Raw genomic sequence first — 60,948 nt, 5'->3', positions numbered from 1 at the left:
AAAGGAAAAGAATAATTAATGTTTCATTTAATACATTAAGAAAAAAATCATATACAAATACAATTCATTCATCACAAATCTAGAGGCTCCCAGGAGCCGAAATAGCTTGAATTGACAAATTGTGCACCTCAAAACGATAAAAAACACATAATTCAAAAGCAATAAATTTAAAATAATTCAGAATAAGTTCAGACTGTAAAAATAAGTTTTTCTGAACACTTTTGCAATATTTTCTTATATCATATTGATATAGCTGTCAGATATTAGCAGAAAACTCTGAAAATTTGTAAATTTACACACTTCAGGGACAATAGCTCATAGATGTTACGTCCCAATTTTTCAGAAAAATTTTGGGTAGTAAAAGATCTTGACATTTTGATAGTTTTTACAATATATATATATATATACATATATGTATGATACTTCTTCTAAAGTTTTTAAAATAATGGTTTAAAAGAGAAAACTGTAAAGAGTTGCAAAATAGAGATGATTTTAACAGACACTAAGAGATGGACTTTTTTATGGCCCTTTGAGCCTAGTATGCTAACAAGGTAATATTTGCCAGGTACCTATATATCTATGTTGCTGCAATGTGGTCAATAAAGACATGAAAATCATAAATGCATCTACTGTAATGTAGTCAATACAAAAATGATAATCATAAATGTATCTTAAACTAGATGTGTCAAAGCAAAACGAAAGGCTACGTCTCAAAAATTTGAAAATCTGCAATTTTAATAACACATGTGGATACAAACATGATGGTTGTCTCACATAAAAAAAGTCAGCTCTAAATCTGGAGGCATATAGAAAAATGTCCATATAAATATGATTTTTGAACAATTTTCAAAGTTTAAAACCCTTAATTCTGGAAAAAATTACACAGCGGAACGAAACTTAAACTTGATATGTAACTCATCATGGTTAGGCCATAGTTATTATATTTTTAGTTTTACGAAATTTTTTGACAAAACCAATGGGTAGGAGGACGAAAAAAAAAAAAAAAAAAAACTGCTGCTGCTGCTGATTTTTTTTTTATACCAACCGTCAATATCAAATTATTTTTTTTTTATTTCACCAGGAGATTTTCTACTAGTGTCACAACTATTTTATTTTTCTTGACAAGGTTTGAATTGAAAATCAATGTGCAACAATTTACTAAATCACCAAGAGCTTAAATTTAGATTCTTTCATGCAGTTATGAACTAAAATTTATTTTTTTTGCATGAAAAACACAGGGTCGGAGGAGAAAAAAAAATAAAAATCAACATTTTTAATTTTATTTTTTTTCCTATTTGGCAAAATTTAGGGTAGGAGGGTTCGTAAAACTAAAAATAAAAAAACTACGGCCTTAGCTCACATACCAAAAATCAGCTCAATATCTAAAAGCATTTTAATAGAAGAAAGGTCCATATAACTTTGATTTTCCAAAATTTTTCAAAGTCCAAAGCCCGAAATTACAGCAAATATTAGGGTAGCATGACGAAACTTAAACTTGATCTGTAACTCACATACCAAAAGTGAGCCCAATATCTGAAAGCGTTTAGGAAAAAAGTGCATATAACTGTGATTTTCAACAATTTATCAAAGTCAATTTCAACAGAAATTAGGGGAGTGGAACAAAACTTATAATTGATCTGTAACTCATCATAGTCAACTTACATACCCAAAATCAGGCCAATATCTATGGCGTTTAGAAAAAAAACACTGTAAAGTTTATTTCGGAATGACTGAATTATGGAATTACGGAAAATAGGAATTTTAGTACAAGGATAAAACTTAAGGCACGGACTACTTTGTTACTGGCCATAAAAATCCCATAACTAAAGGAAAAACAAATTACTTCAGTTTATATTTACTAGTGCCAAATTTTCAAAGAATTTTGAATGAAATTGAATAGCTGTTTAGATTACTGTCATGACTGTACCTCTACATGACATCCTGAGAAATAACAAAATTAAAAAAAGTTATATGAATCTTCAAATTTCAATAAAGTTAAATGTTTTTTTGATACTTGAACAGCAAGGTTTTACTATAAAAACAAGTGTACATTAACTTTCTTGTAAAAGAAAATCCATAACATAAAAATCTTCATTAATGATGAACTGTTATTTTTTGGAACATCATCCCATGGAAGAGGTAAGTAGTGTTTTAAAGATGCAAAGTTTCGGTTACTTGTTTGGTTGGTTGAAATTGTTTCTGTCAGAAGCATTATCAGTCTTCCAATCTGATGTTGACTGTGAGTCTAGATCTGAAAATCACAAAACATACATGTACATATATAGATCAGGCTGTTAGCTTTCATATTTTTTCATTTTCTAATTTTTTGGCCTTTTATGGCTGAATAGATATGCAGTATTGGTCTTGTGCATTGTTGAAGGCCATATATGGCATATGAAGACCTATAGCTTACATATAAGTTGTATGTCATTTATTCTAATTTGCAATCATACCACTTTTTTTCATATTTTTCATTTACATGTTTACCACTGACAGGAAATAAAGATGACAACTTTTTTTTTGCCATCCTTGGTGGCCATCTTGAAAATGTAATAGTTGTTGAATGCAAAACATAGGAGCCGCCCACATATGTAAGAATGTACTACATGTATTCCTACTACAAATTAATTTGTATAAAAGTGATTTTTCAATGGGAAAACCAAGTTAACAAAGACATGTTCAATAAAACTGATGTATAATTATTATAAAGGTGATGACGTATATACTTTGTATGTCATGATAACCATATTTTCCAAACAGTTTTAAAAATTAATATATAAGTTAATAATATCTTACCAGTATCTTGTTCTTTACATGTATTTAGTTTGACCTGGCTATTGTGATTCACAAAAATCATCAGCATTGCCTGCATCTATTATCATGATAATAGTCCTACAAATGAAAAGTGTTAAACTATAAAATAATTCTTCAATTTTGTATTTTGCGATATTCAGAAATATCCTGTTTGATTCATATAAAAAATACTCAAAATGTGAGTTTTAATTAAATTGCAATTACAAAAAAAAAATGTTTTACATTCTAGCAATAATAAAAACATTACAATAATTTCTCAATTTACAGTATATTATTTGTTTGCACTTGGCTATAGGAAATAGATAAGATGTCCTAGAAACAGGTCAGGTGTAAAAGAATATTCACATGCCCTTTCAACTCCCTCCGTTCCTTTTTTCATCTGGCTATTGTATCAAATGTTGGTCCCCTAATTTCAGATTGACTATATAGTGGGTCTCATTAGGGTCTAAGCGTGATGCGGGATTGCCAATTTTTCCTAAGCGTGACAGTCAAATTATTGTGCCATGAAAACAGGAATTAAGGTCTAGCGGGACAAGGGAAATTACAAAAAAATGAGAATTGCTTAGGTGCATAGTATAGCCGGGGTTCTGGAATCTAACAAAACAATAAGCGGTGTTCCGGGAACAGAACCCCCCCAAATGAGACCCCCTTAAACGGCCTTTATACATGTATAAGGAACTAATGAAAATTGATTGTTAAGAGTTGTACTTATGAAAATTGATTGTTAAGAGTTGTACAATGTACCTGATCCTAGTGGGATGACTCGTCCTGTATACACCCTGTCACTAAATGATGAAGATCCTAAGTCAGCTTTCAAATTGGCTTTACTGGAAGATGGTTGGACGGGATGTTGACATCTTGCTTGACTATGATGTCAATGAATTCCATAAAAGTCCCTGTACTTCAAGCATATTCTAACATGTCTAATAACAACCACAGGAAAATAAACCACTCCTCGTCTTATATAAAACAAGGAATCCTATTGGAAATTCTACACCATAGTTTTCATCATGTTTGTTCACTAAGTTATGATTATTGTCTGGTAATTTATTGTCATGATTGGCAGATTCTTGCATTGGTAGTAATAACTAATTATTCTTTTGGGAAATGCTAATTTGGTCTTTAGTGCATTCAGATATCTTAAATAGTTTGTAATATGTAGATGCATAATGCTGGGATAGCCCAAATACTCCTCCTAGATTATTAAAGTTGCAAACTTCGCTGTAAACTTTGTCTGCCAAGTCCATCACTGGGAGCTGACATGTTGCCCAAGGGAGATAAGTCAATGGAAGAGCATAAAAGATGTACTCCCTGGTTTCAGCCAATTTATTGATTTTTGCACTTGCAGTACAAAAACGTCTCATTTAAATTTTAAGACATATCTATTTTACTTTTTTTAAATAATTTTATTAGCTTTTTTATTACAATTGTATTTATAATTAAATTAAAATCAAAATCAAAATGTGCCAATTCGGGACTAAAATCACCATTCTTCCATGGCAAAATTTAACATGTATTAGTCATTTGCCAAGCTTAATATTTTAATCTATAATAAAAAATACACCATACTTAAAACTAATATAAGTTGCAAACATATACGGAATAGGTCTTGCAAGTTAGAAGCAAGTAAAAGTCATGTAAATTCATCTATGAAAAATCCGGCCTTTGCGTCCGTGCTCCTGGCAATGTGCCAAATAGTTTAAATTTTCATTTGTATTGACCAGAACATGGTAAAATGAATGGGTTCCAGCTGACATTACTCTAAAAACTCAACTCCCCCATTTAATATGCTTCTGGGTCGTTCTTAAAAGGCATTTAAAGTTGGATTTTTCCTTGGTTTTCTAATGAATTTTCATAATTATGCAAATGAGGCTGTTACTAAAAATAGATACAATTCTGGCAAAAATTAAGTAGCCAATTTTTTTTATTTTATGTCAAGGATTGAGATAATATATTAAAATTTGTCAAGTTTTGATTGTCGATTTGGACGATTTTCTGAATATTGCATGGTTTTCTGGCGGATTGGCTCTTAATATCAAGAAATAAATTGGGAAAGTGTATTAAATAAAACATGCAAGTTATACACTGTTTACACTAGGGACTATATTCGTCAGACAACAAAAACGAAAACCAAAGGATGATAACTGTGTCCTTGGACCATCAGTGAATGTAGGCTTTCAAAATATTCCAGAACAGCATACAAAATAGTGCAAATTTGAAACAGCCCTTATATATTTAGAAATGGTTGAAAACATTTCCATTGTTGACAAAATGAGATGATGGTGTTCCATCATGGGTTAACATATTTACATACTTTGTAACTAGACTTCCATGCACTTTTGATAACACATTCTTACCAAACAAAATAACCTATCCATAGTTATTACAGCTTATGCATTAAGAATTATTCTTTGTAATAGAGCTTAGTTTTTGACTTTGACCTTTTAACTTCATTTGATATACTGTAATGATAATAAACAATAAAGTATCATTTACACTTCAGGTTGTAAAATGTTTACATACTTTAAGCAAGGTAATGTTTTTTTGGCCTTGCTCTTGTAATATTGACCCAAGTTTATAACCTTGACTTGGGTGGATTGTGCTTTCTATGATAAATCATTTGACATGCTTAGCCTTCACTAAAAGAGATCCAAAACTTGAATACCAGACCATAAAAACTGCTGTTTTCTAGTACTTGTTCTTCAAACAACATCTTTTTTCCAGTCCAGTCTAGTACAGGATATGTCTGTTCTGTATGTATGTTTCATAACTTTAACAAACTTTGGATGCTTTTTAATGTTACATTTCTCAAAATCATATACCCCCTTATATTTTAAGTGTAACGAGAGGCCTAAATCAAGTTCTATTTTCAGTAACAATTTATACAGGAAAACTTCACAGTCTTCCTTGTAAAATTTTCAATTAACATTACACATACAAATACTATTGAAAAATTAATAAAGCTGTTATACGAGGAAATGAAATCTTGACAAGTAAAACCAGATCTGAATGTACAAACATAAAAGTAATTGTCAGATACATATTATATTGAGAAACTACATAACACTCAGTAAGATTTTTTGTGTTGAAGATTTAAGAATCACACGATAAAGTATTATGCACTTGTATTGCTTACAACACTTAATAGAGAACATTGTTGCTTTTACATTGCAAATGAATATTACACTATCTTTTGACCTATGCTTGTTTTTTTTTGTGTGTGCATTAATTATTTGTTTTAAATATTTCTAACTAACAAAACTTTAACTTCAAAGGGGAAGTCACATTCTTGGGCATGTCTTGAGGACAAAATAAAGAAATCAAATTAAGCATGCTTCTTTTATATTCATTGTTATAATAATTACAAATTTCTATAACATCAATAAATATCTTCCTAATTATATACTCTATTCATAACATATTAATCCACAGCATTGACAAGGCTAACAAATATAAAATTGTCAAAAAGTATTCCACATAACAAACACTTCATAATATCAACATTCGTTTATACTGATCAAAGAATTTTATCTCTCAACAAAACTTGGCAAATAATCAAGCCATTGTCTGTACCCATAGTATTTTAGTATTACATCAGGAAGTTGTGTATTACAAGAAGGAAACACTCATATAAGTTCATTCTTTACATACTATTTAATAGTTAACCATCAAAAGATTTTAACTGACATTTTATATTATAGAGTCAATATACTTTGTAAAACAGTCGTAACTACCATCTCAAGACTTGCAGGAAACAAGATTTCAAGTACTACTTTAAAAAAGACCACTGCAACTTGTACTCATTATAAAACTTGAATATTTACTTGCAAATAAGATTTCAAGTACTTCTTTCTAGAAAAACACTATATTATAAAACTTGAATATTTAATCTCCAAAGTCAAATAAAAATATAAATCATGTAATACTGTGTTACTTAGTGCAAAATAAAGTCTTTATAAAAGGTTATTTGTATTAAAAAAATCTAATCTTTTCCATTTATTATTTGAAATCTATACAAAGAGAGATTAGAAATATCACTCAACAAGTATGTTCATGCTGTTGCTATATTAAAACAGTAAATGTAATAAATCTGTATTTAAAAATGTCAGTGGTGGATCCAGGGGGAGGGTTCCGGGGTTGGAACCCCCCTTTTTTGGAGGATCAATTCATTTGATGGGGATATATAGTTGAAACCCCCCTTTATCCTATGTTGGGAACCCCCCTTTTTAAAATGGCTGGATCCGCCCCTGAATGTAATTATTTACATTTAGAAAATGAATTCAGCAACCACTACTTGAAGAAAATTCAAATATTCACAGTATTTTGAATCAAGTTAGAATAACAAAAAGACAAAAATATTATTTAGGCAAGCTATTAAAGCACCAAAAATGTTTTTTTTAGCAGCAATGCAGCAAGGATTTCTTAACCATGGATAACATGCAAACTTTCATAAATCAATAAAAAAAATGTGTTCTGTATTGGTAACAATACCTTGAATATACATCTTAATACCAATTTGTATTCTTTTTTTTTTGTGAGAAAAAAAATCACTAAGCATTTTTATCATTACTTGCTTGAAGCAACTTGTTTTAAGTCCCCATTAATATAAAACAATTTGTGAATACATGGTATGCAACAATACATTTAAGTAGAACTAAGTTGAGGCAAGAGGTTAACTGCATGCAAAACTTAACCTATGTATATCAATCTAAGGGGTGATAATTCATACATATTATGACAAAACATTTTTTAAAGCTCTAGATAAAATATTTGTCTTATTAAGATTGTCCTTTCTTTGCTAAGTCATCATGGTATTTCTTAAGTCTTTTCTTTAGTTCTCCGGGAAACTTCTCGTGACAAACTCTACAGACAGGCTTCAAGTCAAATTCAAAGAATTTGGTTCTGAAAAAAATAATTAAAAAATATGTTTTTATTACTTTTAATCATGTTAATTGCAACTTTTTAGGTACCTAAAAAATAAAAAAGGCCCTTTTTACACAAATTTTTAAAGCCAAATGAATGGCCACTGAAAACGTTTGCACTTATTTATTACTAATGATAAATTTTCCTCTTTTCAGGCTATATATTGTCAAAATAATGAAATACAGAGAATCAGAAATGAATTTCTTTTTTGATGGATTCTGTCACTTTTAGTTTACCTATTATTTAATAACTTGCTTATCAGATCAATTTTGTTATCTAACTTATTGCTCTATATAATTTCCTTTTAAATATCCAGACCATAAGCACAATAGTTGTCAAATAATTATTAAAAAATGAAATTTTTGATATCAATTCAATTTATATAATCAGAGATTAAATAATGTTCTGAATACCTTAGTCATCATTTTTAGAAACTGGTGATTTATATGCAGCAGCGTCACAAAGCTAACTTGTTTATACTGTCAGAACTTGAGTTATTCAAAGTATACAAGGACTCATACTGATTAATCAATATAGATGTGACTTATTGCATTGAATATCTATTAATGTATGTCTGACACGAAAACAAAGTATGCCAATCACACCAACTTTAAATAGGTAAATACTTACTTTTGACTCATTTTTCTGTCACAAATAGAGCAACAAAAGTGAGAGACACACCAGGCTTTATTAAAGGCACTAAACACTAAAAAAAAGAAAAATATTTATTAGTAAAATTGTTTCCATGTCCCCGGCATTGTACATATTTTGTCCAATGGGCAATAGCTGAAAAGCAACGTACAAGAAATATATGCATGTAATTTATATCTGTATTTCTATTTCCAAGGGGAATAACTGCTGTCAACAAGAATGAGTCCATAGCACAAATGCCTCCTCCACACTATCACTTTCAATTTTCAGTAGAACTTGAAATCGGGTAAAAATTTGAAATATCATATCATAGGGATCATGTGTACTAAGTTTCAAGTTGATTGGAATTCAACTTCATCAAATACTACCTTGACCAAAAACTTTTGACCTGAAGCAGGATAGACGGACAGACTGACCAGAAAACATAATGCCCATAAATGGGGCATAAAACTCCAAATTTGGCATTAGAATTAGAAAGATCATATCATACATGTGTACTAAGTTTCAAGTTGGAAGACTTCAACTTCATCAAAAACTACCTGAAGTGGGAGACGGACTGACAAACGATCAGACGGACCAAGGAAAAGATGCAAAGACCAAAAACATAATGCCAATAAATGGGGCATAATAAAAGTCTAAAATTTTCATATCACAGCAAGAAAGCTTACCTGTTTGTGAAAGTAACATTCACAAGATGCCAAAATCAAGCTGTTCATGAGCAAAACGGAACATAGAATTATTTAAATGAATCAATGAAACAGATAAACATTTGAACAGAATTCAGTAATAGTTGCTGTTTTTGATTCAGTTGTAACAATAGGGACATTTATTTTGTGCAAGTTTATATATAAAATTCTTACCATCTCCTTGTACTACATTGTTGCAAACAAAACAGATGTTACCAAACAACTGAAAAGATAAAAACACAGTTTGCAAATGACATTATCAATTTCTAAAAAAAACAAAAAAACAGTAAGGTGATCTTAAAAATTCTAATTTCAACAGTTTCTCTTTGTTTTCAATATAACATTTTTATTTTTTTGGTACACATAAAAATATTAGAAAATTGACAATGCAAAAAACTTCTCAATGAGGGTTGACTAATTTCTTAATTTTGCATGTTATACATAAATACACACAAGTTTTTTAAATGAAATGGTAAAGGGGAAATATATTTATTTGTTATTTTACAAATGATTAAAACAATTTGGCTTTTAATATATATTATAATTAGTGTTGTCAAATCAATAATGGAAGTGAAATAATAATTTGCTTTTAGCAGCCAAAATAGTTCAATTTTGTCACATTAAGCGAAGAAACATTGATTATTACTGATTCACTTGCACATGAATTAGTCGACCTCATTAAATCCGTATTCATGTGAACTTCAATTTAACCCCTAGCTAGACATTGACAACGCATGCATTATACGTGTACAGGTTGTTTAAAGAAAAAGAATGTCAACAATGAAAGTGAAACTACAGTAAATCATTTGATTACTGTTTCGATCTATATAAAATCATTCTTATACGGTTAAAAACAATGATAAACATACATTTTTAATCTATAAGGTAAAATCAAACAGATCTATAAAAATCCAATTGCACGTGTTGGTTTAATCTATTCATATCGTTATTTATTTTTACATCGCTTATATGGTCATCCAATGTCAAATCAATAGTTTTAAAATTAGATGGCGTCTGGACTAACATACACACTAAACCAACCTACATATTATCTACACCATGCTCTGTAAACTGTTTATTTCAGACTTTTGGTAGTTTGGATAAATGTTTTACATTGTCATGAATCAAATATGAGAATTTGAGTAAAATCTGTGACCATGAATTTGACAGCTAGGGCCCCTTTAAATAAAAAAATTTAAGCCTGTTAACAATACATAATACAAGTCTTACCTGATGATAATGAGTTTCACAATAAGCTAAACCTTTCTTCTCATAATGCCTAGTCCCAAAGAATGGACGTTCACACTTGGCACACACAAAATGCTACAAAAGATCAAAGGTTTCAAAATATATATGTCAGATATCAGAATTTGATTGCTTATCATCACTATAATTACTTAGTCAAATTATTCACAGCATTTAAAACCTAGCCATAATTTATGAATTTTAGTAATGCAGACTTTTACTTGCTTACAATTTTAACATACATAATGATGTGTTATACATGTATTTGTTTATTAATGCTAAGTGGCTGCATAGGTACCTCATACAATACTGCAATAATATGAAAACATTTAAATAGTCAAAACATTACTTTATTATTGCAATGTACTACAAAATCTGTTTATGAAAACAAGCCCAAAAATATATATGTTTCGAGGCAAACTTAAATTGGAGAACGGAACAAGAAAAGACAGCATTTATTCCTTTTCTAAAGGGCACAACTCTAGAAAGGTAAAAGTTATGCCACCAAAATCCCAAATTAATCAGTGTTTTGTTGTAAGAAGCATTTTGTATAAGTTTCATAACTTACGGTTGAGGCAAACTAAATTTAGCTGTAGAGAACAGACATCAATTCAGGACATACAGGGGTAAAACTTTTAAAATGCACCCTCCGTTATGATGGGGGCATAAAAATAATAAGCTGTATTAAAGAGAAGAATCTGCTTTTTATCCTTCCTATATCAAGATAAGGGCATAGGCAAACATTACATGAAGGAACACCTCAAGATATAGTTACCTCAACATGCCACGCTTTCCCTAAAGCATGAACAACTCTTTCTTCTATTGGACGTCTGAAAATACATAATAAACAATTTATTTATTAGATAACTGGGGCCACATTTACAAGAATGTATGTTTCTCTCCCTCGGGTCTACCTTCTGTAAACAGACAACGCAGACAGGCCTTTTTTTTAACTTGATGTCACATCTTTGAAGCAGACAGTTTACCCTCGATACATATTACTTAATAGATAGATAACTCATGAATTCCAGGAAGATTTCTGGTAATATCAGAACCATTGTGGAAATGGATTCAAACAATTTTCATGAATAAAATAAAATCCCGATTTTTTGTGGATAATTATTTAAGACCCAGGTGGGGGAGGGGAAACAATTTTTATTTTTATTTTTTGAGTAGTGTTGAACAGTATAGTAAGTTTTAACTTTTTTGCACTTGAAATACTAGTAGATAAATATAACATATATGAACCTTGGTATATACTGAACAAATATTGTGAACAGGGTTAATTATAATCACTTATAAAATCTAGATAATGGATAAATTTGTGTAATTTGACACATAATTATATCAATCTTTTTATCTTAAAAATCAATACATTAAGTACTTTGCCAAGTAGATATGTAAAAGGATATAAAAGTATGATTAACCTTAGAAAGGACATGTGTAAAGTATGATTAAACCTTCATGTTACTAACTGGGCTTAATATGTTGTTTGTTATCAGGGCAAAATATAGAACAGAATTCATATTCATTTTGAAATAAAGTACAAAAAAAACCACCTGTATACCCTGTAAACCTTTTAATGCGAGCAATTTTGAACCTTTATAATTTTAAGTACTAATAAACCCTTTTTTTAACCTGCTTTATTTCTGGTACAGAGCTTATACAAAAATTTAAGTTTATCGATTATTAAGTGCAGCCATTTCTGACAAACACAATTTATTTATTGTTTATTTGGAAGTCTGAATAATTATGATATGTATCTTATGAAGCATTATTAACCCTTGTCGTGTGGGGGCCGTAATATTACGGCCGTACCCAGAATACCGTTATTTTGGCATCAATGGCGCTCTATACATTTAGAGGTCATCGTAATACCATTTATTTCGTAGTGTATGCACGTTTCCTCAATCTGAAACTATTCATGTCATGTTTCTCACTTTAAATATTCATTTTGAGCTCAAATACGAACTTCAAAATTTGATATCGGACAAAATTGGGTTTTTTGGAGGGGTGGGCTTACCTTCAAGGTCTGAATCACGGAGTTCAGAGGACTGAAACCTTGACAAATACCGTTAACCTAAAGGCACATAACGACTGGTCGTGTCTATTATCAAAATATGCCGAGGAAACGACTACTTCCGGTTGCAAGTCCAGTTAAAGTTCAAAATTGGAAAAATTCTGAAATTTGGTGAATTTTGGTGCAAATGACCTTCTTTACACTGATGAACCCAGATCAGTTTCACTCCAACCTAACAACTGTTGTGATAAAAGTGTTCACTGGTGTCCACGCTACATGTAAACTACAGATGGATGCATCTACTTACAGGTCGAGAAAAAGAACGAAAAAAGGTCAAAATTGACGCTTTTTGTACCTGAGGACCAACTTTGGGGCAAATTCCTGCCAAAAAAAAACCGCCTCCTCATCCCGACCACCCCACCCCGTGATCACCCATTTTAGATTTATTGTAATCAGTATGCATCAGCATCAGGGTACAGCTCATTTGCATATCATTTGCATATTTTTGCAAATACTCGAAATTTAGACAATTTCTGAAAACAACTCAGCATGGTAAGGGTTAAGTATACATACCTACAAGCACCACAGATAGGAATACCCATCTTATCATGACATCTGAGACAAAACAACTCTCCACCTTTTTCTCTACCATTGGCATCCAACTCATTTCTACAAGTATAAAGTAAATTATATCTATTTTTTTCAAAACAGTAATTTTTATTAATTGCCTTTGATAGAATTGATGTGGATCTATAGCTAGTGATATTTTAAAATACAAAGGAAAAGGACCACAACAGACTTATCAAGCTTTTTAGTGAATATCCTTTTTTTTTAAAATCTTTTTTTTTTTTTTAGATAACACTAACTGCATTTGCATTCTTTGACATATCTGCCCAAACAAACTTATGTTAGAAAATAAACATAGATATATATAGATATACATTTCTTGACAAATGTGTTCAGAGCATGTTGCCAATGTTTCCCAATAAAAATATACAAGTGGTTCTAAAACATGTTTTTGGTATCATGAGTGATGAATAGATTAATGTATAATTGTTTTTTTCGTTCATCAAGCGACAATATGGGAACATATTAATGATTGTTAGGGGATTGGACTACAACTTCTTCAAAAACTTTAATTTGAAGCAGGACAGACAGAGGGATTAACAGGCAGACGAACAAAGGATGCACAGACTGAAAAACATAATACCCTATGGTAGGTCACAAAAAGATATCACTGCATAAACTTACCCACAAGAGGTACAATTAAAATGATAAGGATGGTAAGCTTCTCCTTTAAACTTGATATGGCCATCCTCAATAATAGCACTGCAAATAAAAATACAAGGTAAGTAACATATTTAAATTTTTTTTTAAATGTTTATATTTTAAAACCTTTTTTAGCTAGATATATCATCTTCTGACCATAGTTTTTTTTCAGTTTAAATTTTTTCTATAACTCCATGGCAGATCAATTTTTGTGATTTTTGTTTTAATTTGAAGGATAAAAGTGCATTTATTTTTTGACAGATTGATACCATTGTATAAGAGTTCATTATATGTGATCAAATCATGACCTACATATATATCCTAATCAAACAATAAACAAGATATGACTATTGTTTTTATTGTATTTTGTACTATTAACTATCTTAAATCCAAATAAGGTATTATACGACGCTGCATTTCACATGTTTCACACTTTGAAATGACCATGACCTGTTCAAAATACAATGGCAAAATAAAAATACTATATGTGCTCACACATGTCAAACATATCATAGTTTTAACATGTTAAACATTGCACAATATTCTCATACTTGTCATCATGGTCACATTGCAAAAAAAATATCACTCAATAAAAATCTTATCTGTTATTTGAACAAGTAATAAACAGAGAGAGTTAAAAGAAATGGAACTATTGCGATTAACAGCATTTTTTCCCCCTCAAAAATCTGTTCACAAAAAAATTGTTTTCGTACATTCTTTATAAGCTCTGTGCCACTACAATTTCTACAAACTATGCTTCTAAAAAGCAATGTAATATATTGCAGTAAAAAAGGTAATGTTAAATCTATGTCCTTAAAGCTTGAACTATATATAAATAATTTGACAAAAATGTTCTTTTCAAATTGACCTAGAAATGAGACTTGTTTCAAGTCTGTTACATATTTTATTACAAAATTGATGAAAAGTTTGAAATTAAATTTAGTAGCCCTTCTTCACTTTTTTTTTATATATGTCAGGCATGTACAATGATTTATATATGCATGGAAAGATTACATAAAGACGTCTTAATTGAGGTATATTATGTCTGATAAACCCATAAAACAATTTTCATCAGTAATTCTGATTTTTTTTTAAATTGGAAAAAAAACAAGTAAAAAATTGGTCAATTGTTTTTTCTTCTTCTAAAAACAGCTTGTTTCCTAATATTTTTGGGATATATTTAAAATACAAGTAATCTTTGTTATAGTTGATAGAAATTTTATATAGAATTATTCAAAGGGTCAAATACTAAACTCAATGAGATAGTTTAGTTTACAGAGCCCCAATCTATAAGCTATTAAAGTAATGTTGACAATCCAAAACTTATCAAACCTTATCACTAAATAAACAAAACCTATGGCCCTGTCCCTAAAACAACTCCCACAGTATATATTTATATCTCATCCTTCAGGCTATCAATTATCCCACATTGATATATGTATTATATAAGGTTTCTTCTCTGATAAAGAGTCACATATCCAGGAGATCTATATAGTTATAATTAATTCAATAAAATATCACATTTAAAAAGACGCCCAATATGCAGTACACCTCCACAACAATTAACAGAAGTTTGTTATCAGTTATAAATGTTCATCATCAAACAGCCAAAACAAAGAACAGTCAATGTTATTTTCTCTGACATATAAACTTAGACAACAACCATTGTACTTCACCTTTACATTCTTACTGACAATGGCATTGTCTGCCAAAATTAATCCCGTTTGTATGACTATTATCTAACGTATTCTCAAAATTAATACCTTTTTTTACATAATTTTTCCTCTATGTTGTTCAAAAGATCTATTAAGGTAGCACTACAGTCAGAATTTTCTGACTCCAATCAACAGTATTTAAAGATCAATTTCTCCAAAACTACTCAATGGATTTTTAAAATCTTTAACTCATTTTAAAGCTGAAATATAACTCTTTCTTAATTTATATATACATTTATTTTTAGTTTGAATAGTCACAAAATATAGCTCATTAATGGCCAAAAAAGTGGTCTTCCAACTTGGATGAAAATGGCACATTCATGTCAAATGGTAGTTGAAATTTGTTTTCATCCCTGTAATCGACCATATACAATCTCCTAAACTGTGTCTCAGGTTTTTGATATATGCCTCCAGTAAGAAGATATATTGATTTAACTGCTGGGTGCCAAACCTCATTTCACCTTTCATCTTTGGAAACCCATAAATTCATTTAGAAATGAATTATCCAAAAACTGGGACACAGTATTGTAGAAAATACACTCTTCAATCATATATATCAAAGTCAAGCCAAAGGGGGTACCCATAAAGTTTGTATTGTCATTTTTCCTTACAATTTTCATGAAAAATTGTTCTGAGAAATGACCTAAAAACTGAATTTTCCCCTTAGAACCCCTATAAAGTCAATATAAATACAGATGTTCCACTGGGAACACCCCAGGAGTGTTCTGATACCATTACTATATCAATAAAACCACACACTTTGTGTCTTTGATGCTCTAATGCTGTAAATTTTGCCTTATATGTGAACTGTCCAACACTAACTTGGCATTTGGCGGGAGTTTGACGTCACAGATCTGACCAACATCTGTGATGAAGTAATTAAATATAGACAAAGCTCCGCCTCTTCATTAATCAATGTTTAACAACATTATTCTCTATATATAAAGAATTTTCCTCGGAGTTCGGTATTTTTGTGTTTTTACTTTTTTCTATATATAAAGAATAAGTTTCATTTGAATTTTAAAAAAAGAAATAAAGTAAAACTATGTCTAAAATTAGCTAATACATTAAAAGTGTGCATCAAAAAACATGTTGATAAAAAGATCAACCCACCCTTTTCTTGAAAATACATTTAATTTAATGGGACTGAAAAAATACACATTAACTGAAAATTAGTTAAAATTCATAAAACTGTATTTAATAAATGAAGAAGACCAAAGAGAAGAAATTTATACAGGCAGTCAGAGGCTTTCAAAACTACTTCCCCACTCTTTTCCATAGTACTTTTTTTCCTTTTTGGTAGATTTTTTTCCTTTAGTTTTTTCTTTCTTTTTCTTTGTTCACTTCCATGTTATATAAATATTTTTTGTTTCCAATTAAACAATGAGATAAGACTACATTATTGATCTTGTGGTCAGGGATTAACAGCTGGACACTGGTATCAACAGATGATTGACATATTAGCCCCTCCCAAATGCCTATATATTTAGATTAATTACCATGTGCTTTTATTTACATAAATTCATTATCAATTTACTCCCTGTTGTGATATGATAATGACTTTGGGATTTTTACAAACTGTTCAGAATAATACTTACTTCAGAATTATGTGATAAAAAAAATATGACCAAAAAATCATTGTTAGACTGTAGTGCTACCTTAATCTAAGGAATTGCATTGCTAAAACATTTTTTTTTAAATTTTCCTCCATATTGTTCCAAAGATATATACCAGTTAAAAATGCTGTCCTGAGCAGTGAAAGCAAAATTCATCAAGATTGAACTTGACCTCCATTTTGACTTCAGTAACAACATATTAAAATTTGAAAAGCTTTGGTTAAACGGATCATGAGTTGTAGCAAGGACTGAAATTACAATTTTTCAAACTTTCAAGAACCATAATTTCCTGAACAGTGAAAGCGAAAATTGTCAATATTGTACTTGATCTCCATTTTGCCATCAGTAACAACATATTAAAATTTGAAAAGCTTTGGTTGAACAGCCCCTCACCAACTGTACATCTCCAAATCAATGACCAAATAAAGTTTGTCAAAAACAATATTTTCAGGTGAAACATGAGTATTTTGTATAATGTTGAAGAAATCACAAATCCCCATTGCCCAGGATCTGTCGTGATCTTTAAAAGTCATCATTTACCTAAAAATAGCCCATGGAAATGTCACTAATTTCTCAACACATTCTATTGCCAACTGATTTAAAAGCTTTTGTTTTTCTAATTCACATCATATCTGATTCAGTTTAGGAGAATATACAAACAGGAAAAAGATAACATGCCTAATCCGTCAAAGAACAAGATTTCTCTAATTCTTCGTCAATTTATTCCTTTCTGCACCCATTGTATAATTTTTTTTTTATCTACGTGTGGTTCGTTTGATCTCAGTACTTCATTGGTTAAAATACGACTGTAACGTCAAATTTTCTTGCTTTTCTTTGCATTTTCTATTGTGACGGCATGAAAATAGGCCACCATGCCTGATGACATCACATAGAAAGAACACATCTTTTTGCAGATCCTTTGAAAGAAGGAATAAGGTTGCCTGCATAATGTTAGTAAATCATTAGAGAAATAGATTCCACCACCAAATCTTGTGTAATACCATATCTATCCACTCTCGACAGTTAAATTTTAAATATTTAAACCGCTCAGGCAAGCCTTGAGTTTTAAATTTTAACTGTCTCGAATGGATAAATATCGTATTACACTTGAAGCATTGGTAGAATCTTTATATATAAGTAAATATCTTTACACAGAAACAGTTAAAATATTAATCGAAGACTGTATAGTTTTTCAGTTGCATAAATAAATAGACCATTTTTATGTTTGTGGAGACTATAATACATGCTTTAATGTATTATTTCTTGATGTTGCTAGATCACTGACTTGAAATACAATTAATGATCTCAAACATTAAATAAAGTTATCTTGACCTAATTTTAGTCATGAACACAATATTAACCTTGTTTACTTATTCTGAGATATAGGTCTAAATGCATATGGGCACAAGGATTACTTCAATTGAACCCAAATCTTCCTGCAGACCTGATTAAACAAGTGAAACTGCGAGCTACTGCTCACTGATGATACCCCCCCCCCCCCCGCAAGTGGATAATATAAATAGTGTAAAAATATGCAAGTGTTTGGTAAACAGGAAGTTGTTGAGTCATGAATCTGAAAACGCATCACACGGTATAGCTGACTTATATAAATCCAGAAACCAAATTTCAGAAATCCTTGTATTGTAGTTCCTGAGAAAAGAGTGACGAAAATTTTCAACTTGGCTATCATGTGTAAAACCATACAAGTGTTCGGTAAACAGGAAGTTGTCAAGTGACCAATCTGAAAATGCATCACACAGTATAGCTGACTTAGATAAACCCTGAAACCGAATTTCAGAAATCCTTGTATTGTAGTTCCTGAGAAAAATGCGACGAAAAAATAAATAGTGTAAAAATATGCAAGTGTTCGGTAAACAGGAAGTTGTCGAGTCATGAATCTGAAAACGCATCACACGGTAAAGCTGACTTATATAAATCCGGAAACCAAATTTCAGAAATCCTTGTATTGTAGTTCCTGAGAAAAGTGTGACGAAAATTTTCAACTTGGCTATCATGTGTTAAATCATACAAGTGTTCGGTAAACAGGAAGTTGTCAAGTGATCAATCTGAAAACGCATCACACTGTATAGCTGACTGAGATAAACCCTGAAACCAAATTTCAGAAATCCTTGTATTGTAGTTCCTGAGAAAAATGTGACGAAAAATATTCATGGGACGGACTGACTGACGGACGGACAGACAGAGGTAAAACAGTATACCCCCTTTTTTAAAGCGGGGGTATAATAATTCCATTGTTTTATTTTGTATGACATACCTATTTATAACTATTTCTTAAAGACAAATATGTTCTTCAATTAAAACTTAAGTCAAAGTAAGTTGACTTCAATACTTACTGACATTTGTGACAGACATATTTTCCCATTCCTTTGGCCCTTTCCTTGTTATTGCATTCTTTACACAAGGCCCTAAGAAAAAAACATACATAATACATGTATTATTAAAATTTACGCTTATAAACAAGATCAATGAGACTTAAGTCTTACAAAAAATACCAACATTACACAGCTATTTCCACCAAAAAATAAATCTCTTGATAGACAATTATCAAACTGAATCTAGTCCTAATTATTTGTTGTTATTTCATAAAACTTTGCTTACTATTACAAAAATATATAAATTTGTCAATATTTATTTCAATATTTAGATCTAGAAATCTTTTCTACATCTACAGTCTATCAATCAGTTCAGTGATTCTGCAGTCAATGGGAGATAACTCTAAATAAATTAGATAAAATCCAAACCGTCTCATTTCATTATATATAGACGGTTGTTTTTTCCTTAAAATTTTAATAAGAATTATAAATAAAATATATTTTCATTTTATGGGTGTCAGGGTCATAAAAAGGTGCCTCCCATGACACATATTGATTCTGAAGCAGCCATTAAAATCAACACTATTAAATTAAGATCTTTGAATATCATCTTTTATTGGTATAAATATTAATTTTGTGATCAGAAAATAAAATTCAATCTTATTAGTATTGTTAAATACAATGCACATTCATGGCTCTACTATCTGTCAATAACTATATTGGCATTGCACAAGGTCATGTTTTTTTCTGAATTTTAATGGGTAACGATTGATTTCACATTCTGAATGGGCTTGCCCAAAGTAAGGAGTCGGTAATTCAGTTGTAATAGCTTTTTGGAATGTATTGTTTCTTTCTTGTTCTATTTTTTTAAATATTGAATTTAGTTTTCTAGTTTGAATTCTTATACATTTGTCATTTAATGTCATTTTAAAGCTGAATTTTCAGTATGGGTTTTGATTAGTGTTGAAGAGTGTACAATGATCATATCACATCCTTTTATTTTATATCAAGGTGTGCAAAAATAAATAAATGAGTTGATCTATATGTCAAAATTTTTCATACGGGGAAATCTTTTCTAGAGCTCATATCTTATCAGTCCAGTAATTCTAGTCAATGGGAGATAACTCTATATAAATTTAAAATAGATATTACTGAAAAAATCCAATACATCTTATTTATCTTCGAGTTTTTTTTATTGAATTCAGGAATATGTGGACTTCTTTGTTATGTTTGCAGATTTTATTGTAATAGTTTTTAAATAAAATGTGTATGCTAGCAAATGTCAAACCTTCCAGCATTTTTGACAAATCCAGCATCAGCCAGAGGGGCTGTACACAATTCACATCTAAAACAATCTGGATGCCAGTTACTATTCATAGCCTTGATCACTCTACCAATGATAAATTCTCCTGAAAAAAAAGGTTATACAAAATTTACCAACATTATAATTTTAATGTTCATTAATGAAACATAACATTTTCAACTTTTTGATTGAAATTTTGGAGCAACTCAACTCCAGAACTGGCATAATATAGTGTTATAGCACAAAAATTGGTTATAATTGCCCTTAGAAGAAATATATAATTAAACATGAACTTGTGTCAGAGCGGGAATAGTTTAAGGTGAAATTTCCGGATGACTATTACTGTTTTGTTATAAAAGTGAATTTTAGTACGACATGAATGATTAATAAACTTTTGACTGCATATAAGCACGAGATTAAATTTTCCCTTTAGTTGAAATTGGCAATGTATAAAGATAGAAGGATGTTTGTTACAGCAGCCTAAAGCTAATAATACTTTCTGTCAGATTAACAACATTTATATGTTTATATTTTTTGCTTATGAATGCTTACTGCACTTTCCACAGCAAGGAGCAAACAGCATATGGAAGTCGTGTTCACAGTACTTTCTTCCATCAAACTGAAACAAAAAAGTAAATAATTAGGTCTCTGTGAACATACTAAATTTTATCAGCAGAAATTAAATACAAAGTAAGCAGTGTCTGGCATCAACACTATAATTTCAAATAATATTCATTTTGTTTTGATGAAGTGATTGTTTTCCTATATGAACAATTTTAACCTGTCTTATCGGACCACAGATGAGTTATCACGTTGTGATTGGTTAAACGCCATCACTTGGTGAACCCCTATGAGGTTAGTAAGTTTCATGACGCGTTAATGGCGACGTCATCTATTAATGTTGTTGTGTTTCATTGTTTATTTTTCAACAAAACATCGTAGAAAAAGTCCAGTGTCCGATAAATTCGTTATACGTTTAGCTACTGACCCCCTACGGATCCATAGAGGGTGAATAAAATTCATATGGGACTCGGCCTCCGGAAAAATGAAAAATGAAGAGATTGAAGCCAGATTTATATAATTCCAAGGCCCTAAGTTGGCTCCAGAAGTGAGGAGGCAGCGCATCTATTTTGGGTGGGCAAATATCCACTTTTTGATATGGGACAAGCTCTGACGTCCCACGGCCCCAACTTGTCTGGCAAAACAGCCGTCGGACGTCAGAGTAATCTCGGACTATTAAAGAACTAGCTTTGACCTTTAATTTTAATGTCTTGAGGTTTTGTGTAAGTTAATTGCTGTCTAATTGGAATATATCCCTTCACTTTTTTATGTTATGCTTATGAAGGAGCTTCAAATACAAAATTCTTTATGTTCACTTTTTTAACTTGATATAAAGAACCCCACAAATGTCTATCCTCCGTTTCTGTTTTTTATAATTTGCATGTTTTATCCTTGTACATTGTAGTGTACATTGGATTTATTCTTCAGCTTCATTCTAATTCAAGTCTTGTATTATTCAAATAATGGTTATAAATTGTAAACACCAAGTGTTATTAGTTAACCCTTTCCTCCATAATGACGCCATCGATTTACTATATAATGACGCTTTGATGCCTGTGGAGTACCTTAGTTGAAATGCTTCGACTACAAAATGTCTGCATCAGACCTAATAAAATGTGTATCCAATATTAGAAAAGGATATTCATAAGAATATCTAACTTCAATTTATTTGATGAAATATTTGTTTTTTTATAATGCATTAATAATTTAAACCTGAGGATTTTATTTTATAGAAAAAATCCTATGTGAATCAAGCATGTAAAAAATATATTCCATGGAGGAAAGGGTTTACATGTATGTTAACGTACTTAAATGTTATGGTTTGTAGCATGCATTAGATTTTATTATATATGTAGTGGTATTGTCCTGTTTTTTTAAAACATATATCATTTTTATTACTTCCTCTTTGGAACCTTGAAAACTGCAAAAAAAGTGTTGAATTCCTACTTTTTGTCCAATTTTTAGAGCATAAATAGTTGAAATAAAAAAAAAATCCATGTGAAAAGGAAAGAATAGCACTGGATGACAGATTATAGTGAGAAATATACCTCATAAAATACTCCATCTTGAAAAGGCTGGAAACACTGAGCACATCTGTAATAAGAAAGAATGAAAATTAAACATTATTTGATCGTTTTCATCTTGAAATTCAATCTGACAAAAATCATTTTGATCATTATGACAAATGTGTGTGCTTTTAAAATAATGTATCTACATGTATAAATATTTCCCCAAAACATGTGTCAAGTGAAAAGCTACCAGTCAAATATGTGTGTGTGTCATTGTGTATGTTCATTGCAATTCTTATTTCAGCCTTCATTGTCTTATGTTATTATCTGTATATAAAAATGCCATAGACAAGTTCTACATGTGTTTGACATGAACCATACATTTCTACATATTGTATTAATTAAAATTTTCTCCCGTCAATGCAGTTTGATCTTTTGATAGCAATGTGACATGGATAATTTATTTCTCCCAGACTGCAGCCAATTAATTTATGAAAAGCATTAATATTTTCTACAGTTGAATCTAATCAGAAGGATATTTGTACATGTATGTGTAAGTGTATGCGATAGTTGTATGTGTGAGTGTATGCGATAGTTGTATGTGTGAGTGTATGCAAGTGGGAGAGAAAGGCTTTTTATTTTTACTATATGTGATTACATGCTTGTTATGAGCCCTATGATTAGGAAATAAAATATCTTTATCTTTATTTACAATGATGTTTAAATAAACATCTATCATCTTTATAAACACCTTCTATTGTGAGTTTTCACAAATTAATTCATTTTAAAAAGTATAACATATCATGATTCAAGTTATCCAAAAAACTGCAATATCCATGCTTAAATTGTAGAGATCAAATACAAGTATGCATGCACCTAGTTTAATAGAGCAAGTAGACGTTTATATACATGTAGGATGCAAGTATGAATAATACAATGTACAGGATATTGCCATAAATAATAATATTTAATATGCAATATGACACTAGCTATAAAAGAGATAATAAATGGAGTTATATTACATCGTTTATTATATTGTAAATACATTATGTTTCTAATCCAGGTGTGTATCAAAATATTAAATCTTCTACCATACGACTGGAATCATACTGATAAAGAAAATTAGAACTATTATCTTCAAGAAGTTCAAAAAATTTAAAGCAGCACCATTGATGCATAAGCCTGGCAGACTTCTTTTAAAACGTGAAGGATGACCTGGTATCAGAAAAAAAATGCTTTTTTAAAAAAGAGTATGTTTACTGAAAATAAATGTAAAATCATGGCTTGCATTAGCCTTATAAGGATATTTACTTTTAGAATAATACATATTAAGAAACAGTGTTTTAAGGAACATTATAATAACAGATCATTTTGGTCAAGGTTGCCTTACAACTTTTGCCAAATTTACAATTTAGGGTTATGTATTCCATACCAACATTTCTTTTTTGAAATTATTATGGTTATTTTGGTCACAAGGACCCAATGCATCTCTTAATATACAAGGCATACATGTCAAATCTATGAATGAACTATAAAAATGTAAATACTTTGAATGCTGTTTTCAGGTATTGAGATTACATAATTAAGGATTTCAGATGTTAGGTAATCACCTCTCATGGGGGGAGTCCTATCTCAAATCAGGAAAGTTCGCTGGTCAATAGCAATTTCAAGGATCCTATAATATAAGTTGCAATCAAAACCAATATTCAACACTTTGTAATTGAAGAAGTGACTATTAGGTAAATCTGTAAATCTTATTGTCCTAATACAGATTTAAAGTTTCAGTTCAATCATATCACATTATCCCTAATTACAGAAAGTGAGCTATATGTAACAAAGCAGAGGAAGGACAGATAAGGTTATTACAGAATACCATCCGTTCCATAAGTGGGGGTATTATATTGCTAGGAGAAAATCGGTTACAAAAACAGTCTTGTTCTAAAAAAAAATATGAAAACAGAATACAGTAATTATTACTCCTTTGAAGCAGCTTATTTAGGGAGCTAACTTCCATGTAGTTAGTCAGTTAAGCTTAAAAAAAACATCAGAACATACCCGATACACACTTGTATGTGTTAAATTGTTAAATGTCAAATAGTAAGACTATTTTGAAAGTTTTTAGCATGCAATGTATTCTAGACAAAATAGTAACAGTAAAACATGTAGGGGAGTTCTTGAGAAGAGTAAAAATCCATCTTAATTAATATTCCTTTCAGCTGATGATATGTCTTAAAAGAGTACTAGGTACTAATAAATTGTGATTGAATATATAAAATAATGTTTTCACACACATGATAGTTCTTTGTCACCTTAAACCCTTCCTTCCCCATTTTAAAATAAACTTGAGGGCAAATAAATACAAGTAATTAAATTATTGTTACCTACAATTAAACATCGGCAGACTAGCAACCTAGGTATACTGCTTTGCACCTTATGCAAACTTCCAATGTAAATGGATAGGAAAAAGCTAAACCCATCTATGCTGTAGCTATCTATACAAATATGATCAACAATATGATGACCATGTCAGATGAAAAATAAACTGAAAGTTTCTAGTACTAAAGGACTAAAGGATAAGTAGCAGAGACATAAAGTCATAATTGCAAGAAAATACTAAGCACGATGCACTTTGGCCGATAATGCTCCTGGAAAACATGTGTTAAATCAGGAAGGATCAAAAGGGTATATAACTGGTGACAAAACGTTGTGGCAGTACTTACACAAAACATTGTTGATGCCATACATCACCTCCAAAGCTGAGCATAGACTCCTTATCATTTACAATCATGCCACAGTGTGTACATGGCAAGCCACAAGTTCTATTGCTGTTCAAGGCAACACACACATATATATATATTATACAAACAGGTTCACACAAAATCATATACATGTATTTAGAGTGTTAAATATATTCATAAAGCGAAAGAGCAAAGATATAGCGACAGCAGGCATATATAATCTAAATGCACAACGACATCTAATCTATTTTGAAATACTAAATAAATAAGTAGCAGACTTGTTATATGATATACACAATGGCAATGCATAATATATAGTGAACAATTTCAATGAATTAGATGTTTGCAAAGCATTTCATTTTTCAATTACAAAATCTGCTATTCACTAATTTCTAAAATTATTAGTTCTTCTATATTTTTGAAACACATGAAGTAGAAGCTAAAACCAAAACACAGAAGAATATCTAGATCTACATTTATACAAAAACTTACACGAAACACTGGGTGTGCCAGATCTCTCCATTCGAGTTAACTATCTGTTCTTGAGGAGTAAAGCCCTCGTTACATCTGTAGCAGACCCCATTGGCCAACGACATATTGGTGCTGTAAACAGACAAATATTTACATTTCAGATGTGTGACTGGCTAATTGATGCATTAATTCACACATATCTTAAGGACATGGCAGATAAAAGTTTGTTGTTTGTACATGACAGACTTCAGGTAAATTGCATATGTATGTTGATGAAATCAATCATATGTTCATTCATGAATGAATCTAGGAGTGCACAGGTTCAAGTCATAATAGTCATCTATATACATAATACTACAATAAAACAGAAATGAAAGGGAGAGAAAACAAATAGTTCTTTTATCATTTATGTTTAGCATAAGATTGTTCAAAGTGGTCAACCGTTTTGTGACAAATGACCAGTAAGTGCTATTCGCTTATTAAATTACAGCACAAGTACTTACATTACTGCAAGGTTTTTATAATGAGAATAATGTGCCTGAGTGAGAATAGAAATATAAACTTTCATGTAATCGCTTTAATATATCTTAAATTTTTGTCCATTTTTCAAAAAATTACAATAATAAATTAATTTCTGAATTTACATGTACAGTAAATAAGACAAAGGTTATTTTGTGTTTTTTCAGGGTGTTATGTACATGTTTATTGATATAAATCAATGGTAAAAATTCGTATTTAGTCATTAGCTAACCATGAAATGGCTCAGGTCATGTAATGAACTATTTACAATGACATATAAACATGCAAACAGTAGTTCAGTATGCACATACATACATGGAGATTCAGTTAAATGTATAACTGTGTATATTGTCAAATTATGGTAACATGTTTAAAGATGAACAGGTATAGAAGATAAAAAGAACATGTAGTTTCAGCTTAGATAAAACACTTATAGGGTGAAAATGACTTAAACATTTAAATTTTGGAATGAAGTCTGAGGTCCAGTGTACAAGTAATTAGTTTAAGTTCATTCGAATATAAACTTTATCAGAGAAGGACCTTACTTTTATATAAAAGTAAACACGACAGTACAAATTCTTATTTACAATCTATAAAATAATAAGTAGAGAAACTTCTTATAACATTCATCTTTTAAAAAGTTTGTTCTAACTTGATTTTAATATTTGTGAATATCAATGTGTGGTTTTCAATTTAAAATTATTTGCCTTTTATATCAGTATCAAATTGTATGCCTGATCACTAATGTAGTGTGATCAAATGTCAGTCAACAAATTGGTAAATCATTCAAGTGATATATTAAAGTTATCAAATATCAATCCATTTCTATCATCTAAATAACAACTCAATAGGAAATGGACACTGAGAATCATACATGTGTACCTAATCAATAGTAGAAAAATTCTCATATTCATTTCTGACTTGTATGAGATTTTCTTATAGTGGCTCTAATGAAATCAAACATTGCATCTGTCATATTCCATACGACCTAACAGTTATTTTAAAATGGTATGTATATGACCATAAAGGACCTACACCTTTTATATTTTAAATACATTATTATACAGTAATGATGTGCTGGTAATTGACCCATGAAAAGTGACAGTCATATCATATCTTTCATTGTTGAAACTTAAAATCTTCATTAACATATCAATGAAGTCCAAGTTTGCCAACAGTATTTGATCAAGGTCCATTTACTACAAAGTATTTCATGGATGAATGAAATTTAATACTAGAGAACATCACTTACGCCTTCGCCTTCGTTAGCTGAACCCTAGGTTTTGTTTTTGATCTGGTTGTCATTTTGAATCCAAAAAAACTTTTAAAACTAAATATCCATTGTTCACACAATTTCCCCTGTATCAATGTGCCTACTTAATTTATTTTATTAAACTAAATCTTCAATTTCCTTCTTAACAATATCCTAGGCTTACTTTTAATTTACTAGTATAGTACAATATGTATACAGGCAATGGACTCTACTCAACCAAAATATAAAATTTGAAATCAGTCATCAACTAGTCTGCTTGCTAAAAGGAACATAAACATAAAGATATTCCCGACTGGATGCAGGTATTTCAATGCTATGGTTTAACTTGGGTTTTTTTAAATTAATAAACATATAATATAATATATGTTAACATTTCCATGAAAAGTAAATTTCGGCAATTACAAGAGCTAATGAAGAAAGAATTATATATCATTTGTACAAATGTAGTTGATGTTCTTCTAACAAGTTATTTCTTAAGATTAAAATATATTTTTATCAAAATTCAAGTGTACGCCCGGGCGTTTTGACGTAAACGTAGCTACGCACCTGGAATTTATGCATAGCATGACCTCTGTACATTAGTTTGAACCCCATCCTTTAAACTTTGAAATTCTCTGTACTCAATAAAGAAGTCATTTTTATTTTCAGACAATTCCTGATCCATTATAAGAAAATTTGGAAGGAAAACACTGAAACCAGATTACATTAATTTCCAGATTTCTAAAGAAATCTTTACATGTTTGGTTAAATAACCTGACAAAATGAAAAAAATATTGATACTACCAACAGATGCTCCTGAACCATGTTATTGTCAGGAGAGCAAAAATTACTATAGCTCTATAAACAATGATTCTAACTTACATAAGAAAAGAAAAGTTTTCATAAGAAAATAAAAACTGTTCCTATCTTAAACATTTGTACATGTAGCCTTTGTAGGTTGAAATATTGTAAAAAATGTACTAAAAGCAACTTAATATTAATATTTTTAACAACAAAAATCCAGCAAGTCATGATCATTGTACCTACAGCCTTTACAGGTGCAAATGTATTACAATTTGCACTTTGTGAATATACATGTAGTTGGTTTCACAAACCACTCACTCCTCTTTTGGGCAGATATAATATTCAAAATATTTTATGACACTGGTTTCCACAAACGATCCCAGTATTTTGGAATTTACCCCTATAACTATTAGCACCAACAAAATTTTACTATAAGCTTAAATTGTAAGGCAAAGAAGGCATATTAATATTGAAAAATACCGCACACTAAGTTTTGACCTTTGCAAAGAGTTGTGCATGTAAACAGTTCTTTCCAACATGATTTATCCACAAAAAAATCATAAAGTAACTTGTGAATTTAGACAGGTCCTATCCTATCAAGGAAATCATTTTGTCTACTACAAGTGCAACCTAAATCTACATCTTTTTTCCTAGGAAATAAATGTAAAGTTAGTGGTAAACATATTCATTCTGTGCAATAATCCATTTTACGGTTAAGTGCATTTTTAAAAAACTTATCATCAGTGTATTATTTTTATTACAAAAGTGTCAAGTTACACATTTTTTCTGGATATGATAAATTCCAACAGCTGATTTACCTGTTAAAACCCTCAGGATTAGGATTTTCTTCATTATGAAGCCTACGACGCTGAAATAGGTCACTTTCTGTGTTATCATTTAAAGATTGTAGACGCAATCTTTCCCTATGTGCTGCAAGTGATGCCATTCTCAATTCCTTATAATGTGACTTTGTCAGTACTATAATAGTTCACAATAAAATCAAAACACAGTGACACCAATGTACAAATGTATCCTTATGAAATACAACACTTCATGCAAAATCTATTTTTACTTGGAACACAGACCTGTCATGTCTGTTAAATGAATTAGCATGTGCACTGGCAACAAGTAAAATTCTAAAATCTTAATATCATCAAATGTATCAAGTGGTCCAAATGAAATCTTTAACACAGGTAGACCTACTATAACTAGGCAGGATACTACCAAAAATCTATTATTAAAGATTTGATAAATCCCAAGTTTTGCAGATTATTGCAAGAATCTATTAGGAAAATATCACTGAATTACAAATTATTTTTTTTAGCTTCAGGTTAAATGTTATTCAAAAATATTATCCAATCCAAATATACATGTATGTGTATATACACTAAAATCACTAGAACAGATGTTTTTAGGCTGCTTAGTTTCTACTTCTGTTTTTAAAGGTAGCACAGAAAATAATCCTCTTATGAATGGGCTTTTACAAAGTAGTATGATCCTCAATATTATTGTTGAAGTCACCAACCATGAAATACGTTATCTATTACACTATTTGTGGAATTGAAATAAAATAGTGTTCAACCATGAATAGGTCCACTATTTATCATCACAGGAATTTTTTCATGTAGTTTAATTACTCAAACCCGTGTCATGATAGTCACAATAAATGTTATGTATCACATCTGGTTACAACATTATTTACATGTATTTATTGGTGAACCATATGTCTGTCAGTATTCAAAACAATATATCCAATATACCACTTGTTTTTTTCTTTCTTCTTCAATTACTTCCCCTTTGAAGTGTAATTGTTGAAATACAATATCATTTAAAAACACATATGCATAATGCATTAAAAATATGCAGTGTCAAGAATGTGATATTAATTACTTCTTCAGAAGTCAAATATATCATTGAATCTACCACACTGGTATAGAATTGGGTTGGTAAACAAATACAGAATAGGTGTATGAGTACAAGGGATTTCCGTCAAATTTGGGGAACTTGACATATCTAAACCTGTAGTTTACTAAGTAAACATATCTTTATTTACTTGTAGGACATTACAGCAATATAATACTGATTTTATCTAAATCAGCAGATACTTCAATGAGGGTCTTCATCATAAGAAATTTATTCTTCTGAATTCCAATATAAATTGTTATGGATAAATTTAATGATTTTTCCTTGTTTTGTACAACTTCTGTTACATGTTATCTCAACTACAAAAGACTGGTTAGTGAGGTCACTTCACATGGTAATATTATTTCAACTCATTTGTTTTTCAGGCACATATTCAAACATAAAAAAAGAGGGGTTTCACCTGAAAGGGTTAGCTGTTCCAGCTTAATTTTCATAAATTTTTACCTTAATCAATAAAAAAAACTTAGCACACTGCAAGTATGGGGCCCTATATATATAGTATAAATCTAGTAAAAGCAATCCCTTAAATTTTAGTAAATGCATGAGCGTTAACTATTTGTATGTGTTTAATTTTTCTCATTTACATTTTCATTGGCAAAGAAGTCTCTAACCTACATTTACATCATATTTTAATCAAATAAGTATATTCCTGAGCTCTTTCAACTGACACTTATACATATTTAGGTATTAGTGCCAGCTTTCAATTCATGCAAGTTTGTATAATACAATAATTTTGTATTTGATCATGAAACCCTCGAACTGATCTTCAAACATTCACATATGATATATATGGACCTATTTTTCTAAATTGCATTTCAAATATTTCATGTTCATGCATTAGCCAGAAGAGATCAGATATAGTGTTCAATCATTTTTTTTAACCCCAAGTGGATGGACACATGGACATTTCATAATTGTGCTTACAATGTCTTTGAAAAACTCTTATATGAATATTCATATAATTAATACACAAACATCCAAAAGGAAACCTAAATGAGCTAGCATTTGGAACTCTAAACTTGTTAAGAAGATCATTCCATCTTCATCTTTATTTCAAGTTTGCAGAAGAATTTATATAACCCATAAATAAACCTGTCTTTTTTAACAGAAAGAATTAAAAAGAATTAAAATTTGTAAAACCTAATACAGATTCATTTTACTTTGATATCTTTGTTCAGGATGGCTATAGAAACTCTTTTAACCTTCTAGACTGGCTATAGTAACTCTTTTAATCTTCTGACAAATATATGATGAGCCAATACAGACCCTCAGTCTGTAAATACCTTCAAATAAGACTTGGGGATCAGTAGATTGCATAAGTTTTTTCAACAGGCCTACAAAAATATTTAGCATTATTTGGATTATCCCTCTTTTAAAAAAAATATATTGCCAATGGGTCTTAAATAAAACCATAATAATTAAATTCAAATCCTAGCATTTTAATATTAATAAGAACTACACTATTAAGTAGTTCAGATCAGTATTAAGGTTAATGATTAAAATAAACCTGTAAAAGCCCTTCGGTTAAGACCATTTTAAATTCAAACACTTATGAATTTACCTTTAAAATGGCAGTAAGAGATAAATGCTTTTCTATTTATGATCAACCCCCATTATAAAGTGTGCTTAAAAGTATGGCAGAAGACATTAACTGAAAAAGATGGCAAGATAAAAGATTTTTAATTTTCTTACTTTTAACCATTTATTATGAACTCTTTCATGTATATTTTTAAATCACTTCCTTTTAAATAGCTAAATACATGTATATATATATATATATATATTTTATTATATTATTCCTCACTGTACACCGATCATAGTAGTACATATAGCTAGCTATGTTGTTAACATATTTCTCAAATTCTTCATCAATTTATCCCTTTTGCACCCATTGTACATGTATAAACAAATTAATCAATGTGTGATTTGATTGATCTCAGTTCTTTTTTGGTTAAAATGCTATTATGAGGTTGAATTTTCTTGCTTTTGTCTGAATTTCCTTTTGTGACAGCATGAAAAAAAGGCGTCTGATGATGTCACATAGAAAGGACACATCTTTTTGCAGATCATTCAAATAGGGAATACATTTGCCTGCATATTGTTTGAAAATCATAAGAGAAACAGATTTCACCACCAAGTCTTGTGTAATATGCTATTTATCCACTCTCAACAGTTAATGTTAGATATTTAAAACGCTCTGCCAGCCTCCCTTGAGTTTTAAAATTGAAAATTTAACTTTCTCGAGTGGATAAATATTGTGTCACACTTAATGCAGTAGTAGGATCTATTTTATATATAAATATAGTATTTCCATGTACAATGTATACATGTATATGTAAACCAAAAAAAAAATAACTGGAAAATCCCCTCTTTTTATGAAAATGTAGCATGCTTTCAAGTTCTCCTTTGTCAAACATAGTTGAAATAAGCATGGACAATGACAGAGTTCCTAATAAACACCAAATATACACGATATACTGTACTGAACATACTAGATTCATTTTTTTTTCGTTGGTACCGATTTTTGTGGATGCAGGGAAACTTACACATTTGTGGATATCTAATTTCGTGGTTTTACCAAAGTCTGCATACACGTCTACGTAAATTTGTCATTCGTTGAACATATAATTTAGTGGTTTGCCTGTACCAACGAAATCCGCAAAAATTGGTATCCCAAGAATAATAATGAATCCACAGTACTGTAACACTCCAACTCTGGAAGTTACTGTTACATGCACATGTCACTGTCAGAACGATCCATGATAATAAATGAAAATAAGAAGACAAGTTCGCAAGTTGTATATCCATATCAACCCACATTATTCTCAATTCCCTAAAATTAGTCTAAATTTTCCTGAAAAGGGGAAATGCACAGCTACATGTACATTTTGTACGTACAATTCTAAATTGGAAAAAAAGAGTTTTATGCGTTTCCTTCCTTAAAAATCCCTGCAATTAAAAAATATTGAATCAAATTTGATAACTGTATATAAATTAGTGGCCATACAACATGTGTACAAATTTGTACTTTCATGATCAGGGTACAAAAAAAATCTACCTACATGAATTTTTCTTCATTGTTTAGGAGGTCCTCATCAGATAGAGTCCCACAAGAATCCATATCACTCTCAACTTTAAAACCAGCACTACTAGTGTCATTGTCATTAATGATATCATCATCAGAATCCATATTTCAAAAGGTCAACAAGGAAATGAGCAATTTTTATAATTTTCCAATTACTTCATTATTTCCCTTTGTAACAAATATATTTTAGTGTAGTCTACTGCGTTGTAACGGAGAATGAAAGCGATGATAAATGATGTCACTTCATCAGCTTTTTCTTAGCAGGTAGAGTACATGTATATACACACAGTACATTGGTTGTTACAATGTATAGTCCACCCTCTCAACCTCAATTGGGCTACAAGTATAACCAATTATAAGTGTTTCCTTTCCTGTCAGCACTAAACAATGCAACCAGTGATTTGTTTGTACATGTATTTGTTGATCATGTTTACATTAACAGCATAAGAGACATAACAGTTAAGAAATTAACATATTTTACAAATATATCTGGTCCCTTAATTCTTCATTGTTTTAATCATGTTTATTATGATGGAATCTGGCAGAATACATTCGTTGTAGAACTCAAATGTTTTTCTCAGAGGCCATCAAGAGTCACGGTCAAACTTAACAACGAGTGTTTAACATTTTATCATGTAACAACATATGAGTGTTCATTTCCTGAAATAAAATATATAGTCAAAGGGGACATAATCCTTTACAGTTATCAATCATACAAATTTACATCTTACAAAATGTATTAATATTAGATCTGCATTTGTAGAATGTGTACCTGCATTATCAAATGATTATGGCTTGCTTCAACATGTATAATCAACATATTAGAGGTAAGCATTCAGTTTTGATTTTTATAATATTACATGTACTAGTAGTTCTCTTTTGTTAAAAAAATCCAAAATATCGTTGAATGCATTTATTAACAAATGTACAGCCTGGTAGTAACTTCAAATTTCATCCTCAAGATGAGGAAATAAATCAAATCACTGCCAGTCCAATACTTTCAAACAACAGTGAGCGGGGTGTATACATGTCTATGTTCAACAAGCATTCTGTGAGTATTACATGGCAAGCTGTATAACAAATGTCAAGTCAATATCTTCAAGGCCTAAAATATTGTTTATTTCCCCAATCCCGATCGCGACCGACCCAGCAAAAACGGGGCTACTCATAAAATGTTATTGTCGCAACTAAGTAAAATATTATTTTATTCATTTCCAATTTTCAGGTACATGTGTATGCCAGATCGCCTGTTATTGTAGCTGCTTTTTTTGAAAAAATAAAATTATTTCCCTACCTACAAAATGTACCTACCCACACCTGGCTTGGCATGATCAAACTACATGTATACATAAATTTTCCAATCAATATCTTCAAGCATGAAGAAAAAAAAGAGAAAAACCAGAATAACGGATGGACAGACAGATGGAATGCAAACCTAGAGTCTTCTATGTCTTTTTCAGTTGAAGACTAATAATCACACCACATCTTCCTATAAGTATCAATGTACATAAAGTAAAAACTGAGAATGGAAATGGGGAATATGTCCCACAACAACCCATCCAAAGAGCAGATAACAGCCAAAGGCTATTAAAGGTATTCAACGTAGCTAGATAATCCTGCACCTTGAGGTGGTCCTCAGCTGGCCCCTAAATTACATTGTGTACTAGTTCAGTGAAAATGGATCCAGATGTCACACTAAACTCCAAAACATATAAATGACTTAAAATTATATAAACATAGAAGACTTACAAAGGGCAGAGGCTCCTGTCTTGGGACATGCACAAACAAATGTGGCAGGATTATGAAAAAAATATGAGAACTCAATCCTACCCTTTCCTCTAGCCAATGTAAAAAAATAAACACACAGTAATAGGTACAGTAAATCACAGTTTTAAAGAAACTTGAGTCCAAACTCCAATGTCAGAATAGGTTACAAAAGAAACTAAGCAAAATGACAATTATATATATATATATATATATATACATAATTTAACAAAGGACTACTAGTAGTTACTGACATGCCAGCTCCAGACCTCAATTAAAAGAACATGTCTTCATCATGTGAAAATCAATCACAAAACCTTCCATTAACTAGCTAGGGGTTAAGTATCCTATCATTGTAAAATATGAGAAGCTTTGTTTTAATTACCCCCCTCCCCTTCCCCCCAAACTGCATTATAAAAGTGGCATGCTTTTTGCTAGATCTTGAAATGAACCGGTATTGCAACGTACATGTAAATATTGAGTCCAATCTCTTATGTCTGAAAGTCCTCCTTTTTTAATGACAGGTTGGGAGTGTTCACAACGAAAGATGGCGGGTAGAGTTGTCCAACTCGGGTACATCATATACATTGAAACCCGTCTTAACCTACACACTGGGGGACCAGAAACAAATGTCTGATTACAACAAATAGAAGTTTTTAACGACCTTGACTGGCTATACAGCCCTTGCACGGTCAGATGTCTGATTAGGTAGGGTGTTTTCCTTTAAATAGCTGATAGTTGTGAAATCTCACTCCTTTGATCCAAAATTTCAAAAGGGGAAAACTGAAGATCTAGTCAAATGTACAAAACCAGGACTAGAACAGAACAGAGTGACAATGGACACATAAAAGCTGAAAAAGAGGGTAAGGTTAAGGTTTAATTTGAACAGTTTGCAGCTAGCATGTGTATAAACTCCAAGGCACCGAGACAAATATTCAGCCATTATAATACACCTTATCGCTATTTGTCCGCCATTACTAGATACCACACAGGTTCCTGTAAAATTTTGATGTCATAGAACAAAATATCTGACACCACAAAATGACAATGGAAAAGTAATAGTTGTATGTGTCAAAAGTTCAAGCGGCTGGGTCAGCTGGGATTAGTGATATTAAGGCGTATATGACAGGTGTGCAATGGAAGTATTGGGATTACTGAATATTGGGATGTCAGAGTAATGCACTAATGGGCTGTCGGAATACACCTTATCGCTAATCCCGGCTGCTTGAACTTTGGACGCATACAACAATCACTTTTCCATTGTGGTGTCAGATATTTTGTTTTATGATGTCAAAATTATACAGGAACCTGTGTGATATCTAGACTGGCGGACAAATAGCGATAAGGTGTATAATGGTAATCCTCCTTACACTAACAGGATCATGTGGATGTCACCGATTAATTTCTATTAGAAAAACAGTACTGTAAAAGGATTATTATAACAACTGAACAGATTTATGAAAGCATGTATGAATATGGGCTAATAGATACTATACTACATAAGACTAAAATCAAAATCTTCATGGATTTTCACTCAAACCTTTGACAATATTTCGTAAAAATTCTGTTATTTTGATAAAAATTTACCAACAAAGCACAACTATTGGAATTGAATCGATAGTTCTGCATTCTCAATATCAAAGATTAAGATATTTAAGAATTTAAATTGTTAAAATAATGTGAGTTATGCCGACCTTCCAGTCATACAGGCCGATTGTCGATGTTTTTGTCTTAAATGTCTCACTTCTGTAACTTTCTTGGGACGTTCAGTTCAACATGGCGGGACAATTACGTCACATCCGGGGCCATATAAGGTCATGTTGAAACAAGATAATACACATTACTGGGGTGCCCACGGGATATTTTGTACTCCGCCCGACGAAAACTCTGATTGTTTGTAAAAATGTTTTATTTGGACATCAGATAAACAGGAAACTGGAAACTGGAAAAACGCTCACAACAGATTAATACATTGTATTAAAATTTATTAACTTTGGTTTTGCATGATGGTAAAGCAAGGATACAAATCCTTGGGTATTAAAAGCGGGCAACATTTTTTTACTAATATCAGAGACATGTCTCTGCTAATATCAATCAAAAAGGTCATTTTATGATAAATAATAAACCAGTAAGGAAAAGAATGAATAACGTGATGTATATAGGGGGTCTCATTGGTAAACGGACCTGCGAAAGTCACAGGACAAAAAGTCCCAAATATTACGTTGAAATTTTACAATAGTTCAAGAGAAATGCAAAAAAAAAAATTTGTTGTATAAATAAGCGTTTTTTATTCAAAGAAAATAGTCAGAAAAAATGAATTGTGACATTTTGGGGACATTTTTATAGATGATATAGATAGAAAAGTTCTTTCTTACTATACAAATCCTTGATATTTTGGCTACTAGGTGTTTTAATTGTAATAAAACCCATGTGATAGAGTGGGGCGCCCATATTCGCCGGTGACACAATTTCGCCGTATAATGATTTTGAGGTGTAAAACTTCAAAGGATGGTTGAAATGGAAGACATGTATCGGTAAATGATATTATATAACAAATATGATTATTTTTTAAAACTGAGACAAAATTGCTGCACCTACTGAAAAGGACCGAAAAACGGACAACAATTTTCGGCCAATTTCCTAAAGAAAAAGCATGGATTCAAAGGAGAATTTCTAAGTAATTCTTTGACTGAATGCCCTTAATTTCAGTTTTTAACACATTTGAAATGTCTGCTATTCATCTATAATGAAATTGATTTGATCAATGTTGTTTAAAGCTGTGGTTATTTGGTTTTAAATAGATGTGTAAAAACGGCGAATTAATATGTGTCCCCCATTGACAAAAAAATCAGGAAATTTCGAACACCCTTTAATCTAACTTTTCATATGATTATATTCAAACAAACACGTTTTCAAGCTTACGGATATTTTGCATTTGAAGTTATCTTTATATAGAAATATCAGTATACTTCAAAAACATTTAGACCTGAACATAAACTGTAGAAAACATGAAAAGATGTGGCGAAAATGAGCACCCCACTCTACGTATTTATTACCCAGATTTATTATATAGGACTTCCTGTTTTGAAAGTCAGTTTGTATTTTTATCATGAACAAGTTTTGCTTTTTTCTAAAAGTAAAACCATTGCGAAATACAATCTTGTAATTGCAGATAACAGTAAGCAACCGAACGCATCAATTTGTTTTTAATCATGCGCAACTTGCCAGAATATTCCTCATCTTGATTGTGGTAGTATTTGCAGAGACATATAATATATATTATCATATGTCGACATATTAGACCGTTGGTTTTCTCGTTTGAATGGTTTTACACTAGTAATGTTGGGGCCCCTTATAGCTTGTTGTTCGGTGTGAGCCAATGCTCCGTGTTGAAGACCGTACTTTAACCTATAATGGTTTACTTTTTAATTGTTATTTGGATGGAGAGTTGTCTCATTGGCACTCACACCACAGCTTCCTATATCTATATATTATACATGTATAAACATATAGAGTTCAACAAACAATATGTCTGATCTCAATTGAAAACTATGTAGGGTAATTTTATTAGTAAACCTTTTTTCCTGATACTGCGTCAGCATTGATATTTAAACCACAAGACTTTAATGGACTTTCTCTGTGTCAGTGGAATACCTTTTTTTTTTTTTTTTTTTTTTTTTTTTTTTTATAGAATCAAGTTATCAAACATTTTCTCGAAAAATCACCAGAGATAGATTGGCATTAAAAGTAAAGATCTACTTTTTCTCTATGTCTTATTTTCCCGTTAATAATCGCAATAATGATGAAACTGATATGTAGGCCGCCCAAGACCTTTGCTTTAGCCCTCCGACTACGACAGGGATCTCAATGAGTTTATAAGTTGATTCCATGGTACGCGTCTAACTCTGTATCTGAGTTTTCATTTATTTCACCAAGTAAATGATCATACTCGGACATACACAAGATGTTAAAATCTCTCAATTCATGTACCCCACTGCTTAATACATGGCTTAATTAGCTACTGAAAACGAATAATTTGCGATGCATATATATTTGGAGATTATAAGGATTTCAGCAAAACTATCTAATTTTCTCTTTTATTTATTTATTAATGTATCTCATTCTATATAATTATGTCTTGTGTATTTTGTAGAGAAAGACAAGTATGAATCGAACAATAAAGCTGTATCTGGAGTTTGCGAGGAAATAGAATTCAGGGAAAGATGAATGACTACGATTATCCAGTGTTTTTAAAATTCACCGACATATTTGGATATTTCAACTACAGTACAGTTTCATTCTTAACGCAATATCTACACGTGTGTGAAGAGGGAATACAGTAGTACATTTCATGTATATGTTGTACCGACTTTTCGTACGGGAAGATATACAAGTACGACAAAGGCCCGATAATAATTAGGAAGTGATGATGGATAATTTTCAAATATTATAAATAAATATTAGTATAAGTCATGCTTTTATATTATTTTATGTGAAGAATGTTATTATGCTTTTGTCGGATATCTTCATGTTCAGTAAAGCAACAATGGTAATAGTTATCAAAAGTACCAGGATTATAATTTAGTACGCCAGACGCGCGTTTCGTCTACATAAGACTCACCGGCAGTGACGCTTATATCAAAATATTTATAAAGCTAAACAAGTAAAAATTTGAACAGCATTGAAGATCCAAAATTACAAAATGTTGTGCCAAATACGGCTAAGGTAATCTATGCCTGGGGTAAGAAAATCGTAAGTTAGGGGATGGATGGTTGAGCGCTCACAAACATGTAATGATGTATATATCCACATTTGTTATGTGCCAGCTGTCCCAAGTCAGGAACTTGTAATTCAGCACCAGGCCTGACTATCTTTTAAGACATTCAATGGACAATTCTTTATAATAATTTGCACTACACACATATATTAAATATTGATTGTTTGTTGCTTTCGTCCACACACATAGTGATACATACACAAACTGATATGTTTTACATAATTGAAACGTCTATCTTATTCGTACGCAGACCTTGAATCGTTATGAAACACAACACTGTTCTCAATGAAAGTAAATAACTCATACATGTGTATCTAAAAAAAAAAGAAAGTACAACACAAAATGTATTTTTTTTTATTTCGAATAAAACAATATCTTATCAGTATGAGCAACCTTTTGAAAAATGGCACTTCAATTATTTCTTTTTTTTCCCTTTCTTCTTAAATACATAGGTACTTGGAGACAGGACAATTCTTTTTAAGCTCCCCACTTTTCCAAAACCCATTATTATTTGTTTTCCATAAAGTTCAATTAGTTTCGCCTTTTACTGTATAATATGAACAATATACTAAAAATAACTCGTTTTTGCTATTTTAATATTTTACCAATTCCAAGTTTACTATCCACAGCTGTCCTGATGTATTTTCTATATAATATATCAGTGACCACTGTGGAAAGTAAACTACGAAGATCCAGTGCCTTTAAAAGTAAAATGTATTCGGAGTTGTTTTCAGTTAAGGGCATACGATACAGTTTTGATCTTGTATTTACAAGTCCGTGAAAATTTGCATAGAGGCTATTTTTAACCTGATTAACCCAAATATGTAATAAAAAATATACCTTCATGTGCTACTTTTTGAGTAAAATGAGGTTGAAATTTTGTATATTTGCTCAAAATTCAGATTTGTGGCCGTTATTTCTTTTTCGGAACATAGACATAACTTTTTTGTTATAAAAAATAAACACAAATTGTTTTTGGTTAAATAATCGGTAATTTCTGTATTTTATAAGTATCCTAAAAAATTATGCATTTTTTATTCAGAAATAACTCATATTTATCAAATGTTCATGAATTGAGACAAATACGTCATTTTTGCTGCATCCCATGTTTATCAGAATTAAACAAAAATCCTCTATTTACAGTTTTATAAAATTTGGGTCACATAATCTCCCTGCAAAATGAAACAAATTGCTGTTTTGAAAAATGGGGGTCCATGAATTCGTTTTCAAATTAAATCAGTTCGAATGATAAAAATCAGTCGAAAAATGCATCTTTTCCCGATATGTCACAGTTTGACGTCGCGAAAATAACAAATTACGTTAGCAACGTCATTACCTTCCCTGTAACTGTATCGTATGCCCATATGTCACAGTTTGACGTCGCGAAAATAACAAATTACGTTAGCAACGTCATTACCTTCCCTGTAACTATACGCGAAAATAACAAATTACGTTAGCAACGTCAAACTGTGACATATCGGGAAAAGATGCATTTTTCGACTGATTTTTATCATTCAAACTGATTTAATTTGAAAACGAGTTCATGGACCCCTATTTTTCAAAAAAGCATTTTGTTTCATTTTGCAGAGAGATTATGTGACCCAAATTTTATAAACCTGTAAATAGAGGATTTTTTTTAATTTTGATAAACATACAGTAAAAATTTACGTTTTTTCCTCAATTCATGAACATTTGATAAATATGAGTTATTTCTGAATAAAAAAATGCATATTTTTTAGGATATTTATAAAATACAGAAATTACCGATTATTTAACAAAAGACAATTTGTGTTTATCTTTTATAACAAAAAAGTTATGTCTTTCTTTCTAAAAAGAAATTACGGCCACAAATCTGAATTTTGAGCTAATATACAAAATTTCGACCTCATTTTACTCAAAAAGTAGCACATGAAGGTATATTTTTTATTACATATTTGATTTAATCAGGTAAAAAATAGCCTATCTGCAAATTTTCATGATCTTGTAAATACAGGATCAAAACTGTATCGTATGCCCTTAAAGGCATAGCTTAGAACTTTGTATTTGTTTGGCTTTTTAACTATTTTGATCTGAGCGTCACTGATGAGTCTTATGTAGACGAAACGCGCGTCTGGCGTATAAAATTATAATCCTGGTACTTTTGATAACTATTAGAACAGATAGCTTTACCGTACTATATGTGTGTAAGAGTTATCACTTTCCAAGGGGTTTTAACCGGTACGCTTAAAGTTTATATAACGATCTATAACTATCTACAAGTTGCTTCTTCTTCCATGTACTTATACTTATTCATTTCATCTCTAGTAGGAATATAGGCTATGCACTGCCCCATAAGTTTCCTTTTCTTCCTCTACACATGAACCGATCGAGCATTTTGTAATGAAGTATTTGATTGTTTTATTATATTCAAAACGAAGCCATAGCCAGGCGAACCTCCCTTGAAAAAATAAGCACTGTTGTGTTAAAGTCAACGTTCTGTTTAGATTGTGACTGTTAAAGTTTAGTTCTCGAGTCCAAATAGCCTGGCTACAGGCCTGCAAAACATAGTTTAACAAAAATATCGAACCTTTTTGAGTTATCTTTCGTTGACCGGTAGACATAAATAAAGACAACAGTGGTGTACCGCTATTCGAAATTCATAAATCGATTGAGAAAAAACAAATCCGGGTTACAAACTAAAACTGAAGGAAAAGCATCAAATATAAGATGAGAATAACGACATAACAGAAACACTAAAATGCAACACACAGAGAAACGAACTAAGATAACAATAGCCATTTTCCCGACTTGGTACAGGACATTTTAAGAAAAAAATGGTATGTTGAACCTGATTTTGTGGTTAACCAAACTTCCCGCTCTAATGGCAATGTTAAATATAACATTAAAACGACAACATTACATGAAAAGAAAGATGGCTGCCGACGTGTATGGTCGTGTTGTACCGTCTGGTGATTTCAACAGTGAATTGTCTGATTTGAATAGAACTACAAACATTGAAAATGAGCCCGATGGTTTACAAGAAGTTCACGATGATACTTTCAGGGAGTATTTACCCCAAAACAGCCAAATTGTCCAAATTTTGACCGAGATAAACATCCCCAGTCGTTCATATGTAAACAACAATGACGCCATTGACGAATACTCAGAAACTCAGAACTCTCAAATAGCCGATTTTGTACCGAATCAAGAATTTGTATCCTTGTTAGACCAAGAACTCTCTGATCTTCCCAGAGATTCATATGTATCAAAACTCATTGAGTTGACCCATGATTCTGAGAATACGATAACTTGGTATCGTACTATCTTAACGAGCAGAGCGAAATCCATCCAGGGGTGTCCGACAGGAAAACTTTTTACCCGAAAAAGCACTAACAGAAGTTCCTCTACACAAAAATATGCAAAAGACTGCTACATTATATATATGTTCATTAACGGTGATAATTCGAGCATTGATGATGTTTTCAGAAAAGTTGACCATAATTCAACTAGTGACCAAAGTAAAACTGTGACCCATGAATGTAATATCATTGAAATGAGGGTAACTGTCCAAACTTTCCTTGAAAGAGTAGTACTATTAGAGAAAAACGAAATCGAAAATAAAAGAATTATTCAAAACATAAAAACTGAAAACGACAAATTAAAAACAGAACTTTCGAGCACGAATGATCGATTAAACCAACACCTAATCAATTGCGAACGTAAATGTACACAGTATGACGCAAACCTCAAGCTAATAAATCAGCAATCCAAAGCTATTGGGGAATTTGACTTTAATTCGTATACAGTAAATATAAAACGGTTTGACTCCGAACTTGAACGACATGGTAAATTGTGCGTTGGTCTACAAAAGAATATTAGCGATTTAAAATGGAATTCAAAACAATCGTATGCATCTAAAGTAACCCCACCGGGAACCCCAGATAGTCCGCATACTACCGTTATACAGATGAGCTCTAGTACGAGAAGTGGTCAGTTATCACCTATAGAAATACCAGAAAGGCGATCACCCGTAACTTATAAACAAAACATAGAAAACAAGTCTTCTAACGGTATTAATACTAATAGAGGTCGGTCATTTACAGACGTATCAACCGTATCATATACGCTGACGTATCCGCATCTGCACATATACCAAAAAAAACCATATGTGATCCCGAGCTTTAATTTTATGTACTTTCAATAATGCAAATGATCAACAGTGATTAATTTCTTATGCAAAAACGAACAAAATAAGGGAATATCGAGTTTTTGTGGAACATATAATCCGACTTATAACGATATTCCGGATAGTTGCAGCAGTTTACATACATGATAGGAGTAAAAACGGTAAAATCGTTTATTTGTGTGCTATTAACATGTGTTCACGTAGAACCAAATTGTTATTTGAAAAATAGAGTGATACTCACTAACTCAGTACTGTTTTATTAAATGTACATATATTTATATGACATCTGAAGACAACTGATGTTTGTATTAACTCTTATGATAACATGTCAAATGAACACTATTAAAAGTTCCTTACATGTATATAAGTAGTGCATTTGTTTTATGTGTGTGTATTCATGTAAGATCTTATATATTTTTAAACTAGATTATTAAAGGATTGTGTACGATATTCGTGTACCTGCCCTTACACTGGCTCCTTTGTAAGGGCATGCAAAAGAAGTCTATATATATAGCCCCCCCCCTGTTTATTATTTTTACAAAACACCAATATTGCAAATTTTGAAAGTGAATGTTTGATTGTTTCGAACGTTAATTGTTCTTAAACTCGGGGTAACCTAATAGTTTTTGATAAATCTGCAGGTGCGGATACGTCAACGTATACGATGCGGTAGATACGTTTTTAAATGACCGACCTCTAATAGAGCATTTGCATTATTCACGTATCAGGATACGTGCACGGATCGACGTAAACGTATCGGGTAGATTTGCTTACAATAATGATTTTAACCCGATCTCAACAAAATTTTAAGGCTTTATAAAATATTTTCATCGGGACCAGCTAGCCTTAATTTATCCTTTCCTCATATACGTTTTATACGATACGTCGATACGGATACGCCAGCAAATACTTGATTAATGCAAATGCTCTTCTAGTGATAATGTTACAGGTTTGCCGCACAGGACACATGAAATGCAAAGCGAAGGAAACAGAAACATTTCGAAACAAAATACGGAAAACAATGAAATTACTTATAAAATTCCTGTTCGACTTGAAGGAGTCACTAACAATGTTGAAACGACAAATGAAAACTTTTTTACGGGTGTTACGAAGAACAGAACGGCTAGGTATTACATGTCAGGAATTGACTCAAAATCTACACGAGCTGGAATTTTAAATTACTAAGAAAATAAAAATGTACATGTAACATACTTACGTTTGTTAAGCACAAGGAACAATGATCGTCGTATAGCTGCAAAGCTTAACATCACAGAAAATTGTGCAGAAATTGTACGTTGAAACAGAAAACTTTTGGCCGAAAGGCGTGTATTGTAGAAAATGGTTAAGCAACCGTGAATGGAATCAACGCTTTACGGACGATGTTCATCATGAACCAGACTCATAATAAACAATTAAAATGCAGTGTAAAATTTTATTTTCCCTTGTTACCTTGGTTACCTTGTTTCTTATAATGCCTAGTCTAAAACTTTTAGCATGGAATGTAAGAGGTATTATGTCTTCTACTGTATGTTTGAGTAATTTATTAAGAAGTACTGACTGTGATGTTTGTATTATCTCTGAACATAAACTTAAAACCAGATCCTTAAATTATTTGTCAAGTATTGAACAAGGATATAATTGTGTATGTAAAGCTGATTCATTGCCTAATTTTTATAACGCATATCATGGTAAAGGTGGTATCGCCATCCTATATAAGAGCACACTTCAATTTTCTATTAATGAAATTCATGATACGAACTCAGAAAGAATTGTTGGTCTTGAGATCAAAACCCCATCTAAAGGGTCATTATTTATTTTTGGTGCATATTTACCATCTGATGAATCTGTAGATAACTATAGAACTGAACTTAATATATTAGATACATTATATACTCATTATAGTAATTATGGAAATGTTATAATCGCAGGTGATTTAAATGCCAGTTGTCTTGAGAAAGATAAATTATGTTCAAACAGGTACAAATCAGTGGAGCTAATAAAATTTGTTAAAAGATATCAATTGCTGTTTTCAGGTGGAAAAATTAAACATAAAGGGCCAGATTATACATTTATTAATAAGACATCAATGATTGATTATATTCTTATGAATGATAGTATATACAGGCAGCTTAAGTCTTATGAAATACTTAGCGAGGGTTCGGTCAGTAGCACATCCGATCATTTACCAGTTTTAGCCGAAATAGAGTTGCAACATAATCCTCATGAAATATTGAATTCATTAAATAAGCTACCAGCATGGCATAAACTAACGGACGATCAAATCGAAAATTACAAACAATTTTTAAACGAACCTTTACAAATTTTGATTAAGAAAATGGACTCGGATACTGCAGATATTGATACTATATACAACGATATGGTGACTATTTTACATGCTGCCGCAGATAAAACAGTCCCGAAGTGTTGATTTAATCCTTTTACTAAACCGTATTGGACAGCTGGTGTTAAGATTGTCCACGAGAAGGAACGATCTTTACGAAAAGCCTGGGTTATTGACGGTCGTCCTAGAGGTATGCATCACGATTCATATAAGTTATACAATAGAGCAAAACATGAATTCCGAAATATACAACAGGCTGCGTATGAACAATATATACAACAAACTAACGATGACATTAATAAGGCAGCTGAATGCGAAAGATGATAATATATGCAACACACCCGAAAGCATCGCTAATGCATTTATGGACTACTTTTCGAAACTTTACCAACCTGACAGTGATGAAATGTATGATAATGACACGAAACAACAGATTGAACTTGATTACAATAAAATATTAAAATCTTGCTATGAACAAAACGTGTATTTACCCGGTGGTATTATCCAAGAAAGTGAAGTTGATGGTATAATCAAACTCTTGAAGCGTAGAAAAGCTAGTGGTCATGACAAAATTCAACATGAACATCTGTTGTATGGTGGAAATACTTTAGTCCGATGCTTAACAACGTTATTCAATCTAGTTGTGAGTAAAGGTCGTATCCCTAATGGATGGAAACTAGGTCTTCTTGTTCCATTATTTAAAGGCAACAATAAACCTAAGACTTCACCGGACAGTTACCGACCAATCACCTTACTTCCATGTGTTCTCAAAGTGTTCGAGCATATTATTAAGTCAAGATTGATGTTATAAGTCTTCGATGGAAGTGTCTTTCCGAACCCTCAGCAGCAAGGTTTTCAGAAATATCTTGGATGTCTCACTGCATCTTTTAATTAACATGAAACTATATTTCATAATATTGAATTATTTAGTAAAATTTTTGTAGCATTCCTGGATAGCAGGAAAGCATTTGATACGGTATGGAGGCTAGGTTTAATGTACAAACTGTTTAAACTTGGTGTAAATGGCAAACTATGGTTAATTATTAATGACTGCCATTATAATACGAAAAGTGCAGTTATTGTCAATCAATGTCAATCAGATTTTTTCCCTGTATTAGAAGGTGTACGTCAAGGAGGTGTGCTCTCAGGGTTATTGTATTTAGTTTTTATAAATGATTTAATTTGTGATCTGGAAAAATTTAATCCAAATACAGGTATTTTCAATATCAATTGTTGTGCACCTGCTCTTGCAGATGACATATCATGTATTGCCACATCTCCAGCTTCCTTGCAACGTATGCTTAATGTGTGTAACCAATATTCAAAGAAATGGCGTTTTCGTTTCAATGCAAATAAGTCGTGTATCATTCATTTTTCTGTGAATACGAGAGAGATCAATGTCAATTTTCCTTGGTTTATTGGTAATGAACGTATCCCGATAGCAAATAACTATCTTCACTTAGGTATAGAACTAAACTCTCGATTTAAATCAAATCAAAGAACTGAAAGTTCATGTAGAAAAGACAGAAACGCATACTTTGCATTGAATGGTATAGAGACAAACGCAACGAATCCATGTGTATTACTCAAACTATATAAAATTGTGATACTACCCAGTGTATTATACGGGTGTGAGATGTGGAATAATATGAAATCTTATGACAAAGCTACTTTAAACCGGTTTCAACATTTTATAGTGAAACATATGCTCAACTTGAAAACATCGACTCGATCTGATATGTGCGAAAGTATTCTTGGTATTCATCCAATAACAGGATATATTGACAAAAGAAAACTCATATTCCTACAAAAACTGTGTACCTTAGACATTTCCTCCCTTTCTAAGAAAATATTTCTTACCAGGTTGTTTACTTTCTTTATAGACGCTGAAAGGAAGCAATACGGATTTATTCCTGATATCATTGAGATTTTAAAACAGTATGCACTTATGAGTTACCTTCTTGACTATATTGAAGATGGAACATTTCCGTCAAAACAAATTTGGAAGTCTATCGTTTATAGCGCAGTTGATAGTATTCAGTTAAACAATTGGTTACACCGTGTTAATTCTGATGACAACTTCACACGTTTCAGGAATATTCACACGTCAGTGACAATTACGGAATTTTGGAAACACTCAAGTTCTTTTAAGGAGATTAAAAATTCCTTTTTAATCACCAAATTACTAACTGAAATACCAAATACAACAAGTAATATATGTGATATATGTACAAGGAATTTTAAAGATGTTTATGTACACGCTTGCTGCAATTGCCCAAGTACTAATGAACAGCGCGAAGTATGGTGGGACATTTTAAGTAACAATTTTCTATTGCAGCTTTACTGTGAATTAAGCATGTATGACGACGAAATCCTGTTTCAAATTTTACTCGGTCGAAAACCACTGACAATTTTTTCAAGCATAGATGAATCCGATCAATTTCTCAAGCTGTGTCATGCACATGTTATCCAGTGTGTAGCAGAATATAGTCGATCTCTTAGACAGTGTTGTTAGATGTGTCAATACATGATGTGTCACTGCATTTTTACTTTAAACATTGCTTGCATAAACTATTTATATATTATCTTTTGTGTATTTACCTTATATTTTGCTCTTATACTAAAATTTTGTGTGTAATTATATTGTAACGTTTACTTATATTTAATTATTGTATGTTCATAGAATCTCATTTATGAGGAATTAAAGATATGAATGAAGTAAGCAACCGAACGCCAAAAATTTGTTTTTAATCATGCGCAATTTGCCAGAATATTCCTCATCTTGATTGTGGTAGTATTTGCAGAGACATATAATATATATTATCATATGTCGACATATTAGACCGTTGGTTTTCTCGTTTGAATGGTTTTACACTAGTAATGTTGGGGCCCCTTATAGCTTGTTGTTCGGTGTGAGACAAGGCTCCGCGTTGAAGGCCGTACTTTAAACTATAATGGTTTACTTTTTAATTGTTATTTGGATGGAATGTTGACTCATTGCACTCACAACACAGCTTCCTATATCTATGTATTATATAAACATATAGAGTTCAACAAACAATATGTCTGATCTCAATTGAAAACTATGTAGGGTAATTTTATTAGTAAACCTTTTTTCCTGATACTGCGTCAGCATTGATATTTAAACCACAAGACTTTAATGGACTTTCTCTGTGTCAGTGGAATACCTTTTTTTTTTTTTTTTTTTTTTTTTTTTTTTATAGAATCAAGTTATCAAACATTTTCTCGAAAAATCACCAGAGATAGATTGGCATTAAAAGTAAAGATCTACTTTTTCTCTATGTCTTATTTTCCCGTTAATAATCGTAATAATGATGAAACTGATATGTAGGCCCAAGACCTTTGCTTTAGCCCTCCGACTACGACAGGGATCTCAATGGGTTTATAAGTTGATTCCATGGTACGCGTCTAACTCTGTATCTGAGTTTTCATTTATTTCACCAAGTAAATGATCATACTCGGACATACAAAAGATGTTAAAATCTCTCAATTCATGTACCCCACTGCTTAATACATGGCTTAATAAGCTACTGAAAACGAATAATTTGCAATGCATATATATTTGAAGATTATAAGGATTTCAGCAAAACTATCTAATTTTCTCTTTTATTTATTTATTAATGTATCTCATTCTATATAATTATGTCTTGTGTATTTTGTAGAGAAAGACAAGTATGAATCGAACAATAACGCTGTATCGGGAGTTTGCGAGGAAATAGAATTCAGGGAAAGATGAATGACTACGATTATCCAGTGTTTTTAAAATTCACCGACATATTTGGATATTTCAACTACAGTACAGTTTCATTCTTAACGCAATATCTACACGTGTGTGAAGAGGAAATACAGTAGTACATTTCATGTATATGTTGTACCGACTTTTCGTACGGGAAGATATACAAGTACGACAAAGGCCCGATAATAATTAGGAAGTGATGATGGATAATTTTCAAATATTATAAATAAATATTAGTATAAATCATGCTTTTATATTATTTTATGTGAAGAATGTTATTTTGCTTTTGTCGGATATCTTCATGTTCAGTAAAGCAACAATGGTAATAGTTATCAAAGTACCAGGATTATAATTTAGTACGCCAGACGCGCGTTTCGTCTACATAAGACTCACCGGCAGTGACGCTCATATCAAAATATTTATAAAGCTAAACAAGTAAAAATTTGAACAGCATTGAAGATCCAAAATTACAAAATGTTGTGCCAAATACGGCTAAGGTAATCTATGCCTGGGGTAAGAAAATCGTAAGTAAGGGGATGAATGGTTGAGCGCTCACAAGCATGTAATGATGTATATATCCACATTTGTTATGTGCCAGCTGTCCCAAGTCAGAAACTTGTTATTCAGCACCAGGCCTGACTATCTTTTAAGACATTCAATGGACAATTCTTTATAATAATTTGCACTACACACACATATTAAATATTGATTGTTTGTTGCTTTCGTCCACACACATAGTGATACATACACAAACTGATATGTTTTACATAATTGAAACGTCTATCTTATTCGTACGCAGACCTTGAATCGTTATGAAACACAACACTGTTCTCAATGAAAGTAAATAACTCATACATGTGTATCTAAAAAAAAAAAAGTACAACACAAAATGTATTTTTTTTTATTTCGAATAAAACAATATCTTATCAGTATGAGCAACCTTTTGAAAAATGGCACTTCAATTATTTCTTTTTTTCCCCTTTCTTCTTAAATACATAGGTACTTGGGGACAGGACAATTCTTTTTAAGCTCCCCACTTTTCCAAAACCCATTATTATTTGTTTTCCATAAAGTTCAATTAGTTTCGCCTTTTACTGTATAATATGAACAATATACTAAAAATAACTCGTTTTTGCTATTTTAATATTTTACCAATTCCAAGTTTACTATCCACAGCTGTCCTGATGTATTTTCTATATAATATATCAGTGACTACTGTGGAAAGTAAACTACGAAGATCCAGTGCCTTTAAAAGTAAAATGTATTCGGAGTTGTTTTCAGGTAAAGGCATAGCTTAGAACAGATAGCTTTACCGTACTATATATGTGTGTAAGAGTTATCACTTTCCAAGGGGTTTTAACCGGTACGCTTAAAGTTTATATAACGATCTATAACTTTCTACAAGTTGCTTCTTCTTCCATGTACTTATACTTATTCATTTCATCTCTAGTAGGAATATAGGCTATGCACTGCCCCATAAGTTTCATTTTCTTCCTCTACACTTGAACCGATCGAGCATTTTGTAATGAAGTATTTGATTGTTTTATTATATTCAAAACGAAGCCATAGCCAGGCGAACCTCCCTTGAAAAAATAAGCACTGTTGTGTTAAAGTCAACGTTCTGTTTAGATTGTGACTGTTAAAGTTTAGTTCTCGAGTCCAAATAGCCTGGCTACAGGCCTGCAAAACATAGTTTAACAAAAATATCGAACCTTTTTGAGTTATCTTTCGTTGACCGGTAGACATAAATAAAGACAACAGTGGTGTACCGCTATTCGAAATTCATAAATCGATTGAGAAAAAACAAATCCGGGTTACAAACTAAAACTGAAGGAAAAGCATCAAATATAAGATGAGAATAACGACATAACAGAAACACTAAAATGCAACACACACAGAAACGAACTAAGATAACAATAGCCATTTTCCCGACTTGGTACAGGACATTTTAAGAAAAAAATGGTAGGTTGAACCTGATTTTGTGGTTAACCAAACTTCCCGCTCTAATGGCAATGTTTAATATAACATTAAAACGACAACATTACATGACAGGACTACAATAGAAATAAATGGAAGAACATACAGGACAGAGAAAAACACAAATACACAATACAATAGAACATTACGAGCTAATAAATATTAAAGGCACCAGGCTTATAATTCTTATGCTTAGAAATATGACAATATCAATGACAATTCATGTAGGCACAAAAGTTCTGACTACTGGACTGGTGATACCTATGGGGAATTAAAACTCCAACAGCAGTGGCATCGACCCCGTGGTTGTAAATAAACGCATCACAGATGGACCATGATTAAATTTTGTATTTACGTTAGACGTGCGTTTCGTCTACACAAGACTCATCAGTGACGCTCAGGTCAAAATAGCAAAGAAAGCCAAACAAAAATGAAGAGCATTGATGACCCAAAATTCCAAAAAGTTGTGCCGAATACGGCTAAGTTTATCTGCCTGGTATAAGAAAATCCTTAGTATTTAGAATAACTTATATTTTTGCAAACAGTAAATTAATAAAAATGACCATATAATATAAATTTTAACTAACTTCAGAATAAAAACGAAAATGTAAAACAACGAAAGGAAGGATCTGTCGTACATGATTGAAATTGAGAAAGTTAACATGTAGGTGATGGATATATATTCTTGTGGGAAACATGTGGCTCTTATCGCAAAAACTCATCATAACGATACTCAACTAAGAAGTATTAGAATTTTGTTCTTACATTTTCTTTTATTGTGAAATATTGTGAAATTGAGCAGTTTATGCACAATGTATGTCAGATTCTGACGTTGATACTTAAACAGATATGGAAAAGTACAATAACAAAAATACTGAACTCCTAGGAAAATTCAAAACTGAAAGTCACTTATCAAATGACAAAAACAAAAAACGCAAACACATCAAACGAATGGATAACACCTGTCATATTCCTGACTTTGTACAGGCATTTTCTTGTGTAGAAAATGATTGGATATAACCTGGTTGCATAGCTAGCTAAACCTCTCACTTGTCTGACAGTTGCATCAAATTTCATAACATATTCCTGACTTTGTACATGCATTTTCTTGTGTAGAAAATGATTGGATGTAACCTGGTTGCATAGCTAGCTAAACCTCTCACTTGTCTTACAGTCGCATCAAATTTCATTACATTGACAACTGTGGGTGAATCATATAAACAGAAATAAAAGGTAAAAATATCAAAAATACAGCAGTCAACATTGTGTTATGATCTTAATCACTAAGAATGGAAGCTCAACTTGTGTTACCTGGTGTATTGTTATTGAAATATTAAGATGATAGATGACGACATCGATGCTATATTTCCAGCATTCAACATTGTTTTATAATCTTAATCACTTTCAAAAAGGAAACTATGTATCAAAGAAGCACAAAAAGTCATATAGACAAAGCACATGAGCAAATAATAAAAGACAAGAATACAAAAATGTATCATAGCACAAAAACACGATGACAGGATGTATAAGTACAGAGCCACGTCATTTTTTTCAAAGACACACAAAAAGTTTATACAGACAAAGAACAGAAGCAAAAATGACAGTACAAAACAAAGAGTACAAAATAATTTACAACAGCACAATAACACAATTACGGGATGTATAAGTACAGAAACTTTAAAACTTTTAGGTGTAGATATTGATGACTTTAAACTAAGCTAACTTGATTTATTCTGATTTTCAATTGCAAAAATTTTAGACATATAAATTGGTGCAATTTTGATATGGGACTTTTCACTAAGCTTAGCGTATTGGTTTGTATCTATTTAGATTATTTTTCGATACAATAGCATTGACCTTTAATTACAGATATGTTTTGTACATTTAATTATATTTCTGTTGTCATTTTCACTAAGTATTCCGAACACAAGTCAGTGTAGCATACGACCATTTTTAGATTTAAGATTTTTTTGTGAAATGAGCTAGGTATATAAATAAACTCATCATAGATACCAGGATTACAATTTTATATTTATGCCAGACGCGCGCTTCGTCTACAAAAGACTCATCCGTGACGCTCGAATAAAAAAATGTTAAAAGGCTAAATAATTGGATATAAAAAATTCCTAAAAGTTTTGCTGAATTCATCATAGATACCAATGTTGTATTCACGCCAGACAAACGTTTCGTCAACAAAAGACTCACCAGTGACACTAAAATCCAAAAAGGTTAAAAAGGCCAAATAAAGTACGGAGTTGAAGAGGATTGAGGAACTAACTGCCTAAAAGTTTTGGTTAATACAGCTAATGAAATCTATTCCTGAGGTAGGTTAGCCTTAGTATTTCAAAATTCAAAAGTTTGGTAAACAGTAAATTTAGAAAATGACAATATCAATCATAATTCACAGAAGTGCTGACTACTGTGCTGTTGATACCCTCGGGGAATTAAAACTCCACCATCAGTGGCATCGACCCCGTGATTGTAAATGAACTCATCATATATGCCATGATTAAATTTTGTCTTTACGCCAGACGCGTGTTTCGTCTACAAAAGACTTCTCAGTGACGCTCGTATCTAAAAAAAGTTAAAAAGGCCAAATAAAGTACGTAATGTATATATCCTATTTTCCATTCTAATTCTGAAACTGTATTAAAATTCTACCGTATTGTTTTCTTTCTAGTAACATGATAATCCATTTTTTTTAAACATATATTCCTTATATAATTTAACATTATACGCAGCTAAAAATGGATCACAGTGACATAAGATTTTTTTTTAAATAGCATGACAATCTACATTATTTCAAAGTATAAAAACATCTCTCTTTTTAGTTTTTAAGTTTTTATTCTCGAGCAACTTTGACCACAATTAGATAAAATAAACGTTTATCGCAATATGAAATACAATTTCAAATTCTGTTCAAAACTCCTAATAACTTATACCCATTTTTAATCACTACCCTTTCACCTAATAATTAATACAACACGTTTTCTCTCTAACTGTACATTCAATGCAATTACCTCCTAATTATACAGTTTTAATCTTAGAGACTACGTAAGAATTAGTTTAATTGAAGCCTTGGTGTTGCACGTTAATGTTGTATAGTGATTTAATGGATGATTAATAGAACAGAACCTTTTAAGGAAAACAGTATTGACAAAAACACTGAACTCCAAGGTAAATTCAAAAAGTGGGAAACCCACAAAACCTGGCAAAATTAAAATAAAAAGTTTTGGTTTTAGTCTCATAAACTTTGTCAGAAATAATTTAAAGTTGTTTTTTAGATCAATATCCCTTTAACTAGATAACAAAAACTAACTATACTTCAGAAACTTTAAAAAAAACAATCTTTAATGTAATTTTTCAAGTTTTAAAGCTTTTGAGAAAAGATTAAAAAGTATATATAAAATGATAGTGGTCTTACTCGTTATGCATGCCACTGGTTGCTTATACCAACTCACCTTCATCACAAATGCATTGATATTTGGGCTGACCTCCAAAAGAATCTAATGATGCTAAAGTTCAGATGTACAGCTTTTTTTTTTACACATTTCCTGTATGAAAATCCCATACAAATGGCAAACGATTTGGTAGAATGGACGAAGGAAATACAATCTGACCTTAAGTATTGGAATTATCGCCAGTTTATAACACCATTGTCTCTTTTTTTACGTCATAACCATTTAAAGATGGTCGTCATTAAGGGAAGAACATTACACCAATTGGTAAAATCATTATCAATACAAAACATAAACTTAGTATCTCTTTTGTAAAAGTGGATTCCAGCCCAATAGAACCACACGTGTTCGTAAATATAAATCAAAGGACTTTTGGTGGATAAAACTCTGATAACTTGTTTTCACAGTAAAAATGTCAGCAAGATAAGAAATGATGTCATGCCATGTATGACGTCAAAAGTGGACACTTTTACGAAAAATCAAATCACAGTTTTGACTAATTTTTGGCCAAGTTATGACAGTTACTGTTTAAGACGACATTGACCACATACATAGTTCAACATATATTGTGTTAGAATTTGCATTTGACTCATATACATCTTTAAAGACAAATTCATTTTGGTTAAAGGGTTGGGCTAATATTTTCAGAAGGTTAAGTAACTTGAAAATACATTAAACTTGAATGTTCATACACTACATACTGGGAAATTATCATACTTTGAAGCCAACATCATTGACTAAACAAACAGAAAGTAGAGCGTATAATATTTGGTTTTAGATATCATATTAGAAAATATAATTTTAGAGTCAAGTAAATTTCTGACTCATTTTCATGTTCATAGTTTAAAAAAATCATCCATTATAAAAAGGCCTCATTTATGGAAATGATTCACTTTTGAATCTCAGCGGATATTTGTTTAGACATACCCCTGACCATTAATCCCTTATATGTTTCGTCAAGGGATTATATATGCAGCAATGTATCAAATAAAGGGATGTTTGCATTGTTTGCCATTGCGAATAACAGACATAAATTCTGAGCTACATGTAGTGTTTCCTCACATTTCGTTATTTTCATTAAACATGCATCAAATTAATCTAGCCCATCTAATTCAATCACACTGTTAAATGCCTTCATAATCCCAATTTTGTCATGGTATAAACTAATAATATGGCAATAATGATAGATAATAGAAATACGTTCAATTTCTAGTAGTTATATTATACTATTTTATATTTCCCTAATGTACCGTTGCGATCCCAATGCAGCTGAATATAATTACCATTTTTCGCCAACAGAATTGTCCTTTGTAACAAGCTCATTAATTTGATTGCTCTGGTCAGATCATCATAGGAAATAGATTAAAACTATTAAAATAATTATGTTTACAATTCATTGCAAAAAAAAGAAGAAAAAAAAGAAAGATTTTTTTTATGCTTCGTTACTTTACAGTTCTGTTTTTCAATGAAACCACTTCAGCTGGAACAAAAGTTTCATATTTTTTTAACTGCAACCTTGTATGCTACTTATGCATTTAATCTAATTAACTGTATGGCAATTTGTGGCATCAACAACATATTTTCAGCACATTTATTATTCATTTGAGTAACTTTGATGTCTTACTTTACTTGTACAGTTTTCACATGTATAACTGTTGTGGTAGGTTATCACCTCTAAAGTTTTCCATTTTGGTATATATTCCAACTTGTATAACATGTATAAAAAATGTCGAAATGCAAAGTAAACTCATACAAAGGGTAATATAGCCGTAAAGTACTCAATATGCCTAGTATTTACACTATTGCGATAGATAATAGAGATTACACTACGTCCGACCTGGTCTGACCAAATTCCCCATTTTACCTTCCAACCATGAATTCAAGAGAAAGTCCACTAGTGCCTGGCTTAATTGGTTTATGTTTAAAATGCGATTTCGAACATACATAGCATCCGATAAAATAACATTGATTGAATAGCAAATATAAGTACTTCATCGATGTAAGAACAGCATTTATCGTTTAAAAATACAAACCAACCTGGTAACAAACAGCAACTGATAAATTAGAGTTGGTTGACCGTTATGGAATAACCGTTTCACTAATGATATCGGATATGTTCCTTACGTCGTAACTTCAATCCCCTTCCCTTTCATGAATGTGACCTACCGAATTAGACTATTTACCTGATTTGTAATCACATAAGCAACACGACGGGTGCCACATGTGGAGCAGGATCTGCTTAACCTTCCGGAGCACCTGAGATCACCCCTAGTTTTTGGTGGGGTTCGTGTTGTTTATTCTTTAGTTTTCTATGTTGTGTCGTGTGTACTATTGTTTGTCTGTTTGTCTTTTTCATTTTTAGCCTTGGCGTTGTCAGTTTGTTTTAGATTTATGAGTTTGACTATCCCATTGGTATCTTTCGTCCCTCTTTTAGAGTTGCTCACAGATGCTTGAAAATCAATATATTACTAGTATCATATTTAATCGCATTTAATTTGCAATTAAATGCAACAGTTTTTTCTAAAATCGTTTTATTCACAATATAACAACAACAAAAATAATTAAAAACCTATTCCTCAGAGAACAATTGAAGGTCTTTCCACCTCGATCATAAGAAAGAAATTAAAAAAAATATGTTAGAAAACTCCTTGTTGATGTAATTTGGTACCTCAACTGATATAGAAAAATAAGATTAATAGGGGGTATATTCAGAAGATTTAATTGTTTTATAATGAACAAAAACAAATTTAAAGCAAAGGTCAAAATCTAGAACGTCAAGTTGACCTTTGACCTTGACCTCAATTTCAAGGTCATAGGTCAGTGATCTCAAATCAAAAGACCCCAGGTCACTCACTTGTATGGTTGTAGAGAAATATCGATTTCAAAAACAAAAGGGGAGAAAACTCCTAAAAAGGTTGACCAAAACACTTCGACTTAAATGGGTTGAAGTTGCCCCTTGTTGTAAACAGTAATTAGGCAAACACATCGTATCATTAACTGTTACAGTTGCTTTTGAATAACGATAACAAGCAAAATTCAAAAAAATATAACATGACCTTGACCTTTGACCTTGACCTCAATTTCAAGGTCATGGGTCAGTGAACTCAAATAAGAAGGTCCGAGGTCAATCACTTGTATGGTTGTGGAGAAATAACGATTTCAAATACATAAGGGGAGAAAACTCCTATAAGGGTTAACCAAAACACTTCGACTGAATAAGTTGAAGTTGCGCCTTGTTGTAAACAGTGATTTTGCAAACATATCATATCATCAACTGTTACAGTTTCTTTTGAATAACGATAACAAGCAAAATTCTAAATTTATAACATGACCTTGACCTTTGACCTTGACCTCAATTTCCTTTATATGGACTAAAGACTTCATATCAAAAGACTGTAGGCATCTACAACTTATACTGTATGAATTAACCCAACATATCGTTTATTTTAAATTTTCAAAGGGAAATAACTCCCGTAAGATGTCTTCTGATCACCCCAGTCAAAGTAAATCAAATCATTCTTAAGAGTAGGCGAATAATTTGGTGAAAACAGTTTGTAAAAATCTTATACAGTTTTTGAGATATAGCGATAACAAGAAAAAGGGGACGCGGGGAGATAACTCCTATAAGAATAAGTATTCGGTCACACAGGGTGAGTTTTGAAACCTCCATTACTGAACAACATCATTGGCCAAACATCCATTCCATATATTGTAAAACAAAAAAGCATCTCAGACGGCAGAAGAAAAAAAAAAAAAAAAAAAAAAAAAAAATAATAATCAGAAGAAAAACAAAAGATCTTTCCACGAAAAGTGGAAAGACCTAATGAGAGAATTGCATTCCAAAACCGAGCTAGACCGAGGTTGTGAATTCAAATTCTGCACGAGACAGAAGCACTCGACTTCAACAGAGTTGTTAGTGCAGCTAAACACAATCAATCAATAAAAATAAAAACAAAACTCAAAACGACATATAGACAAAGCACATTAGCAAAAACGGAGACAATACTACAGGGAAAACGGTACTATTTATTCTGCCATAGGCGACAATACTAACATTTTCTAAATTTACCAGTTTTTATAATAAAAACCTGGATAAAACAGTTATGTGTGGTGTTAGAACTTTATTACTGTATTCTAAAAATTGCAGCCAAATAGTATCATGACCAATTTCCAACGGAGCTGGTTTATGTTATCCATGCCCACCGTCATTTTGCACCAAATTTATGAAATTTTGGAAGCCTTTTTGAATAATTTTCTAGAAAATATTTCAATAGGTTTTAAAATTTAAATTATAAATTTACACACTGCAGTTATCTATAGATGAATAAAAAAAATATTTGGTACCCTTATATCCAATCACAGCGCTCCTAGTTTGACTTCCTTCACCTGTCTTGGGTACACAAAAGGCCAACCTAATGCTGGGAAAATTAAATACTACCGCTTTCCCTACAAACATTATCATAGAATAATAACACAATGACGGAATGGATAGGTACAAAACCACGTCATGTGTATCAAAGAATCACACAAAGCCGTATAGACAAAACACATAAAACACAGACAACTATTTCCTTTCAATATGAACATCTACATATACAAAGGAAGATGTTTTATGATTACCAATGAGACAACTATTCACAAGAGATCAAATAATACAGAAAGATAACAGGCTATATAACTGAACTGAGTAAAATAACCTATGCTGTCGTCACAAATTTAAGGTTTAAGATATTATCTATAAAATAAAAAAAAAAAAAAAAAAAATCTTGATTGTAATTAAAACAAAACAAAACAAAAAAGATCATTTTTAAATTAAAAGCTGCAGTATTGTTTCTGCATATTAGTAGAAATAGAAAATTCCCAGCTGAAATCATCTCGGAAATATTTGTTCTCAACCGACCCCATTATCAATTTCTATATGTAAGTCAACATATGAGACAGACTTAACTGTATGTGTTAAATCCTTTATTTAAAAATCTAACACAAATTTACAGCACAGATCGTTATCCTGAAATGGAGGCAATTACCAATTCTCATTTATATGGAGATGGAAATGATCAATAAGTAGTAAAAGGATATAATACATTTCACATGTACTTTGTTAATGTGTGAGGTAATTGGGAACGCGCGATGAACATTTATCTTACATCAAAACAACAGATTTACCCTGTATATTTTCCGAGTTTGTAAAGACAAACGGGTGGATACTTGTAAATGAAGCTGCCTTTGAACAGTCCGTCATCAGGGATACTTACCCTCAATCCAGAAGTATA

The 60,948-nt window shown here is 31.4% G+C and overlaps 1 protein-coding gene across 4 annotated transcripts; it reads right to left on the bottom strand.

Annotated features, from left to right (window-relative positions):
• Positions 1–6,139: 6,139 nt before the first annotated feature.
• Positions 6,140–37,014, bottom strand: LOC134712258 (LIM and senescent cell antigen-like-containing domain protein 1). 4 transcript variants are annotated; one of them, XM_063573632.1, is made up of 13 exons: positions 36,895–37,014; positions 25,875–25,985; positions 22,684–22,729; positions 21,128–21,194; positions 20,561–20,681; positions 19,294–19,365; positions 13,591–13,668; positions 12,913–13,008; positions 11,095–11,149; positions 10,305–10,397; positions 9,249–9,297; positions 8,368–8,443; positions 6,140–7,716 (listed from the first exon to the last, which is right to left on the bottom strand). In XM_063573632.1, exons 1-13 carry the CDS (start codon positions 36,903–36,905, stop codon positions 7,593–7,595), a joined length of 999 nt encoding a protein of 332 aa, XP_063429702.1. In that variant the 5' UTR covers positions 36,906–37,014; the 3' UTR covers positions 6,140–7,592. The 4 variants fall into 4 exon arrangements, with proteins under 4 accessions (XP_063429702.1, XP_063429699.1, XP_063429700.1 ...); XM_063573629.1 differs by lacking the exon at positions 36,895–37,014 and adding an exon at positions 33,414–33,699; XM_063573630.1 differs by lacking the exon at positions 36,895–37,014 and adding an exon at positions 29,247–30,049.
• Between the last annotated feature and the right edge of the window lie 23,934 nt (positions 37,015–60,948).

The sequence above is a fragment of the Mytilus trossulus genome, chromosome 3 (genome assembly GCF_036588685.1).
Source record: "Mytilus trossulus isolate FHL-02 chromosome 3, PNRI_Mtr1.1.1.hap1, whole genome shotgun sequence".
NCBI lineage: Eukaryota > Metazoa > Mollusca > Bivalvia > Mytilida > Mytilidae > Mytilus > Mytilus trossulus.
Note: the sequence above shows the minus strand (reverse complement) of the source record. Positions and strands in the feature narration are given on the sequence as shown.

What these genes read in the sequence shown, in the direction of transcription:
- LOC134712258 (XM_063573629.1), bottom strand. Translation starts at nt 33,541, where the DNA reads ATGGATTCTGATGATGATATCATTAATGACAATGACACTAGTAGTGCT. An exon ending in TTTGTCAAAAATGCTGGAAG is followed by an intron (nt 19,366 to 20,560) that starts GTTTGACATTTG and finishes TTTTTTTCTTAG; the next exon opens with GGCCTTGTGTAAAGAATGCA. An exon ending in CAATGTAGTACAAGGAGATG is followed by an intron (nt 8,444 to 9,248) that starts GTAAGAATTTTA and finishes TCTTTTTTTTAG; the next exon opens with TGTTTAGTGCCTTTAATAAA.